This window comes from Bidens hawaiensis, unplaced genomic scaffold, assembly GCF_021521415.1.
Source record: "Bidens hawaiensis isolate Kalapana, Puna unplaced genomic scaffold, B.hawaiensis_p1.1 tig00026597_1, whole genome shotgun sequence".
NCBI classification, from domain to species: Eukaryota; Viridiplantae; Streptophyta; class Magnoliopsida; order Asterales; family Asteraceae; genus Bidens; species Bidens hawaiensis.
Window position 1 is genome coordinate 107390 of NW_027494271.1, and position 72089 is coordinate 179478.

The 72089-nt window shown below is 38.6% G+C and overlaps 1 protein-coding gene across 2 annotated transcripts; it reads left to right on the plus strand.

Annotated features, from left to right (window-relative positions):
• The first annotated feature begins 17583 nt into the window (after window positions 1-17583).
• LOC143573612 (plasma membrane-associated cation-binding protein 1-like) lies at window positions 17584-31348 on the plus strand. 2 transcript variants are annotated; one of them, XM_077058444.1, is made up of 5 exons: window positions 17584-17721; window positions 17804-17952; window positions 18032-18121; window positions 18220-18304; window positions 30950-31348. In XM_077058444.1, exons 2-5 carry the CDS (start codon window positions 17842-17844, stop codon window positions 31207-31209), a joined length of 546 nt encoding a protein of 181 aa, XP_076914559.1. In that variant the 5' UTR covers window positions 17584-17721; window positions 17804-17841; the 3' UTR covers window positions 31210-31348. The 2 variants fall into 2 exon arrangements, with proteins under 2 accessions (XP_076914559.1, XP_076914560.1); XM_077058445.1 differs by having other exon boundaries at window positions 17591-17725.
• The last annotated feature ends 40741 nt before the right edge of the window (window positions 31349-72089 follow it).

The window sequence follows — 72089 nt, forward strand, 5'->3', positions numbered from 1 at the left end:
TAGCGAACTTAGCGATCTTAACCTTCGATCATACTTGTTTTCTTTCTTCGATCTCAAACCGATTTAAAGGTTGGTTGGGTTATTACATCGTATTATCCGTTCATTGATGTTAATCTAAGGTTGTTTCGACAACCGGGTAATAACCTCGGACGACCGATCCTTAAACCCGATTTCAAAACTTGTTTTCACGTGGTCATGTACAACCTGGTCGTTTAGTTATCATTAATATCATGTGTTTTAGCCTCCTCAATCGTCAACATTAATCGAAACATCGGATTTTCGAGTTTGAATCAAACTCACTGTCGCCGATTCATATTCAGGCGAACTTAAGGTTTAGGCGAAGTTATCACTTCGCCTGATGCTCAACTTCGCCTGAAGCTTAAATTCGCCTGAGGCGATGTTGTGGTGAGGCGAACTTAAAGATGAAGCGAAGTCGTTCCCAACTTCGCCCCAACTTTAACTTCGCCTGGATCCTTTTAACTTAACAATTATTAGACGAACTTAAAGATGAAGCGAAGTTGTTCCCAACTTCGCCCCAACTTTAACTTCGCCTATACAGTTTTTATCACAACTTCGCTCATGGTAACAAGCGAACTTGTGTTATGTCTTAATGTTTATCAAGCTTGGTTCGTTTGTTGCAGAGATGGCTGCTGTTGCCGGTGCTGGAGGAGATGACGGTGATAACCAGAGGCAATTCTTTCCGGGTCACAACATGTTCATCACCTTAGACCCGGAAACGAGCCGAGTTGAAGACTACCGTGAGATCATCACATTCCTCATTCGCTCGAGGATATTCCACGCAATCACGACGACACTGCCGATATCCTTACCCAATATCGAGGACTTCTGGCAGACGGTGGAGTACGATTGTCGTGTTGAGCCCCGGTTATGAGAGCAACAGTCAATATCAAGAAGTTCAGTTCTCGTCTGAACAAATACGGGTGGCGTTACTTTTCGGTGAAGAGACTAGGGATGACCCTACGGAGTTTGTGGCTCCGTTCCGTGATGGAGCGTTTCTCCGAATGGGCTACTCTGGTCCATTAGGTGATACTCAGAGGAGGAAGGGGTTCCTGCTCGATCAGTGGCGCTTCCTCATGCACGTCATGATTGTGTGTATGTCTGGGAGGAAGGCGGGGCACTGACGGTATGGGTGCGACCATGCAGTCCGCAATGACTGCACTGACTTATAACAAACGTTATAGCTTCAGTCAGATGGTCTTTTACGAGATTGATAGACAGAGGAGGGCAATGGCTCGTGAGCGGTTCATAATGTATCCAAGATTCATCCAGATGATCTTGAACCATGTGCTCCGAATTTGCCTCAACGACGCCCGATAAGATACGTGGAGAATGTGAGCAAACGTATCTTTGCTCAATGCCGTACATCCAGTGCGAGGAGCAAGCCTGAACGTCGTCCAAGGCATACTCCACTCTTCGGGTACTTGATAAACCCGGGGTATGTACCAGCTCGGGGGGACGAGTTCAGAGACCCTCAACCACAACAGGCAGGAGCAACTCGTGATGTACCTACTGTGCCTGTTGTATCGGCTGAGGAGGATGTTGACCTTGATGCTGCATTTGGCGGCCAAGGTTTCTTTGACATGGATCGTTTTGATCCACATGAAGAAGTGCAGGTCTCTGCTGCACAGGTGAGGGAAGTGATTGTGACTAGAGCAGCTACGACGGTGGCTGACTCAGATCTTGACGACGTTATGGATGAGGCAAGGAGGATGTTGGTGACTAGAGAGAGGACGTTGGGGAAGAGAAAGAGGACGGTGGATGATAGTGAGTCAGAGGAAGAAGAGGAGGACATACACAAGTTGATCAGACGTTCGAGACGTGAAAGGACAGGTGCTGGTATGGGAGCTGGAGAGACTTCACGTGTTATACGTTTTGCTCCATCCGCACTGTCAGGTATGTCAATTGTTCCTACTTCTGTACAGGTTACAAGCGCTGCAGATGTTCCTGTGGTGGCTACATCAGCTGTCGGCATCCCATCCATCACACTACAGACGACGACTCCGGAGATTGTGTCGTTACCACCTCCAACGCTTACTCCTTCAGAGGTGGTGGCACGGTTTGTAGAGTCGACGGTCGTCGCAACTGCAGGGTTGTCGGTCACGATACCACCTGCGGTTACGTCCACAACTGCTTCTGAAGTCCCGTTTACATTCGAGATCCCTCATCAGTATACTCAAGACACATCTAACATGAGGTTTGATTTCGATGCAACCCTCTCAGACTCGGAGAGAATAGCTGCACTTGAGCGGGTCGTGGCAGTGCAATCGAGGATAAACTTTATCCAGACCCAGGCTATTCAACGCCTTGTAGCAGAGAATCAACTACAGTCGTCCCTCCTGGTTGAACATGGGCGTATTATAGATGCTATGAAGGAGTTCTTGGCATCTCAGGGGGAGACAGGCTGTAGAGGCGACGAGTTAAGGACGAAGAAGAGAAACGACAGAGACGATGATCCCAATGCACCGAAAGGTGCAGGTGGTGAGTTGCCAAGAACTACTCAAGCTCTTGGGACTTCCACAGCTCAGGGGGAGTCTGCGGGTGCAGTTGGTGGTGATGAGGTGGTGATGGTTGATGATGATGATGATGTGATAGATGCGTTGAAAGAATTGAATGATGATATGCTAGAAGATGATGATATGTTTGATGATGATGTGCTGCCGATTGAGGAGATTGAGAAGATTGGCGCACAAATTGTGATTGAAGATGAGATTGAAGAGGGTGAGATAGTAGAAGAAAATGTTGAACACGAGATCCCAGTTGTTGAGAAAGCCGATATTGGTACTGAGATGGAGAATGATGAGACAGAGTGGGAGGAGCAGCCTAGGTGGAAAGAAGGATATGCTCATTGGTTTATTAAGACTAAAAAGCCTGCTGTTCCAACCATGTTCAAGAAGAATTATAATATCAAAGGCTATGCTGAAGCGAAGAAAGGGATTATTTGCTGGATCTATGATGAGCAGTTGAAGCTCTTTGTGCTCAAACGGTATGACGGCGTTCAGTATTTTAAAAGAATGTTAAGGTCGTTGAATACACTGCCGGAATGTGAAGTGAAAGACTTAGCCATATTGGGGTTAATCAATCGAAGTGACGATAATATGGCTAGATTCATTGAGAAAATTGTTTGGAGAGAGAGTATAAAAGAGAAGAAGTTTGAGCTGTTGAAGCCACAAAAGGGAAAACTTGTTGAGGACAAGGATAGAGGTCTAAGAACTGATGGAAAACCTTGGATGGTAATGAAGTATAAACCGATCCGGTGCCTGAAAGAAGTACCGATGAAGCTAATGCCCAAGGATGTGCTTAAAGACCTAAAGTGGTGGTACGTGGATTGTGAGACAGCAGAGGCGGTGATGGAAGACGAGGATGAACAAGAACTCCTTAGAGTTTACGATCCGATGCATTTGGTAAACTTATCGCAAGCTGATCTGAAGGTGCTTAATGAGAAGAAAATCTTTTATATTCCTGCTTGGAAGGATGAAGCGAGGAAGTATCAAAGAGTCATGTCAGTTTGTGTTAGAGAAGGAGTGCATGCGTGAAGATACAGGATTACAAGACAAGAGCTTAAAGATCAAGATATGAAGCTACTGCCAAGGGGGAGTCTGTTGGTGCATGAATGTCAGTAGTTCATAGTCTAGTGTCTGTAATCGAGTCTGTAATGTTATTTATGTTTTTGTGTAAAGCGAAGTTGTTAACAAGTTCGCCTAGGCGAACTTGTTGAACAAGCGAAGTTATGGACAACTTCGCCTGAACATATCAGGCGAAGTTGTCGTGTATTTATATTAGATGTTACGGCTTGGTTTAGGTTAATCAGTTAGTAGTTCGTGAGTTCAGTTAATCAGTAAGTCATTTGAGTCGATCGAGTCGACGAGAGTCTGTATTAGTGATATCGTATCACGTGTTCGGTTATCAATATAACGTGTTCGTTTATCGTATCGTGTTTGTTTGATTTGCTTTCTACACTCGTAACGATCTACGCAGGGATTCCGCACCTGAGTAGACCGCGATATCTCGTGTGATCCGTCCAGGGAACCTACAAGGCGGGTTGGCACTCTTGAATTGTTTGAGGTGGTAAGCAATTGGGTTCGGAGTTGTGGATGATGAAGAAGCATTCACTGTTTGCAATTGAGTGATGATGGTTGGGAGGGCTTCCACGATGCCCTTAGCGATGCGGGACGACATGCTGCGGCCAGAGTTGCCGGTGCGACTGTTACGGTTGATGAGGCGAGAAGACATACTGCAAGGGTAAAAGGTGTAAAGTTTGTAAGACTCGGGTGAATGTTGAAAGTATAATTAGTTGAGGAAATATAGTAGTCGTGCATTGAGGTTGGGATTGTGTTTGAGGATTTTCATTACTTACGAGACTTGATTATATAACATTTTATCATCTTTAAAAAAAACTATAAATAATATAACAACATAACTTGAATTAAAATACATGGGTTCATTTGTCGGTTAGGGCTTCATGAGCCACCATGGAATCTTCCAACAAATGAAAAATATCGAACACCAAATAAACAAAAACAATCGAAAATCGAATTTGAGGGGGTGTTGAGGTAGATGGTTGAAGTAGTTCGGGAACCACCCCATTGAACATACTTCATCCATCCGATCAACAAAACACAATACGGAAAAACCGAGTTTAGCCACGAAATCACCGTGAATTCGGTTATAAATTTAGGGATGTGATCGTCACATGACCACGCTGATGTAATGAGGGTAGTAGATTCGGGTACGTTTGGCGTGATATGCTTTGGCCTAATAAGTTCCACACCCTTACCGAACACTCCAGGAAGGCAACCAGGTCTCGCGGCTGATTGAGATTTATGCGCATTACACTTCCTTAGGCTCGCAAGCCTTGGTGTCAAGGGTTCGGTGAAAAAGTGTGTCCCTCTTCCAGTTACTACATATCCGTCCCACGAATCATCCTCAAGGAGAGGTGAGCAGAAAAGGTGGGATTTCCTATGGAATTTCCCAATAAAAAAAAAATCGTCCTAGAGTTTAAAAAAAAAATTATAATTTTGGAGGGTGAGGCATAGCCTCGGATTAAGTGTGTGCTTTTGTGTATAATTGTATATGAGGAACAATATAAATATGCTAAGCTATGTACAAAAAAAAATTTAAACAAGTAGGGTGCACGTATAGGAACACGTATAGGACCCTAAGAATGCTACTAGGTCATTACGTCTAACCACCTATCTTATAGCCTTCGACTCTGATACCAATCTGTCACACCCCACCTACGGCGGAACATGCCGGGGCGAGACATTGATTGTATCATAGCTCAGAAGACACTAAGTGAAATACACGTGTCAATATCTAAATTATTCATTCATATATCAAGTTCAAAAGCACAAACATCGTTTCAAATGAAATACCGTTACAATTAAATATTCAAAACATAAACTACTTAAAACAAAAAGAAAATGATCTTCATTCATCAAGCAACCTAAGGTCTCATCTAACTTCCAATACTCGATTCATCTGATAAAGCTACCTGCGCTATGCGTGAAAATATATATTTTGTCAACATAAAGTTGAGCAAGTAAACCACGATATGAGTATATATAATAATAAAATGACAATTTCGTGCGATAATTGTAAATCACTACAACTAGTATAACAATAAATAAAAGTTGTCTTTTCACTCGAATCATATTGATATCGAGCTAATTCGACGGCGTATGATCATACTAATGAGGATGAGGATGAGGATGAGGATGAGGATGAGGATAGCAACCAACATAAAGTAAACACATAGTCACATTTGCACATATCAACTAATCGAGCAATTTCAATTACGCATATAGTGGAATCGTAGTGAAAACAATAATTTAATTGTGAACGCATAACGTCCCCAAAATTGTAAAGCGGTAAAAAGGGGGATGTGAATTTACTTACCTTTAATGAAGGATAAACGAGGACGAGATAATAAAAGAAAATGCTAGGATGGAAAACGATTAAGCTCTTCGAGGTTCACCGACAAAAATTCCTAGTTGTTACATATAATATTAATTATAAATAAAAATTAACAAGAATTACAACGGATTTGAGATTCGTTTGGGTGTTAAGTGAAAGCTTGTTATTTGTTTAATTATCATTATTATTATTATTATTATAAATTTTTAGGTTTGATAAAACATTAAACTTTAATAAATAACCACTATTTTGTAAAATAGATATATTAACGGGGAAAGTTAAAAAGAAAGTTTATTCTTTGATCATTAATAAATCATTTTGTTCGGTTTATTAAACGAACGGGGGGAAAATATATTAGTATCATCATCGTTATAATTATAAAATTTATTAAGTACTAATAATAATCAAGAAAATTAAGAAAAAAGTTAATAAAAAAAATAAATAACAAAAACCGGGTCCAGGGGGCTCGAACCCGCGTCTGGACCGGTACTGAGGTTTTAACACACACGCACCAGCCATCAGGCTGGTGTGTTAATCTTGTTAACATAGCAGTTGGTTTAAATATAACCTATTACACCCAGAACCCAAAAATCAATACAAGAACCCTAGATGTTCAATCGAATCAAACGTTTAATATTTGCAAAAATTGGCTTAGGGTTATTGTTTCTGGGTTAAAAACGAACTACATGCATGTATCAATTACCAGATATGTATGGTGGCGGATTGAGGGAGAACGGCTACTTAGGGTTACGCTTCTAAACTTGAATGCAAACTGATCTTAACAGCGGCGTAGAAGTTAATTGACTTAGGGGTTTAGGTTGCGAGGTAGAGAAGAATGTGTGAGCGAGTTTAATTGTAAAATGGTCGAGTTTATATAGTGATCAGGATTGATCTAGGCCACTGTTCGTATTTAACGAAATTAGCTGTCCATAGTTCATCATTTACCATGTTAAGAGTGTCGGTTAGATCGAATTAAGGTAAGGATTAATATGGTATGGTCAATTTCTTGATTTAATACGTAAATTTTTGTCCAAGAAAAGGGGGGGGGGGGTATGGCGTCGGTGGTGGTAAAGGGAGAAGGAGAAAGGAAAATAATTTCTATAATGTTTGCTAAACGGTCCCCGATCTAGGGTTGATGGTTCAAAAATGGATTAAAGTTAGTTAAGGGGTTGTTTTTGCATGTTATTCATAGTTATAATAAAATAAAATAAATAAATAAATAAAATGTTAAACAATAACGAACTTTATTGATAAAATACCCGAACCTGAACCCGGGTCAGGTAAAGATTACAAAACCGAAGAGAAACAGATAACCCAAAATGTTACAAATAAAATGTTAAAAGGCTTGATGGGGGGCATCAAATTCAGTAGAGGTGGACGCTTGAAAACATAAATGAGACAAAGTGTGGTAGGGGTGTTCTAAGGTGATGTTCATTTGGTTTTGTGCGGAACTACTAAATGCGGTATCGTAAAATGACAAACCATATGAGTTAGATTAGTCGAGTCAGTCAAATCGCCTTTTTAAACAGTTTGGTGGTTAGAATTATTTTTTTTTAAGTCTTACTTTGTATTAACGTTTTTGAAATGATTAAGTTGGCTCATGAATATTTTGGTTAAATATTAACAAAGCAATTTTCTGATTAAATACAAAAGTGATGTAGTATGCTTATCAATAATTTGCAAGAAATGTGTAAACAAAAGTTGTAAAACAACACAAGATGTTGCGAGGAAAACTCTTATTCCCTGGGGATCTCAGGCCTAAAACCTCGAAGGGTGATAAACATCACCTGCCTCAAAAGTATATTAGGTAAAAAGGATTACAACTTAAGAACTGAATGTAATGGCGACTAAGTTACGACAAACGTGAGTGATGTGAGTGTGAATTGTTGTGTTCCTAGCCATCGCAACAGTCCCATAATTATATAACAACGAAAGTAAACTAAATGTGAGATAAATCCTGTTATTGAGATTATATTGTGTGGTGATCATTGTGGATGAAGTTATCCTATCATGTACTCTGAGGTCCACTGGGCATTACACGATAACTCTCATGGAGTAACCTGCAAGTATAATTAACAAAATAATATTGATAGGTTCAGGATACCGAACCTATAAGAGATTCAAGATTCCAAACCATAGCTCAGGATTCTGGACGGGGATTTTGACCCATAATAGTGAATATCATGCATATATATACATGGTGTAAAATTAAAATATTAAACCATTGTTTGTGTTACATGGTTAATTCTAAGTTAGAAATCATAACTTTATAGCTAAAGAACTATTTTGATGAAAATATAATGAAAAACTAAGAAGCAATCATCATTGATATATAAAACAAAAGCATTAAACATTGATTTAAAGAAAAAGAAGAATTGTATTGATAGTTGTAATTAGGATTTATATAAGAGATGGGGTTATATACTTAACATGTATTTACACAATGCTACCTCTAGCATTACTCTAAATGCATTGTCTTTAATATTCCTCCACAAGCAAAGGGCAGGGAACATCGTGTAAATTGGAGCGTGAAAATTTGTGAATCTATGCGTTGGTAGAGGGTTTGTAACGATGTCTGCAATTTGATCTTTTGTGGATATGAATTGTAGTTTTTGTACCTGTTTTGGTCAAAAATTACTGAAACAATTAGGTGATCAAACTTAGTAAGTGAGGTAGTGTGTTATTCACTAAAATGGTAAACAAGTGTGGTAAAGTTAATGGTTGACACACGATGTAGTGAGGAAAAACCATAGATCTTAGTGAAGATCTCCGGCAAAAAACATCGGGAGGGGAAAATTAACCTCATACCTAAGATTTATTAATGAAAAAGGTGATTACACATCGAGAACTGGTTGCCAAAGATGTCTAGAGTACAGTGTTGAGTGTTGTGTCCTATATCGTTTCCTCAATATATAGAAAAAGAAAATAACAAACCATGCGACAAATCTGGAATCCCTATCCTTTTGTCCGTTGTGAGACTTTTTTCTTTCCTTCCACATGACTGGCCTTCCGATATTTAAGCAAGACTGAGTCACTAGCCGTTTAGATTGTTATTCGATGAGTAACTTACAAGCATAAGGGTTAGTATAAACGAATAAAGGTTCAGGATTCCAAACATGTTTGGGATCCTGAACAGCATGATATCATTCAGGATAATCATCAGGATCCTAAGCAAGAAATTGACCGACAACAGTAATAGTTTTCTTTTTGCAACTTGTTCTCGATCAAAGTGATAGTTAACTTCAGTATGCTTTGTTCTAGCATGAAAACCTAAATTTGCAACAACATAGGTTGCACCAAGATTATCACACCAAAGGGTTTAAGCATCTTTTGTGTAAGCCCCAAGTTCTTTTCGTAAAGCTTCTAACTAGGTTATTTCAGCTATTGTGTAGGCTAGAGAGTTGTATTCTACTTCAGTAGATGACCAAGAAAATGTTTTATGGTTCTTGCGATCCAAGAAACCAAGTTGGAACCCATATATATGGCAAGACCTCGTGTTGTGACAAATGAGGAGATGGAGTTGTGACAAATGAGGAGCCTGTGATCAATCGTGGTTGTTTAAGTACAAAATGTGTTTTGCAGATGTCTAGTGATTCTTGGATGAATCATGCATGTATCGGTATACTTTATTTATAGGAAATGTGATATCCATATTGGATAGAGTTTCATATTGTAAGGATTCAACTAGTTGACGATATTTTGATGGTTTACAAAGAAGAGGATTTCGCCAATTAGCACAGATTGTGATGTGCTCCTAGGAGATGAAATTGGCTTTCCATATGTAAATCATGTACATTGTATAAGGTCATGAGTGTACTTTTATGAAAGAAGAATGATGTTACCTTGAAGAACACACTCAACTTCGATAGAGTAATCAAGTGTCCCAAAATACTTGACAACAAATACTTTGTTAAGCAGTTGAATGACCCGATTCACCATGGTTGGATTGTTCCCAGTAAAAATAATATCATCCGAATAAACTAGAAGGTAGAGGAGGGTTGTGCCATTCTGGTACATGAAAAGTGAAGCATTTTTTATTGAGCTTCGGAAACCCATGTTGTAAACGGCTCATGATAAACGATGAAAATGAGCACATAGCTTGGTTTAGCCCATAAGGTGACCTATGTATGAATAGAAATGGGTCGGGTTTAGGGATTCCCAAACCCATACCCGATTATCATAGCCCGTTCGAAACCCATCGGGTTTTTGTCGGGTACTTACCCGCTAGGTTTCGGGCTTTCTATATGGTTTGACAAAAAAAAAACACGTCGGGTATACCAGCAAAATATTTTTGGAAATTTGAATATAATGTTAAGGTATTTGAATATTTATTCACAAATACTCACCTCGATATGAAAGGAGATCAACTATCATAATATTTGAATTTGATAGGTGAATTACTAATAATATCTAAAGGCTAAAATAAATGGCTAATGATAATAATTGTTACACCTAATCATTCAACTTAAATCTTACGGGCGCATTCATATAGCAGTCATAAAGCATACCGTTAACCAAGTTATATATATATATATGTGGTTTGGATCAAATACAAATGAAATTAACGTGTTAAACGTGGGAATCAAGTATAGTAATTATATATACAAGTAGATTAATTATGTAATTCCATCATAGAGTAATTATGTATAATTACTCTATGATGTAATTACATAATTACCCTACTTGTATATATAATTACTCTACTTGATTATCACGTTTAGCACGTTAATTTCATTTGTACGTCAACTTTACCCTATATATAGAACTCATTTGAGAGACGGTATCTTTCTCTTTGACTTGTTGGTGATAGACACCTGAGACTAAATTGTCATTGTTAATATTTAAATTTTCTTCTCCATTGGGTCTTATTTGAGAATTAGAGGCCTTAGAAGGTTCAAGAAATTCTACTTAATAATCCATAGGTGAAATGTAGGACTTAGCAGAGGCTGATCCAGCAATCCTATGTTATATATATATATATATGTGTGTGTGTGTGTGTGTGTGTGTGTGTGTGTGTAGGATTGATTTCTTTTGAGAACCGCTTTGAGTTTTAAGAACTCGAAAGAACTCAAAGTAACAATTTTATTTTTTTTGAATTTTTTTACACGTGTAATACGTAAGTGTAAATAATGTACAAAAAATTACAGTATTTTTTTACACACCAAATCGACTTATTGCACTTGTGTAACTAACATTTAAACTTATGTAATCATCAAAAATACTTATTCTCTCTTCAAATTAATTTTTTAATCAGATTTATTCTCAGCCACATACTTTATCCTCATTTAATTAAATATTTGGTTCATATTGATTTCTTAAAGTTCTTACAACTCATCAAGGTTCTCAAAATAACCCTCCCCTATATATTTATATATATATATATATATAAGTTATATCGGGTATATATTTGGACAAACGAAAATGTTATCAGGTAATCGGGTATTTTAGAAATCTCAAACCCACAAAAAATTTCAATACTATTTCCAAACTCGTCTTAAACCCGTCCCAAACCCTAATGGGACGGGTTTTTCCATCGGATACGGGTTCCACTGTCAACCTTAGTCTTGTTTTGGTAATCAGACTGAATCCAGGTGTGTAAGATCCATGGACGGAATATTTAAGGGGCTAAGATGGGCCTCGGCTCATTCGACTTTTTCGCTTACTAGGATAAAGTTTGTTCAAGGAGTCAAAAAGAAAAAAATCTATGTATAATGTTTGATACTATTTGTGTCCAGCCCATTCATATTATTAGTGGGCCCATCCATATTAGTTGTGTCTCTTATCGCTGTAAAAAAACTTCTGAAATGATCCAATACATATACATATATATATATATATATATATATATAAGTTATATCGGGTATATAATTGGATAAACGAAAATGTTATCAGGTAATCGGGTATTTTAGAAATCTCAAACCCACAAAAAATTTCAAAACTATTCCCATACTCTTCTTAAACCCGTCCCAAACCCTAATTGGACGGGTTTTTTCCGTCCCAATTATGCCGGGTTTTGGGTTTTTCCATCAGATACGGGTTCCACTGTCATCCTTAGTATTGTTTTGGTAATCAGACTGAATCCGGGTGTGTAAGATCCATGGACGGAATATTTAAGGGGCCAAGGCGGGCCTCAACCCATTTGACTTTTTCGCTTACTAGGATAAATTTTGTTCAAGGAGTCAAAAAGAAAAAAATCTATGTATAAAGTCTGATACTATTTGTGTCCAGCCCATTCATATTATTAGTGGGCCCATCCATATTAGTTGTGTCTGGCCTACACTTGAAGTTTGTTTTATAAATTTCTTAAAGCCGAAGAAAGGGAAACCGTTTACCTAATAAACGTAAAGTAAATGCTATAAGCCCATTTAAAAAACAAAAAACATAATAAACCTAAGTCTAAATGATTTTTAAAGGAAAAAACTAGCAAAGTCCACATTCTCAACCCTTATTGAACAATCAAAGCAAAAGAGTTTTTGTCTAGGTTCTAAAGTGTAAATATTGAAATCAAATAGAAGCATAAGTAGGCCATTCAAAGATGACTCAGAGCACTAGACCAGGGGGTCGAGTCACGAGTGATCACGAATTACAATTCAGACATTAGGCAAGCAACATGTTCGGCGTTTTTAAATTTGGTATGTAGGGCTTGGAATTATTGGAAGAATTGGTGTTTGAACTTGAGGAATATGTGTGTTTTGATTATGTGAATTCGTTATTTGAATGTGAATTTGAGGTACCTATCTTTCCACTCGCATCTTGTCTTTTTGAAATAATTATCTTTCCCCTCGCATCTTGTCTTTGTTTATTTAAAAATTGATTTTTATGTGTAAGAACGATAAGTTGAATGATTGAATTAGTATTTTAGTTGAATGATTAAATCTAGAGTTTTTACTGTTTGACCCTACCCGAACCGGATTAACCACCCAAAGCAAGGAGTAGGAAAAAAAATTTGGTCTCTTGACCTTCGGACCATCCATACTCTATTGTTGAAGATCCACCACTAGTAAGATCAACAAAGCTGTAACATTTGTCATTTTTCGGTTTAACTTGCATTTTATTTGTATTATAAACCCAACCCGTTTTGATCTTTCGGATTCGTCGTTATTAATAAAATGTTGGATTTTATGTTCGTTTATGTTTCACAAATGTCGGGTCAAGAAAACATCATTTTCGGTACGTTAAAACACCTCTTTATGATGAAAAATGACTTAAAACAAACTTTAGAGACTATTATTATCAATTATCAAAAGCGTGTTTGACCATTTTAACCATCACATGCATTTTTACCCTATTTGAATGAACCATACTCTTACCATTATAAAAGCAAGGTTCCATACACTACTTTGGTTGTTCATCTTCTACAAACTCTCTCTGAAATCCAAGTATTCATCTTCAACCTCTTAAGGTCAATTTTGTTTATGCTTATCAATATTGTTTAGTTCTTGCTTACTTTTAGTTTCCAAATCATTTCTAATAGTTCAATGGTATTGGATATCTGGCCACCAATTTCGGTTTCATCCCGAGTCAAGAGCCGAACCAAAACCGAACTTTTGTTTAAATACTTTATTATTAACATATTTTATGAAAGATTTGAGTATTATTATTTTTAAGTTTATTTTAATGAGTTCTATGGTATTGGATATGTGGCCACCATTTTCGGTTTCATTCCGAGTCAAGAGCCGAACCCAAACTGAACTCTTGTTAAATACTTTATATTTAAAATGATTTATTAATATGTTACAAGTATGAATTGTGTATTATAATTTCTAAATTCATTTTAATAATTTCTATGGTATTGGGTATGTCCTCGGTTTTATTCTGAGTCAAGGACCGAACTAAACCAAGTTCACACGCTTAAGACACACTAGTGTGTTTTGAGCCACCGAATCTCATATTTTCTCTAAAACTATTTTATAAACTAATTTTAAATTGTTTTCTCAAAACACTTGGTATGTTGAATCTAACTTGATCTTATAACAAGTTTGGACCGACAAAACCAAACACTCGCTTAACGGACGTCGAGGTTCTTCTTAATAGAACTACACACTTGGCTAAGCTTCTTTTGATTTCATTGAGTTATCTCATAACATTTTTGAACCTTGATCGATGCCGAAAGGTCAATCAAAAACATTTATAAAATAACTTTACTAGCTAGGGCAAGAAAGGTGTCGAATCCACAGGAATCAGTGAAAAGTGCTAGTCAAGTTCAATACTTAATAATTAATTAACTAAGTGGACAAACGATGTCAAGCGGTTTAAAAGAGTAGTTTGTAAACAATAATATGAAAATAACCAAACTCCAGGGTTCGGGTTTTGCAACAAGTTAAGGAATTGATAAACTTCTTTGGACGGTTTCTTATAAAATATGTAAATCAAAAGACTTAACGATTGACTGTGTTGATCGTCAGAACTGAATCCGTACAATTGACAAAGTTAAATGAAAATCTAATTGATAATCGGTTTTACTTGTTGAAACACAAAATCAATAATATGGTTAATGATAAACGGGTCAATGACGAAAGAACTTAATCCTAATTGTTGATGACCACAAATCAATAATTGACAAAAGATTATGCAATCAATTAAGAAAAACCGTTTAAGCACAAAAGTAAACACAAATAATTGATCAACCGAATGATTAACCAAATCCAAATCCAAAGTTCAAGTTTAGAATATCAAAACCTAATCATGCAGCTCAACCCTACACCCGGAGATGGTTATGAAGCCTTTAGCCTTGCATCTTGATCTTCATGTTCTTGATTATGATGTTGAGGAATGATTTCATGGATCAATCTTGTGATTAGGATGGGTTATGATGGTGGAATATCTCCTCCAAGACGTCCCAAAACTGATGGTTATTGAATCATATCGACTTTAGGGTTTTTGGGCTTTAAATATGGAAGAAAATCACCCAAAAACCCATTTTCCGTCAGACCAGACCGTAAGCTAAGGTCTGGCCACCGTAGCTTACTGTCATACCGTAAGCTACGGTCTGTGATGACTGCTTTACGGTCCTGCTATGCCAAAACTGTTTTCTTCATAAAATCTTCGTTTCAACTCCGTTTTCCTCCCCGTTTGCAGCCACGTCTTCGTATTTCAATTCTCTATCATCTCATAGATCATCACTTTCATTTCCACTCCATCATGAATGCTCCAAGTTAGCTTCTTTAAGCTCCGTTAAGCTCCATTAAGCTTCGCACACCTGTAAACATAAAACCTATCAAAGTATTTGTGTTCGATACATATAAACAAGTAAAACACACAATATAAAACACTTAAAGCGTGTACTTTTACCCACACATCAAACCTCGGCTTCGAGCTTGACAAATTATCAAGACTCGAACTGACAAATCCGAACACTTGTAAAGTCTCGTTTTGGTATCTATTTAACTTTGCAATATTGCAATTATACCCAAATATTCACTTAACAAAGGTTAAGTAAAAGCTAATAAATAGAATACCAAGACCTGACTTCGAGTAAACTTACTTTTCAAAATCATTACTTTAATTCCTTATGTGTTTACATTTTTGCCTTCAAACTTTAATTATTTATGTTACTTGTTAAGTTATTTTACTTTAAAGCTTTCAAAACCATCTACTAGCTTAAGACCCGTTTAATCTAGGTCTTGCTCGTTAAACCGGTCTCCGATTATTCACGAATCAATCTTTCAAGTAACTTAGTTAACGTGAGTACATTTCATCCCCCGTTTTCACTTTCATACTTTGGGGGTAACATGCATACTTATTCAAAACAAGAATGATTTATTATACTCGATCCTCAAACCACAAACTCTAGGGTGTATGATACTTAGAATACTTGCTCTATTGTGTATTATATGTTTCATATGCTTTACGTGCACGAGTGTTTAATTTTATGTTGTTGTTGAGCCTCAATAAGTATGATCATACGCTCCCCTAACTATTTTAGCCTTGTGCTAGTAGAATAGGACCTTATTATCCAAGTATGTCGGTTGCTACCGATTAGAAAGGATCCTCATTTACATATGTTTTATATACCACGATTGATGCTTTTATTTATAGTCTCATATACGTTTGTGGATTTCGCTCATATAATATATATACTCAAAAGTATGAAATTGTTAACCAACATACGTGTTGACAAATATTATTTTATGCATTGTTACAGGTTTGATTATTATTTGACTTGGAGTTTGAAGACGCCATTCTATTTGATATCGCTAGGTTATTAGAAGAATGAACAATATTTATTTCTTGTATTTGGTGTTTATTTGTATAAACGAGATGTGCTACTTTTGTGATTGAATGAAATCAATGAGTTAATTAAATATTGTCACTTTAATAGTGTCTTGTGTTCATGAACAATCCGTTGCACCCCGACATGTTCCGCCGCCTTTGGTCGGGGTGTGACAAAAGCCTTGTTTCCGATAGAACGTTTCTATTAGACCTCCATGTTACAATTTTGAACGCATTTTTTTATGTTATAAGTTATTTAAGCTTATCCTAATACTTTTTGGATCTTTATACTCTTGAAGTTATATGTTATGGAATTACATTTTTATATATGTGTTCTTTAACAGTGACACTATGACACTAAATATAAGATATGTGGATCTGATTATAATCCTAGTGATACAAGGAACGTTTAGAATATTACAGGAGAAATTGACGGCGGAGATATGAAAATTGAAACCCCACCCACAGCTAACCCACGTTGGGGAGACAAGCTTTCTTGTTCAATGTTTCATATAATGTTGGCTTCACAGGTCACAATTGGGTTCCCTTCCAGCTGTTTGAAAACCCCCACCCCCCCCCCCCCCCCTCTTTCAATCTTTAATCATTCAATGCCAACTTGCCAACCAGCTCTTTAGACACAATTTGAAATCAAATCAAATATCTCCAACATTGCAATTGTGCTGGCATGCCAATCACCATTTTGATCACACAATTTTACTAATAATTTAAGTGTTAATTTGTTTTTTTTAAATGTTTGAGTATCTATAAATATAACAAAAAATTATATTTTTTAGCATTGTGGGAAAGATAAAATTTTTTAGGGAAATGGCATGATTGGAAGAATAGATGTTTAGATTATATATTTTTTTAAATTCATGTAGAGCGGAATCACGAAATGTCGAAATATAACACAGAGATTTCTCAAAGAATATTGATATGTTACAATTAATGTTGAAAACATTATAATATGGTACCTCGAGAATTCGAACTTTGACGCTATATAAATAAGTAGTGAATAAGAAACATAAATAAAAGCGAAAACTAAGACGACAAATTATTTAATTCTTACAAAGGAAATATTACGAAATCACTAAACTGGTGAAAATATTCAATGACGAAATCGATCAGACCCACAATTGATGTAGTTTGGTCGATCTAGGTTAAATCACCTACTATGGCTTGTCAAGACGTTTCCGTATGCTGCTCAGGCGCCCCATAACTCACCTCGTAACCCAAATTATTATATTAACTCACCTCTTTCAATACGGCTACGCTAACTCTTGATTTAGCTCCATATATAATCTGAAAGAAGGTAAAAAAAATGAACAGATATCCTAGGATACTTGATCCAAAAGACAATATGGATTTTTAACTTATTAACATATTAATTCGAATTGGTCAGACATGTAATAAAAGGAAAGTGTGGGGATAAAAAGGGAAGAATAAGAATAAAATAAGTGCATATGGTTGAGGAGAAAGCACATATAACACACTAAGTCTCTTCAGTTCTTCTTGTCCATCAACAACTCTAAAATACCAACCCACTACTACAGAATTTGTTTCTAATTAATTAAGGTATGTTCTTATCTTTATGATAATGTCTAAACAAAACACAATAACTAGCTATCAAGTTGAATGTGGGGATTTGTATTCGTAGGTTGACTTTGATCATATAAATCGAAATCGAATTAGAAGATGGGTTACTGGAAGTCTACAGTCGTACCAAAGTTTAAGAAGATCTTCGAGAAGAACAACACGAAGAAACTCGCGGCAGCCGAGGCTTGCAAGTCCTTCGATGAAGCTAAGGTTGATCTAGCTCTTTGTTTCTTTTAGGTTTGATTACGAATATATTTATACTCATATGTATATATGCATGTCCATGCAGGAAGGATATACCAAAGAATTTGAAGAGAAGAAAAGTGAACTCCAAACTAAAGTAATCGAGATCTATGAAGCTTCTGCTACTCAAATAAAGGTCCACAAGTGATTAACTTTACTTGTATTTTTAGCTTTTTTTATCTAAGTTCGAATATTTTTAAATTAATGTTGTTTTGTGACTTAAATAATTAACAGGAGTTGATTAAGGAACCTAAGGATGCTGCCTTGAAAAAGAATGCCACTGGAGTTACCAAATTTCTTGAAGAACTCTCCAAAATCGGTACCTAAAAAATCGCTGCTAGAAAACGAAACACAGTCTCAAATACCCTTTTGTGGCCGGTTTGGCAGTCACTTAAACCCTGGTGGCAAGTGACTTTGCGACCGAAACAATATAGATTTTGCGATCAAGCTTTCGTCGCTTAGCCACCAAATTACGACCGAAACTTTTTGCTATTCAGTTTTACACAACAAATCACATATATTTACTTTTTACGACAAACTCACACACCTTTTAAAACTACTTCTAAAATTATATATATGTCACCATGGGAAACAACTCTTAACCATATATATAGGATGAACAACATATAATATATCTTGGTACCTGTAGGGGTATGGTATTAAACCCGGTTTTACGACCCTAAATTTATTATGTTTGGCTTATTTTATTATATGGACTAATACAATGTTATTGGGCTGAGGGGGTTTTGTGGAGGTAACCCTAACTGGGCTAGGCCCATTAGGGTACCATGATGGTGGCCATGAGGCTCTCTATATAAGGAGATCTCCACCTCCTTATTAAGGGGTCATGCTCAATAAGAGCCACCACCACTTTTTGTGTCTGTAAACAAGAGATCTTTGAGATTTCTTAGCAGTCACCTCCACACCCCCGAAAAACCATTGCAGGTCTCAAGCAACCGGAGAAGAAGATCAAGACGTGGTTCGTTCATCTCGAAAATCCGTGGAAACATCGTCATGGATCAGGTCAGGTTCATTTCATGCTTCGACATTGGCGCCATCCGTGGGACGGCAACGAACTACCCTTCGATCTCCCTCTCGGCTGTCAGATCTCTCCCAGGAAAAACCCAGATCTGGAAGTTTACAGAAAAAGGCTTCAAGGCTTGTTCTATTAAAGCTCAAAAAGATCCATAGATCTAAAGGAGGCTTCCAGATCTGTGCAAAAAGAAAGTGCCTGATTCGAATGATCAAGTCTCCGGATCTGTGATGGTTTTAAATCCGCTCCGAGCTTCAGATCTATCTAGAGCTGATTTACAGATCTAGATCTAGATTACAGACCTGGATTTTAGGTTTAAAATTGCAGATCTAACTCTTAAATTGCAGATCCAAAAATTACCAGACTTCCGCCGCCATGTACGCGCGCCCGCGGATTCTCACTCCGCAGCCATGCATGTGTCGCCGCGGGAACCACCATGTGGGTTTCGCGCAAAAGACCTCCACCATGTGGGTTTTGCGCAAAAGACTGCCACCACGCATGCTCGCCAGCGGGTCACCATTCCGCCGACATGCGTGAGCGCCCGTGGAAACCACCGCGGAAACCACCATGTGGGTTTTGCGCAAGAGACCTCCGCCACGCACGCGCGCTCGCGAGTCACCACTCCATCGCCGTGCATGCGCGCATTAGGCCACGCGCCAAACTTAAAGGTTGGGAATCCTCATAATATCCCATATGGCTACACGCCATACTTAAAGGTTGGGAATCCTCATAATATCCCATATGGCTACACGCCATACTTAAAGGTTGGGAATCCTCATAATATCCCATATGGCTACACGCCATACTTAAAGGTTGGGAATCCTCATAATATCCCATATGGCTACACGCCATACTTAAAGGTTGGGAATCCTCATAATTTCCCATATGGCTACGCGCCAAACTTAAAGGATGGGAATCCTCATAAACCCATCAGGCCAAGCGCCAAACTTAAAGGTTGGGAATCCTCATAAACCCATGCGGCTTCGCGCCGAATACAAGACCTAACGCGGCTCTGCTACGTTCAACATGCGCACCACCATGATGCTTGAGCGCAGTCACGCATCACATGCTCACACATCACATCAGTGCACGTAACATCTGCGTATGGCGCATGACATAAAGTCTACGCGCACGCGCATGCAACACCTACGCGTGGCGCGGGACACAAAGTCTACGCGCACGCGCATGCAACACCTGCACGTGGCGCGGGACACAAACTCTACGCGCACGCGCATGCAACACATGCGCGTGGCGCGGGACACAAAGTCTACGCGCACGCGCATGCAACATCTGCGCGTGGCGCGGGACATAAAGTCTACGCGCACGAGCATGCAACATCTGCGCGTGGCGCGGGACATAAAGTCTACGCGCACGCGCATGCAACATCTGCGGTGGCGCATAACACAAAGCCAAAGCCTATGCGCAAGCGACACAGCAAATGAGAATAGTCTAATCTCAAATCAGGATAAGGACAACCTCATTTAGCAGCAATGAACTAGGGGACTATCGTGGTATACCACCACTGCATTATCACGATGGTAGACATCCGAATCTTAGGGCGGGAGCCTAACAATATCCCAAACGGCCACGCGCCAATGTTCGGCTACGAGTCGCACAAGCACCCATAACATTATTACTAAGGCCGTTTGTGCCTCCATTATTATTTTGAAGACAAGCTGGGATAGTCATCCTGCGTAAAAGAGGCCCTTGTGGGCCAGTCATCATTATTATTATAGCTCGTAAGCCGCAATTCACGCAGGCTTCATTACTCATAGCTTATAAGTCGCCTCGCGCGCAAGCTTCATTATTCTTATAGCTCGTAAGTCGCCTCACGCGCAAGCTTTATTATTCTTATAGCTCATAAGTCGCCTCGCGCGCAAGCTTTATTATTCTTATAGCTCATAAGTCGCCTCGCGCGCAAGCTTTATTATTCTCATAACTCGTAAGCTGCCTCGCGCGCAAGTTATGTTACATTATTATCGAGATGCGCGCTCTACCTTTTATCAGGCCTCGCGCCACTATTGTTATAATGCGTGCTATATCTCATTCACGCCAGGGCACCATCATTATCAAAAAGACCACAACATGTCAACATCATGAAGAAAACCTCCCAAAACTCAAAGACAATAAAGACAAGGCCGAAGAAAAGGGAAAAAAACCGCCTCATGGCCTAACACACCTCATAAAGTCCAGCGCTCCACCTAGACGCTTGCGCGCCCAGGAGCAACGCTGGACTTGGGTGTAACACCCCGACCAAAGGCGGATTATACATCGGGGCGCCACATATTGTTTCATTACTCGTGACACTATTGGGTGTCAATATTTAATAAATACATTCATTCGCGCACGCGCAGAGTAAACACAAGATAACATAAATCATCATAAATCAATATATTATAAATCATAATATTCGAACAGCAAAAACTTGTCTTGATACATTTTAATCTAGGTCCAAAATAAAGAAAACTTCCTATGTGTCCACAAGCTCCAAAACAGCTACTGCAAACCTGAACATGTGTTAAAATAAACGTCAAACACTTGCGTGTTGGTGAGAAATCAAGTTTAATACAATACATAGGTAACAATAAATCTGCGCGCAACACGTGTATGTCTGGTGTTTAACAAGGGTGCAATCAGATTGTGATCAAGCCTAAATAGATCATAGCTCATAGTTCATAGTTCAATCCGTGCTCCCAATTGAGCACAAAAACGAGAAAACATCTGTGCAAGTGTAAACAAAGAAAACCGTAAACGATAGGTCTCCCGTGTTCATCTAATGGATCCATGAAAACTTCGGAATAGGCCGAACAAAGCGGTTAATGATACACACATACAAATAAACAGCCAAGTAAACGTCCTCAACACATGGGATACTGCGCGACTAAAGTTCATAAACAAGTTTAAGACTCAAGTTTGTACGAACACATGAACATCCCAAAACATTAAAAATAAAAAGGGATTAGGTACGAGATTACTCACTTGATAAACGATGCGGTGTAAGATAAAGCAAGAACCAACTTTAAACAAGCACAAGTTAACCTATAAACAAGATTATTGTTTTAATGATTTGTTTTAAGTCTTGATTATAAGTTAGCATAATTAATAAGTAAATTATTATATATAATATATATTACCGGAAAAGCAGGGTAGAACAGGGAGGAAGACGGAGGCAGAGAGGAGGCGGCAGAGAGAGCAAGGAGCAAGAGAACAGGAGAGATTAAGTGTTTTGTGTGTGTAGTGTTAGGAAAAATAATACTATTATTATTTATAGAGAAACCCTAGGGAACACAATCCCTAGAAAAAGGGGAAAAGATCTCAAAAAGTAAAAGATTCCAAAAGCAAAAGATATCAAAAGATATGGCAGCAGGGAAAAAGAGAAAAAGGCTGACAGGGAATAGTAAAAAGCATGGGCGGATCAGAAAAAGGTACCGGTCAAGCAAGGAAAAAGCAGATCTCAAAAGATAATGTCAGTCACTTTTTCTGCCAACCAATGGGGTTGGTGCGCATGCTGCGCCGAAAGTAACTTTTCAGACATGAAGCAGATTAGGTCAACAGCACAAAAGATAAGACAACACAAAAGCAAACGGCTAGATTAAACAGAAGAAAACTCAAGGGTTTAGCGCGAGAAGGCTAAGGCGCGCCGCGGGAAGAATCACATTTCTTAGCGCGCCGCGGGAAGAATCACAATTCCTAGCGCGCCGCGGGAGGAACTACAATTCCTAGCGCGCCGCGGGAAGAACTATAATTCTTCGCGCGTCGAGGGATGAACTACGATTCTTAGCGCGCTGCGAGAAGAACTACAAATCCTTAGCGCGTCGCGGGAAGAACTACCGTTCTTCGCGCGCTGCGAGAAGAATTATAATTCTTAGCGCGCTGCGAGAAGAGTTCGTCTCGCGTATCGCTGTAACAGGTGGTCTTCACGCAGGATTCCTTGTAAGGGGTCTGGCGCGTGGAGCTGCGCAGACAACCTTAGGCGGGAAGGAACAAAGGACAAGCAAAGAGTTAGAAGAAAAAGAGGGAAACAAGGCGTAAGGGCGGGACGGCGACAAGAGGGAAAAGAAGGCGGAAAGAGAGAAGGAAGAGGCGGGAAGGAAAATATATATTATTATTAAAAGTAAAATATAAGTATAAATAAATATTAAATCATAAAAGAGAGAGATCGGGTCAGAGAAACGGGTACCTGGGTCGGGTCGGATCGGGGCAGATGCTACAGTCTCCCCTACTTTAAGAAATTTCGTCCCGAAATTTATCTCGAAGTAGGTTGCGCAGAGAACAGGTGTGGGTACTTGATCTTCATTTGATCTTCCCTTTCCCATGTAAACTCGGCTCCGCGCTTGGACTCCCAGCGAACTTTCACGATAGGGATGCGACTGCGCTTGGTTTGCTTAACCTCGCGATCCATAATCTCAACAGGCTTCTCAACGAAATGCATAGATTCATCAACTTGAACTTCATCAAGTGGAATGTGAAGGTTCTCGTCAGCTAAACACTTCTTGAGATTGGATACATGGAACGTTGGATGCACATTACTGAGCGCGGGCGGCAGGTCAAGTCTGTAGGCAACTTTTCCCACACGCGCGAGAATCTTGAATGGACCAACATAACGAGGAGCAAGCTTACCTTTCTTCCCAAAGCGGACAACACCCTTCCAGGGCGACACTTTGAGGAGAACAAGATCACCAACTTGAAATTCGAGAGGCTTCCGCCTACGATCTGCGTAACTCTTCTGTCGGCTTCTGGCAGTCAGCAGATGATCACGGATCTTGGCGATTTTATCGGTTGTCTCTTGAACAAGTTCGGGTCCTGTGATTTGAGCTTCACCCACTTCGCTCCAACAAATCGGGGAGCGGCATTTACGACCGTAAAGTGCTTCAAATGGGGCCATACCGATACTGGAATGATAGCTGTTATTATAAGAGAACTCGATCAAAGGCAGGTGCGAATCCCAATTACCTCCAAAATCAAGAACACAAGATCGGAGCATATCCTCAAGAGTTTGAATAGTTGGCTCAGACTGACCGTCAGTCTGGGGATGATATGCCGTACTCATGTCCAAGCGAGTTCCTAGCGCAGATTGGAGAGATTTCCAAAAGCGAGATATAAAACGGCCATCGCGATCGGATATGATGCTCAAAGGAGTACCATGGCGGCAGACAATTTCCTTGACATAAAGCTGCGCGAGTTGCTCAACACGGTAGTTTTCACGAATGGGCAGAAAGTGAGCAGACTTAGTCAAACGATCCACTATTACCCAAATGCTATCATGTTTGCTTGCTGTCAAAGGTAACTTGGTAATAAAGTCCATCGCTACACATTCCCATTTCCACGTAGGAATTTCTGGTTGTTCGAGCAAACCAGACGGGCGTTGGTGTTCAGCTTTTACCTTAGAACAAGTCAGGCATCTAGCTACGAACACAGCAATATCCTTCTTCATACCGGGCCACCAATAAGTTATGCGCAAATCCTTGTACATCTTATCAGCGCCGGGATGAATAGAATATCGAGATTTGTGCGCTTCACTCAGGATATCAGCGCGAAGATTCTCATCAAAGGGAATCCAGATGCGATTAAGATAACAGAGAATTCCACTCAGATTGGGCACAAAATGCGCTTCCGCGCCACACGCTAACTCGGCGCGAAGGTTACCATTACTGATGGATGCGCGCTGCGCGTCACGAATGCGCGATTCAAGGTTGCTTTGGATCGGGGCGAAGTGAAGCTGCGTGCGCGGCAAGATACAGTTAAGCTGGCAGGGTTTTCGGCTGAGCGCATCGGCTACCACATTAGCCTTACCAGGATGATACCGGATCTCACAATCGTAATCGCTGATGAGTTCGTTCCATCGGCGTTGTCTCATGTTAAGTTCCTTCTGACCGAAGATATGCTGAAGGCTTTTATGGTCAGTGTAGAGGATACACTTAGTGCCATAAAGGTAGTGTCTCCAGATCTTCAAGGCAAATACGACTGCACCAAGTTCGAGATCGTGAGTTGTATAATTCTTTTCATGAACCTTAAGTTGCCTTGATGCGTAAGCGATAACCTTGCCTCGTTGCATAAGAACACAACCGAGACCTTGGTTGGAGGCATCGCAGTACACGACAAAATCATCATTACCCTCAGGTAGCGCAAGAACAGGAGCTTCACACAACAAACGCTTGAGCGTTAGAAAGGCTTCTTCTTGCTTCGAGCCCCAAATATACGGTTTACCTTTGTGCGTTAGAGCTGTTAAAGGCAATGCGATCTTTGAGAAGTTCGAAATAAATCGCCGGTAGTAACCAGCTAAGCCCAGAAAGGAACGGATCTCGGTAGGAGTAGATGGCGTAATCCAGTTCTTGATTGCTTCAATTTTGGATGGGTCGACATGAATACCCATCTTGTTCACCACATGACCAAGAAACTGTACTTCATCAGACCAGAATTCACACTTGGAAAGCTTGGCAAAGAGCTGCTCGGCTCTAAGCTTTTGCAACACCAATCGGAGATGTTGCTCATGCTCGGCCTTGGTCTTAGAATACACCAGAACATCATCGATAAACACGATCACGAATTTATCCAGGAAGGGCCTACACACCCGATTCATTAGATCCATGAAAACGGCGGGTGCGTTGGTTAGACCGAAGGACATGACCAAGAATTCAAAATGGCCATAACGAGTTCGAAAAGCAGTCTTCGGAACATCTTCATCGCGGATGCGCAACTGGTGATAGCCAGAGCGGAGATCGATCTTGGAGAAACAAGAGGCACCTTGGAGTTGATCAAAGAGGTCGTCAATACGCGGTAAGGGATACCGGTTCTTAATGGTGAGTTTGTTCAATTCGCGGTAATCGATACACATGCGAAACGTACCATCTTTCTTTTTAACGAACAACACCGGAGCACCCCAGGGCGAAGAGCTAGGGCGAATGAATCCTTTAGCGGTCAACTCTTGAAGTTGACTTGCCAATTCTTGAATCTCAGCGGGCGCAAGACGGTAAGGAGATTTAGCTACGGGGGAAGCACCAGGGACAAGATCAATACGGAACTCGACTTCACGAGCGGGAGGGATACCAGGAAGATCATCGGGAAAAACTTCAGGGAAGTCACGCACAATGGGGATATCGCGAAGCTTCTTTTCTTCAGCAGGTTTAACCACATGGGCTAAGAATGCAATACACCTTTTCCGCATGAGCCTTCGGGCTTCGGCGCAAGACATAAGTTTAAGACCACTGGAGGGTTTCTCGCCGTAGATATGAAGATCACCATTTTCTCGAGGTATGCGAATCATCTTCTTGGCGCAAATAACTTCGGCGCGATTATGCGTAAGCCAGTCCATACCAATAATAACATCAAAGCTTCCAAGAGGCATGGGGATGAGGTCGATCAGAAAATCGTTTTCGTTAAGGTTAAGCGTGCAATCTTTAATCACTGAGTTAATTAAAACAGTTTCGCCATTAGCCAATTCAACTGAAAAATTTTCTTTTAAATCGTTGCGCGGTCGCGCAAGCTTCTGCTCAAACGCGCGAGAAATAAAACTTCGATCGGCGCCAGTATCAAAAAGTACAGAAGCATAAAATCCGTTAAGCAAAAATGTACCATTAACTACGTCATTATTCGCTTGCGCTTGGTGCGCGGTTATGTTAAAAGCTCGTCCGCGTGTCACTTGGTTCGAAATCTGGTTCACCGGATTCGCTTGTGTAATCTGAACTTGTAGCCTTGGGCACGCGTTCCGGAAATGACTGGGATCACCGCAGTTATAGCACGACCTGGGTCGTGGATTTTGGTAGGTTGGTTGTGGGTTCTGCGGGTAGACTGGTGGTGTTGGCGCAATTGGATTGGCGGGAAGGATTCTACAGAACTCAGCAGAGTGACCAACGCGGCCACATCGGTTACATTGACGACACGGGGTTTGGGTTGGGTGGTGAAGTCTACAGGTTGGGCAAAAGGGTTGATTTCCTGTATAAGGTTTCTTAGGTGGCAGGGCAGGGAGTGCTGGATTGGTTAAGGCATAGTTGTGGACTATAGGAGGTGTTGTGTCGGCTGACAGTGGGTTAGGCGCATAAACTGGAGGTTGGTAGATGGGTTGCTGGACTATGGGCGGGTTGGTAAGCGCATAGGCCTTGCGCCTGCGCTTGAGGTTGTTACGGTTTGAGGGTTCTGGTTTGGTTTCTGTTGGTTCAGGGGCTGTCTTGGTGAGTTTGGTCTTTTCTGTTCCCCGCAGGAACAGGGTTCCTGCTCTGACATGGTTGTCGCTGAGCACAGCGGCCAACTCGATGGCGTCAGAGAGGGTTACTGGGTTTCTGGCCCATACAGAATCTTGAATTTCCATGGGGAGACCCCCAAGGAATTTCTCTATGGCTCGGCGGGAAGGGGTAACAAGGTGAGGGACAAGCAGGCTTAGTTCATGGAAGCGCGTCGCGTACTCGCGCGCTTCACCGCTGTATTGCTTCAAGTTCCAGAATTCTTCCTCCAAGCGCTTAACTTCGTTGGGAGGGCAGAATTCTCGCGTCAGAATTTCCTTAAATTCCTCCCAAAGCATGCTGGAAGCAGCTTCTGCGCCACGCGCATGAGCTACTCCATTCCACCATGTAAGCGCTCTAGATTCCAGGACACTGGAAGCATACAGGGTTCGTCTGTCTGAGGGGCATTGGGTATGGAGGAAAGTGTTTTCTATTTTCTCAAGCCACTGGAGCATCACGGTGGCTCCTTCAAGACCTGTGAACTTTGGAGGGTTACCCGCGTTAAAGGATTTAATGTTGTAACCAGAGGTGTTGGTATTGTTTTGGCTCAAAGCTTGGGCTATTGCGGCGGCCATTTCCTGGGAACGTTGCTGTCTACGCATGCGCGAGGCTTCTCTTCTCTGAAATCGGCGAGATAGCGGAGGCATTCTATAAAAATTTTAATTTTAGTTAATATCTTGGTTTTAGCGCAAAGTATAACCTCGAAAAGCTTGGTTTCACGGAGTCAGTTACTGTCAAAAGTTAAAGTAAAATAAATGACCCTAAATGCAGACTTAATAAAGGTAACAAATTCGAATCAGAAATCGACAATTCATGTATCACCATGACTTTCCGAATTCCCAATTTAAAATATACGAGCAAACGAGTATTGGAGATTGACGATTCATGTATCACCATGACTTTTCAATCTTCAATATAAAACTACAAGAAAATGAGTATTGGAGGTTGACAATTCATGTATCACCATGACTTTTCAAGTCTCCAACCTCAGAACATAATCGTAAATGGAAATTGAAAATCAACTATTCATGTATCACCATGACTTTTCGGATTTTCAAATCCCACAAACGAATATGTAAGTAAAATCAATAAAAATCGAAATATCGCGGAATAAAACATAAAGTCATATACTGCGCAAGCGCGAGCATATTTATAAACAACGAGTAATTAACAATAAGCGCGCAAACATGAGATTTCTCTCATGCGCGAGAAGGGACTCTTAGGTATTCTAGGCCGTTACGTCTAACCACCTATCCTAAAGTCAACGAGCTCTGATACCAATCTGTAACACCCCGACCAAAGGCGGATTATACATCGGGGCGCCACATATTGTTTCATTACTCGTGACACTATTGGGTGTCAATATTTAATAAATACATTCATTCGCGCACGCGCAGAGTAAACACAAGATAACATAAATCATCATAAATCAATATATTATAAATCATAATATTCGAACAGCAAAAACTTGTCTTGATACATTTTAATCTAGGTCCAAAATAAAGAAAACTTCCTATGTGTCCACAAGCTCCAAAACAGCTACTGCAAACCTGAACATGTGTTAAAATAAACGTCAAACACTTGCGTGTTGGTGAGAAATCAAGTTTAATACAATACATAGGTAACAATAAATCTGCGCGCAACACGTGTATGTCTGGTGTTTAACAAGGGTGCAATCAGATTGTGATCAAGCCTAAATAGATCATAGCTCATAGTTCATAGTTCAATCCGTGCTCCCAATTGAGCACAAAAACGAGAAAACATCTGTGCAAGTGTAAACAAAGAAAACCGTAAACGATAGGTCTCCCGTGTTCATCTAATGGATCCATGAAAACTTCGGAATAGGCCGACCAAAGCGGTTAATGATACAAACATACAAATAAACAGCCAAGTAAACGTCCTCAACACATGGGATACTGCGCGACTAAAGTTCATAAACAAGTTTAAGACTCAAGTTTGTACGAACACATGAACATCCCAAAACATTAAAAATAAAAAGGGATTAGGTACGAGATTACTCACTTGATAAACGATGCGGTGTAAGATAAAGCAAGAACCAACTTTAAACAAGCACAAGTTAACCTATAAACAAGATTATTGTTTTAATGATTTGTTTTAAGTCTTGATTATAAGTTAGCATAATTAATAAGTAAATAATTATATATAATATATATTACCGGAAAAGCAGGGTAGAACAGGGAGGAAGACGGAGGCAGAGAGGAGGCGGCAGAGAGAGCAAGGAGCAAGAGAACAGGAGAGATTAAGTGTTTTGTGTGTGTAGTGTTAGGAAAAATAATACTATTATTATTTATAGAGAAACCCTAGGGAACACAATCCCTAGAAAAAGGGGAAAAGATCTCAAAAAGTAAAAGATTCCAAAAGCAAAAGATATCAAAAGATATGGCAGCAGGGAAAAAGAGAAAAAGGCTGACAGGGAATAGTAAAAAGCATGGGCGGATCAGAAAAAGGTACCGGTCAAGCAAGGAAAAAGCAGATCTCAAAAGATAATGTCAGTCACTTTTTCTGCCAACCAATGGGGTTGGTGCGCATGCTGCGCCGAAAGTAACTTTTCAGACATGAAGCAGATTAGGTCAACAGCACAAAAGATAAGACAACACAAAAGCAAACGGCTAGATTAAACAGAAGAAAACTCAAGGGTTTAGCGCGAGAAGGCTAAGGCGCGCCGCGGGAAGAATCACATTTCTTAGCGCGCCGCGGGAAGAATCACAATTCCTAGCGCGCCGCGGGAGGAACTACAATTCCTAGCGCGCCGCGGGAAGAACTATAATTCTTCGCGCGTCGAGGGATGAACTACGATTCTTAGCGCGCTGCGAGAAGAACTACAAATCCTTAGCGCGTCGCGGGAAGAACTACCGTTCTTCGCGCGCTGCGAGAAGAATTATAATTCTTAGCGCGCTGCGAGAAGAGTTCGTCTCGCGTATCGCTGTAACAGGTGGTCTTCACGCAGGATTCCTTGTAAGGGGTCTGGCGCGTGGAGCTGCGCAGACAACCTTAGGCGGGAAGGAACAAAGGACAAGCAAAGAGTTAGAAGAAAAAGAGGGAAACAAGGCGTAAGGGCGGGACGGCGACAAGAGGGAAAAGAAGGCGGAAAGAGAGAAGGAAGAGGCGGGAAGGAAAATATATATTATTATTAAAAGTAAAATATAAGTATAAATAAATATTAAATCATAAAAGAGAGAGATCGGGTCAGAGAAACGGGTACCTGGGTCGGGTCGGATCGGGGCAGATGCTACATTGGGGGGCTTGTAGGGGTATGGTATTAAACCCGGTTTTACGACCCTAAATTTATTATGTTTGGCTTATTTTATTATATGGACTAATACAATGTTATTGGGCTGAGGGGTTTTTGTAGAGGTAACCCTAACTGGGCTAGGCCCATTAGGGTACCATGATGGTGGCCATGAGGCTCTCTATATAAGGAGATCTCCACCTCCTTATTAAGGGGTCATGCTCAATAAGAGCCACCACCACTTTTTGTGTCTGTAAACAAGAGATTTTTGAGATTTCTTAGCAGTCACCTCCATACCCCCGAAAAACCTTTGCATGTCTCAAGCAACCGGAGAAGAAGATCAAGACGTGGTTCGTTCATCTCGAAAATCCGTGGAAACATCGTCATGGATCAGGTCAGGTTCATTTCATGCTTCGACAGTACCGTTAGGCTGCTTACTTAAATAAAGTTTAATCTATTTTGTAGAGTTTCCAGGGTCAAAACCAGTTCACGAAGCATGTTCCAAATTCGGGCCAACACTTGTTCAAGGACCGATTACCTTTGTATTTGAGAAGGTCTCAACTTTCATAGTTGTGGAGGAGAAGGAAACGAAAGATAAGGATGTTGCTGTGGAGACCGTCGCTGAGGAAGAGAAAAAAGACGAAGTGGTAGCCGAGACTGAAGTAAAGGCTCCGGTAGAGGAGGTGGCAGCTCCGGCGGCAGCAGAGCCACCAAAGGATTGCTGATAGAATGAAAATCGAATGATATAAATGTGTGATTTGATAAACTCATTATTCTTTATTTTCTATTATGTTACTCTATTTTTGTATTCGTTTTTAAAGTCTACACGTTTATAGTTGACATGGTATTGGTGTAAGATTTACAATTTTTGATGTATTAATAAAAAACTATATTATTCTTAATCATTTTGCTCATCATATTTTTTTTTTCACACACCCAAGTCCTAACAACTTACATGTTTGTTGGAACTTGACGATCCTAAAGTAAGATAAATAATCATCGTATCTTATAAGTTGGTTGGTTAATGGGTCAACTCATATATATCTGGTCGGTTACATAGCTTGTTTTTTTTAAACCGGTCAAAGCGGGTCGGCGAGATTAGGTTAAAGTCTAAATTAAGGACAGTTTCATTACTAGTGTAAATAAGAAATCTTTTACCCTGTTACATAGACTTGAGCTTTTGATTAGCTTCAATCAAATACAAACTGTAGATTGCACATAGTTCATAATCTGCCAATTGGGTCACATAAATATGTGTATATGTAAACTAATTTCTGTGTAAGTCTTAAAACTCTCAATGATAAACTGGTAATTTCATTTACTTGAAAAGGTTAATCTTAACTTTTACCTAAAAGGCATATAATTCAGTACAAAAATATATTTTGGTGAGCAAATAAAGTTATAAACTATAAGTATAAACATTAGTAAGTTATAGGGTACCAGTTGCTAAGTCTTTCAAAGAAGTCCCTAGCTCTACAATTTGAGAGCCACTAATGATGTTTCTTTACGTCTAATCTGAAAAATATTATGAACGAAAGAACATAATTAATACCGATAAATGATCACTACTATCAGCTAGTCCTCTAGGCCCCACGAAAAGAAAGGCAAAACATAAGCATAAAACACTAAAAAAGATTAAATAATAAAAAACCTGGTGAAGAACACCAAGAGGCGAAGCAGATCCACAGCTAACAATAGAATTATATGCCTGCAAGGTATTAAATAGAAAAAATTAACAAAGACTACAAGAATTGATCATAAAACCGAAAATCAAGAAAGAATACACAAATAGATTGCCAACTCTTTACCTAACAAAAACTATCAATGATGGTACTGATAACAAAAAACGATCAATTGATCTGTTAAAAAAAACACAAACAATTTCAGAAAGAAACAATGAACAATAAAAACCAGACAAATTAAGATTAATAAAGTGCTTGTGGTAAGCAAATCGGCTATTGGTTATCAAAGACAGTTTTACGTGAGAACCGATGTATTGTAATTTATTGTTATAAGGCTAGCTTATATATATATGATAATGAAACTTTCAAGAACACTAAAATCAAGAATACCTTATGCATATGTAATTATTGCTGACACGTATATTTTAAATTCATAATGAAACTTTTAGGAACTCTAAATCAAGATTGCCTTTCCGAAAGGGCGGAACTAATTGTTGAGGAGCAGTGACTGGAACCAATGTGACTCCATTGGAGTTTGTATTTACACATGTTCAGTTGGTTGAATCTACAAACCCAAGAAACACTCGAAAACGTGTCTATGATTAATTGTGGGGATCCCTCAATCCCGCGATTCGCAGGTGGAACTTGGGTGTGGTCCTTCTGAGACAATTGTGATAGGTGCCTCTCCCCTTGAGCGCATTCTCGCCCTTCGTATTGCTACTGTCAAGAGTATCCCGTCCGCTTGCCGCATGGTTTTCGCCCAGGCCTTGTCACGGGGGCTCCGTAAAGTGGTGGATGCCCCCTGATCTATTGAGGCATGGGTTAAACTTTTGTTGTTGCCTCGCTGTACGTTACGTGTTGTCAAACCGGCTACTAGACAGGAACGAAGGTAAGGTAACAGGAAATCGCTTCAATGTAAATCCATTATGCGGGCTTTGGCTATTAGGAAAGAAGGGGCAGGTTTAGAAGAGTTGGTGCTACCCCTCCTTGAACTCCCTGTGATGTGGGATGGCCAAGGTAAAGAAGAAGGAGGGGGCAATATTAAGCAGTGCCTCCGGAAGGTAGCGTATGGCCATTACACAGCGGTAGTCAAAGTCCTGTGTTCATCCGGGGTTGCGCCTGCGGGGGGGGGGGGGGGGGGGGGGGGGATACCTTGAGAGCCTTGATAGATAAACACCATGTGGTGGACCCTCCGACCTTGCCCTCCGTCGTGCCATCGGAACCAGCCTTGCAGGTGGACGGTAAGTGTGTGTTGGAATGTATTAAAACCTTCCCGAAAGGTACATCTTGTGGGAGGGATGGTTTGCGGGCCCAACATATTTTAGACGCTTTCTGTGGCCAGGGGTCTCCAACCGCCTCCGGGGTCCTAAAGGCTATCACTGATGTTTTCAACTTATGGCTTGGGGGACTTTGTCCTAAAGTTCTAGCAGAGTTCATTGCTTCGGCGCCGTTGACCCCCTGTTGAAGCCTAACAATGGAATTAGACCCATCGCGGTTGGAGGCATTTGGAGAAGATTGGTGTCGAAAGTCGCTATGCGTAAAGTGGGGAAAGAGGTGGCTGCTTATCTAGGGGATTTTCAATTCGGGGTTGGGATCCCTAATGGGGAGGAAGCGGTACTGCATAGTGCTAACAGGTTTCTGAGCGCGTTCCATTCTGACGGGTCCCTGGGTATGCTCACTATTGATTTTTCTAACGCCTTCAACAAGGTGGACCAGACAACCCTTCTCAGGGAAGTTAGCTGCAGATGTCCATCTATCTTCCCATGGGTCCAGTTTTTATATGCCCAACCCGCCAGGTTATATGTGAGGGATACTCATATTGGGGCTTTTACTGGGGTGCAGCAAGGGGACCCCCTTGGCCCTCTTCTTTTTGAGTTAGTTCTCCATCCGCTCATCCATAGGGTGCAGGGGACCTGTTCCTTGCCCTTCCATGCTTGGTATTTAGACGATGGTACTATCATTGGAAAGGCTGAGGAGATTGCTAGGGTGTTGGGCATTATTCGCTAAGGGGAGTGTCTTTGGGGCTTAGGCTTAATATTCAGAAAACGGTGATTTTTTGGCCGTCATGCAATGGTTCGAAGAATGTGTCGGGTTTATTCCCTAGCAAGATTAGCAGTCCTGTGAGGGGAGTTAAACTTCAGGGGGGAGCGGTTAGTCGGGATGCGGGGTTCATTCGGTCTATGGCAAATAAAAGATCTTTGGGGGCGGTTGAACTTATGAAACACCTGTCGGACCTTAGGGACCCCCAAAGTGAGCTTCTTTTGTTTCGTTCGTGCATGGGGGTTGCTAAGTTAGTGTTTGGGCTCTAGAAATGTCAACCTGAACATGTCAACCTGAACATGTCAAAGAGGTTGTGGCCATCTTTGATGTGAGCATACGGGGGGCAATTGAAGATATTGTTGTGTGTGGAGGACCGCACTTTGGGGGCCTCCAGTGGAGGTTGGCTTCCTTCCCTATGCGTTGCGGAGGCTTAGGAATTTTCTCGGCTGAGGATGTCTCCGCATATGCCTTTGTGGCTTCCAGGGCCCAGTCGTGGAAATTGCGGGATCACATCTTGCGAAGCGCTGGTGTTATGGGGGTAGATACTGACCACTCCCTTGCACTTGGTAATATTGAAACAACTCTCCCGGGCCTTGATCTAGGCGGTTTTACTGATAAGGAGACCGCCCCCAAGAAACCTCAACAAACCTTGGCGAGCGCTCTTTATGGTAAACACGTACATGATTTGGAGGAGCGATTCGATATGACTCCGAGACAAAAGGCAGTTTTTGCTTGTCTCAAGGGGGCTCATGCCCAAGATTTTTTGACTGTTGTGCCCATTGAAGGTCTTGGGCAACGGATATCAGCACTTGAATACAGAGTCATCCTTAAATACCGGCTCATTATTCTTATTTTCCCTCCAGACGAATCATGCCCTATTGTTGGGTTTCTATGGATATTTTAGACTTAGTTAATCATTTAACTAGTCATTAAAAGGCGGAAGCGTGATTATCTATAAACTTTATGTACATATATCCATATATATATTACAAGTTCATATGTGTGTTAATCTATGAATAACCCTTTATTCTTGTTTCAAGATTACCATTAATCTTAAGATTAGAAACCCGAGACTAAGGATCAAATAATACGGAAAAACTAAACTATCAAAGCTTGTAAAACTTACATTCTTAACTCCTTAAGAGATGTAGTTGATGGTTGAAGAAGATGATGATGTTGATGCTAGACTTTCAAAGGGAAAATCCTCAAACGGAAGATACCCCGAGCCTCCAACACACACCGAGCTATGTTAGGAAGCTTGAACACGAGAAACCGAGACTCGAACCTCTTTTGTTTCTTGACTTTGGCCGAACCAAAAGCTAGAGGGAAAGAGAGAGTTGTGATTACTTATTATATCTTGAAAGTATGTTGATCTTTATATAAATGAGATCATATCTCATTCATATCTTAAGTTAGGTTTTTTTTTGGTCAAGTAAAAGTTACTCAACCTCCATCAAGTCCTTACCAACTTTGACCAAGTGTATGGGGTGTAAGGCATACATGTCTAAATAATATATATTTTATACCTTATAAAATATATAAACATCCCATCTTTTATAAACCATTTTATAAAAGAACACATGTTTAAATAATCATTCCAATAATAATTATTTGAATAAATAAATTAACCAATTAATTTATTTAACACTTTCAAGTAATTATTCAGAAACCCGATTTCTGAATGTGTTGTGTTCTGTATTTGTTTTATAGATCATATCTCAACAAATACATAATTGGTGTGTGTCTAACTCGTTATTGGGTATGACCCGACTTGGATCAAACACGGCTAGCCACATTAACCTAATTATGTGTCTCGGGCATACGGTATTCCAACAATCTCCCACTTGCACGTGACTCATAGGAAGTTAATGCTAATGGTGAATACCGCCTAACAACAGGTCACCATCCCTAGTGTGTTTGACTAAGTGCCATTCAATAACATCATCCCCTTCAAGTCCATACTTGATATGATATAGGTAAGTCTTATCACTACATCCTTTTGTTACTAGATGTCCTGTCAAATCGAAGAGACACAGAGTGATCATTCTCTCAATGATTTAACTTAACAGGCCTTAGACATCTAAACTCTCAACACATAAGAGGAACAAATCCCATCTTGACTGCATACACCCTTGTTGACATCTCGTATGATATCTGAGCTCTTTCTTACACGTTATCGTGTTACCGAAATAACAAAGAAGAGAGTCAAGTTATCAGACTTGATGAAAGACCAGATCCAATATGCATCTTAGGTCAAAGGACACAATGATACTCGCCTTTACTCAAGGATTACTTATGATCAGTTACACTAACTCCATGCAGTGATCCTTGAGAGCGGGTCAGTCCAATATTTGTATCCCACAAATATCTATGAACTTTGGTGGCAAACCTATGCCCTATATTCATCACATGAATATCAACCAATCCGGGTTCATAATAGTCTTACCTTCATACTTGTTCCCACAAGTATGATCGACTACGGACGTTTAGAACAACATAAGTCATTCATGGATTAAACATGCAAATATAGAACATAACTCATTGAATAATTAAAACATAATTAATTTTCATGAGATACCCATTACATTCGTTCTTATACAAACACTAAACACAGATTAAATCCACTCACTAGAATACCGAAGTCCTAATGCACAAACATGACCCTCATGCTTTGGCCTATCGAGGAGCTTCGTGAGTGGGTCCGCAATATTTTGATCGGTATGAACTTTATGAATACATATCTTTCCCTTTTCAACTTCATCCCTTATGTAGTTGAATCTGCGCTCAATGTGCCTCGTTTTCTGATGAGCACGAGGCTCCTTGATCTGTGCAATAGCACCCTCATTGTCACAGAATATCTCTAGGGGCTCCTGAATGGTAGAGATAATCCCTAGATCCATGATGAACTTTTTTATCCATGCAGCCTCTTGGGCTGCCATTGAAGCGGCGATGTACTCAGATTCTGTAGTGGATAACGCGACAACATCCTGCTTCGAACTCTTCCAAGAGACAGCGCCTCCATTCAAAATGAAGACATATCCCGACTGTGACCGAGAATCATCTCGGTCATTTTGGAAACTCGCATCCACGTAACCCTTTACGACGAGTTCCTCCTCACCAGACCCATATATTAAAAACATATCCTTAGTCCTTCTAAGGTATTTTAATATATTCTTGACAGCCATCCAATGACTGTCACCTGGGTTGTGCTGGTATCTACTCGTTATGCTTAAAGCATACGAGACGTCTGGTCTAGTGCACATCATTGCATACATAATAGATCCTATTGCCGAAGCATAAGGAACATGCTTCATCCTATCCTGCTCTTCCTTAGAGCTAGGACTTTGGGATGAGCTTAACACGGTTCCTCTAGGAATAGGTACCAAACCTTTCTTAGAGTTTTCCATCCTGAACCTTTTCAGGATTTTATCAATGTATGCACTTTGATTGAGTCCGATCAATTTCCTTTGTCTATCCCTATAGACCTTTATTCCCAAGATATATGTCGCTTCTCCAAGATCCTTAATTGAGAAACGACTACTTAACCACGCTTTAACGCTTTCCATACTTGGTATATCATTTCCAAATAAAAGTATATCATCGACATACAAAATAAGGAACATGACTATACTCCCACTAGCCCATTTATACACACACGCCTCATCACCGTTTTGGACGAAACCAAACGCTTTGATTTCTTCATTAAAACGATGATTCCACATCCGTGATGCTTGTTTCAACCCGTAGATTGATTTCCTTAACTTACATACTTTGTCAGGATTAGATGGATCGACAAAACCTTCAGGCTGAACCATATGGACATCTTCCTCAAGATATCCATTAAGAAAAGCGGTCTTGACATCCATCTGCCATATCTCATAATCAAAATGAGCTGCAATGGCAAATAATATCCTGATCGACTTAAGCATCGCGACCGGCGAGAAGGTTTCATCATAATCAATCCCTTGAGTTTGTGTGAAACCTTTTGCTACAAGTCGTGCTTTGTAAGTATCTAGATTTCCATGCATATCGGTCTTCTTCTTGAAGACCCACTTACATCCAACCAGTTTGGAGTTAAGTGGACGATCAACCAATTCCCAAACTTGGTTATCGTGCATGGATTGCATCTCGGCGCTCATGGCTTCAAGCCATTTTTCACAATCAGGTTGTGACATAGCATCTTTGTAGGAGATCGGTTCATCCGAATCGACCAAGTAGCAACCATCCACGAGAAATCCATATCTCTCGGGAGGTTGACTAACCCTACTAGATCTGCGAGCAACGTGTGTATGATCAACCATTTGATCACCTTCAACATCCTCGTGTTGAAAGCTAGTATCGACCAACTGTGTATCATCCAGTGATTCTTGAACCTCTTCAAGTTCCACTCTCTTTTCACTAGGTCCTTCCATAAGGAACTTAGTTTCTAAGAAGTATCCTTTGCGTGAAACAAACACTCTTTGTTCACTAGGATCATAGAATATATATCCTATATCATCCTTTGGGTATCCTATGAAGATACACTTGATGGATCGAGCCTCAAGCTTATTTGGGGTGTCACGTTTAACATAAACTTTGCATCCCCATACCCTTAAATATAAAAGGGATGGAACCTTTCCATGCCACACTTCATAGGGTGTTCGATCCACCTTTTTGGTCGGGGCCATATTCAAAATACGAGCTGCTGTAAGTAGTGCATATCCCCAAAATGATGGTGGTAGTGAGCTTCGTGCCATCATTGATCGAACCATGTCCAACAGTGTTCGATTCCTTCTCTCGGATACTCCGTTATGTTGAGGAGTACCAGGAGGAGTGAGCTGTGAAACAATTCCACAATCTCTAAGATGACTTTGAAAAGCATCACTTAGGTATTCGCCTCCTCTATCGGAGCGGAGTACCTTGATTGTTCGGTCGAGCTGATTTTGTACTTCATTTTTAAATTCCTTGAACATTTCAAAGGCTTCATGTTTGTGTTTCATTAGATACACATACCCATATCGACTAAAATCGTCGGTAAAGGTAATGAAGTACTTTTCACTATTCCTACTAGTGGGCTTGAGAGGTCCGCATACATCCGTATGTATGATACCTAACAAGTCCTTAGCCCTTTCATTTGTACATTTGAAAGGCTCTTTGGTCATCTTGCCTTGAATACAAGATTCACACTCATCAAACGAACCTAACTCGTTTGTTTTCAAAAGACCATTCTTTTGGAGAGTATTTACACGATTCTTGTTTATGTGTCCAAGGCGACAATGCCAAATGTAGGAATCACTCAAATCCTTTTTGAGTCTTTTGGTGGAAGTTTGATATAATGAGCTATTTGAGGTATTATCATGAACCAATTCATAAATACCGTTGTTTGGTACAGCTTTAAAATAAAAGATACCATTAGATGATACATGCATTTCTGATTTTACAAATTTAAAGTCAAAATTACATTGTCTAAGAAGGTGCACGGAAATAATGTTCCTAGTCAAACTAGGAGCATACAAAACATTCCTCAAAACAACTTCCAAACCACTTGGAAGCGATAAAGTGAAGTCTCCTCTAGCGACCACGTGCACCCTTGCACCGTTGCCCATGAAAAGACTCACTTCGCCCTTCTTTAAGTCTTCATTCCTTTTGAACCCCTGCAACCAATTGCAAATGTGAGTTCCACATCCGGTATCCAATACCCATGTGTTAGAAGAAATAAGATTTAGCTCAATATTAATCATAAAGACATTACCCGAGGCATGCCCCGCATTCCTCTTGTCTCTTAGCTCCTTTAGGTAGACCGGGCAATTGCGTTTCCAATGTCCGGTCTCCCCACAACCAAAACAAGGATCATCCTTATGACCCCTCGGTTCCACAACCTTTTGTTTCTTTGCCATAACCGGTGCCTTGCCCTTACCCTTAAGGTGCACAGGAGGACCCTTTCTTTTTGCTACCTTAGCCTTAGGATTGGGCTGAGATCGATTCTTAGATCCACCTTCATTGATCGCAAACACGGGTAAAACCCTTTTACCCATGCTCGCCTCGGCTGTTTTAAGCATTGAGTGAAGTTCTCCAATGTTTTTGTCCCACCCGTTCATATTATAATTTAACACGAAAGTGTCGAACCTTTTCGACAAAGAGTTAAGGATCAAATCCGTTGCTAACTCTTTTGAGATGGGACAATTGAGCTTGGCGAGGCGATCAATGTAACTTTTCATCTTAAGTACATAAGTTGAAACTGGTTGATTATCATCCATTCTACATGCATGCAAGGCTCGAACCGTTTCGAACCTTTCAACCCTCGATTGCTTAAGGAACATTTCCTTAAGTTGAGTAATCATGTCGTACGCATTATGGTTTTCGAAATCCTTTTGGATTTCGGGAACCATAGTCGCCAACATGAGGCATGACACTTGAATGGAATCTTCCGTGTGTTGGACCCAATTCATGTATTCGACCTCACTTCCCTCTTCCGGTTCGTTGGGGATAGGTGTTTCCAAAACATGATATAATTTTTCTTGTTTTAGAACAATCCTTAAATTTCGGAACCAATCCGAAAAGTTATTGTGATTAAGCCGGTCTTTAGCGAGAATAGATCGGAGAGATACATTTTGGACGTTAGGGATTATGTTGTCGTCGACGTGTGCGGCCATCTGCAGAATTTTAATTAAGTTCATTTTAGTGTTTTACTTATTTTAATTATTAATACCCTTTTATATATACCAAATATAATTAATAATTAAAATCTAGAATCCAACGATAAACCCGACTCCGGTTAGGTGACCTTTTTCCCATTGTCGGTTTATCAAGGTAGTTATTCATAACAATTGCAAACCCTTTTGCAACTTCTAGAGTTTATGGGACCGGTTCGAAATCATATTTCGTGTCGGCATGTTTATCCCATCAACACCTATTAGACCCCATGCTTGGGTGACCCTCTTCACATGGTTCTAATTTAAGTCGTCCTACTTGTATCAACTTGTAATATCAACATACAAATGGTTAGGTGACCTTTTTCCCATTTATATGCCAATATTACCTCAACATATTAATTTACTCTACGCGGTTAGGTGACCTTTTTCCCACTAAGAGCTTACTAATATGTTAAGCGTTATACAAAAGGATGGTGTTTAACTTGTTATCCTTAATTTTAAAAGGGATTTTTAGTTTTAATAATTCTAGTTGTAAAACTTTAAATCATGTTCTAACATGCATTTAGTAACATGATTATTTTGAAACCATTTTCAAAATTCTAATTTATAATAAAACCATTTTATTATGGGCGTGAGACGGCTAGTTAATAAATCCATTTTATTAAACTACGTGTCACGTGATTACCGATAATTGTTAGAACCCGTTTTATGCTTTGTTAATTAATTCTATGTGACGAAGTTGATATCCTAATATCTAACAACCACATAATCAAACAATCAATTAACAAGCATACACAATTATACTAGACACGAGCCACTAAGTTAGACCACACTTGTTAGCCGAAACAAGTGTGTGTCTTAGGTCCGATCCTAAGGGACACACGACACATGGATGTTGTAGCTCCCACTTGATCCCGCATCCAAATGCGTCAAGCATCTTCTTCAACCCCGTTGTAATCCATTGGGCTTGAACTTGGGCCTTAGCTTCCATAAGCTTCCATTTGGGCTCAATTGGTGGGCTTAGGTCCTTTTGGGCTTGAATCCCCTTAATGGGCTTATGAGGCCCATTATCACCATACCCGGCCCAATAAGGCCCAAACTTCCAATTTTGCAATCTTCTTTAATTTTACAAAACCAAATGTCCTAATACATTTTTTATTCTATAAAAAAAAGATATTACAAATAATCTATTTATTACATACCCATATGAATAAATAATTACAAAATTACAAAACTGCCCCTAATTAATTATTACAAACCGAAACTTGAATAATTAATTACAATTACAATCATCAACCACAAACAAACATCCATTTTGGTCTACGGCTCGGTCTAGTTTTAATAAATAACAAACATAACCCGTTATGTTTTAGGATCCCGTTCCAAAACCCCTTGACCTTATCAGCCTAGCCCAACCCATTTGGGTTTGACCCAATAACTTGTTCTAGGGCTTCGGCCCATAAGAAAGTCTCATGGGCTTCGGCCCATTTAACTTTCTTCCCTTTTTTTCGGTTAACCCATTAACCAAAAGAAGTGGGCTTCGGCCCAATAGCTCGGTTTTATTTATTTATTTATTTATTTTGAACAAAGCCAAAAATATAACAAGATTAAATACAAAAAAAATCATGCATGTTAATTTTTTGTATAAAATCTTTCAAGGGGAAAATATAAAACCGAAAACCCGAAGCTTAGTTTCCCGTATCCCGGCTCTTGATGCCAATTGTTGGGTTTCTATGGATATTTTAGACTTAGTTAATCATTTAACTAGTCATTAAAAGGCGGAAGCGTGATTATCTATAAACTTTATGTACATATATCCATATATATATTACAAGTTCATATGTGTGTTAATCTATGAATAACCCTTTATTCTTGTTTCAAGATTACCATTAATCTTAAGATTAGAAACCCGAGACTAAGGATCAAATAATACGGAAAAACTAAACTATCAAAGCTTGTAAAACTTACATTCTTAACTCCTTAAGAGACGTAGTTGATGGTTGAAGAAGATGATGATGTTGATGCTAGACTTTCAAAGGGAAAATCCTCAAACGGAAGATACCCCGAGCCTCCAACACACACCGAACTATGTTAGGAAGCTTGAACACGAGAAACCGAGACTCGAACCTCTTTTGTTTCTTGACTTTGGCCGAACCAAAAGCTAGAGGGAAAGAGAGAGTTGTGGTTACTTATTATATCTTGAAAGTATGTTGATCTTTATATAAATGAGATCATATCTCATTCATATCTTAAGTTAGGTTTTTTTTTGGTCAAGTAAAAGTTACTCAACCTCCGTCAAGTCCTTACCAACTTTGACCAAGTGTATGGGGTGTAAGGCATACATGTCTAAATAATATATATTTTATACCTTATAAAATATATAAACATCCCATCTTTTATAAACCATTTTATAAAAGAACACATGTTTAAATAATCATTCCAATAATAATTATTTGAATAAATAAATTAACCAATTAATTTATTTAACACTTTCAAGTAATTATTCAGAAACCCGATTTCTGAATGTGTTGTGTTCTGTATTTGTTTTATAGATCATATCTCAACAAATACATAATTTGGTGTGTGTCTAACTCGTTATTGGGTATGACCCGACTTGGATCAAACACGGCTAGCCACATTAACCTAATTATGTGTCTCGGGCATACGGTATTCCAACACTATTTGTAAAAAAGCCTGTTTGGATAAATTTGGTGAGCATGCCCTCCACTATAAGGAATTAGCGGGGTTCAAGTATTGTCACGACTGGGTTAGAGATGTCTTATGGGATGTGCTTATGCGTGCCGAGATCTCAGCAAAAAAAGAGGCACCTGTTAACTTTCGGACTGATCCGAGAGAGGGAAGATCTACACTGCGTCCTGCGGACGTTCTTGTGTTTGGCTGGGCAGGGGGTAAGCATGCGTGTGTCGACCTCACTGGGGTGTCCCCATTGGTGGGGCTGAGAAATAGTGGTTTCGTTCCGAGACAGGTGGTTTTGAGGGCGGAATCTTGGAAGGTTGCTAAGCATGAGGCGGCGTGTTTGGAGAATCAGCACGTGTTCATTCCATTTGCCTTCGACACATTTGGATCCCTAGCTCCCGAGGCGGTTCGCTTTTTAGAGCGGGTGCAGAAGGTGGTCCACAGTGACTCGCAGAGCCCGGGGAACAAAGGATTTAGATTTAGTAGAATAGGCTTTGCGATCCAAAAGGGGATAGCGGCGCAGCTTGTTGCTCGCTAACCCATTATCCAAATGTAGTTTGGGTTGTGTTAAATGTTAAAAAAAATAGAAATCATTTGTAATTTAAAAATTAGAAAGTGGAGGCAAGTGAGTTGGTTGTGTGCGTGCAAAAGAGATTTAGAGGTGTTAGAGAAGCGCAATAAGTTAGATTTGAAACAAAAAGCTAGAGTCAAATGGGCGACAGAGGGTGATGAGAATTCCTCGTTCTTTCATGGATAGTTGATAAATTGTCATATGAATGGGAAAAATATTTATGGTCTCAAGTTTGGAGAAATGGATTAACAAACACGTTTAATTTTTCTCTGAAAGAAAATATAAAGTTGGCATTTGAAAAGAAATTCTCAAAGTGTTGAAAAGCCCAGTTTTTTTTTCAACAATGGATTTTCCAAATCATCTGTTATTGAACAAGAAATTTAACCACCCCAATTCTGAAAGACGAAAAAATAGTTGGTTGTACGGGGTGTGGGAAAGACAAGGAACGAGGGCCCTTATGGATTTACCTTCGCTTTCGTCAAAAAATTATGGAATTTGTTCGATGGTGATATACCCAGTAAGAGCATTCCCATCCCATCCCCCATAATTATGTGAGGGGGATTGGTAAAATATAGGGATGAATTTTGAATAATTGTGAGTGTAAATTATAGGGTGGAGAGAGAAATGTAGTGATTTTTTTGTAAATTTGGGGAAACATTTGGGGAAAATTGTTTGCCCCTATTTATTTTTTAATATTTTTTGGATTGGTTGTGAGTAGAGGAGAGAGAAAACTGTAATTATAAAAGTATTATTTAATTAAACAGGAAAGAGAAATGTAGTGTTTTGTAGTGTAATTATAGAGATGGAGATGGGAACGGAATGTGAATGCTCTAAATTATTTGTCTTCATGGAAAAATTAGCTAAGGGTGCACTTATGTTAGCAATTTATAATGCAACTAAAGATAAACAATGAAATTGATAAACTTAATTGCACTTGAACTTCAGAGAATATGTGTAACATCCTCAAAATTTCGATCCAAATTTGACAACTAAGTAAAGTTGAAGGATCAAAATTCCCAAAAAATAAGTGTTGGGAAAATTTAAATAAAGAAAACAAGATCATTCTATAAGGAAATATTCCTTAAACAAAGTTATCTTATGTTAAGGATATGGAATAAGAAAATTCCATCCCACATGGAAAGATGCAAGAAAGTGGAAGCATTCCACATGGGTATAAATAAGGAAATTAAAACCCATCCCACATGAAAAGTGGTAAAGAAATGAAAGCTCTTTATAAGGAGGAGATTTTCCATAATAATATTCTTATATATGCCTAGCATGCACCCAGTGGTCTTAGCGCACGCGCACGGGCTCAGGCTCGGGCGAAGGGCGATGGGCGCAATGTGGCGCTTGAGAGCCGCCTTAGTATTTTTGGACAATGAGAGTTAGACCTGGAAGTGACAAGCTAGCAAAAGACAATGGACTAAAAGTGAAAATTTGAGTTCAGGGACCCATAGCGTTACGCGACGAGCCTAGAACTCAGGTCATCGCGTACCGCGATGGGGTGCAATCTCAGCCTATAAAAGGAGGGGTCACGGCTCCATTATTCTCACACAAAAATTGTTTCTCTCTCTAGAAATTACTCTCTCACTACCTCGGTTTCCGTGCCCTGACTCGACAAACGTCACCTCGTAATCCGTTCCATACACTGTCGAAACCTCAAAGTGCGTGCTACACGAGAATAACCCGACATTCTATCTCGAAGTATGTGCACGTCCCGACGGACACCATATGTTGCCTCATTTTTCGTGCCAACCTCGAAGTTCGTGCTAAGCCCCGAAGTTCTGACAATCTAAGCACCAGTACGCGACATAGAGTAGAAGTGCTGCTCATACAAACTTAGGTATCTAACTTCGAATACTTGTGTAAGGTAAGGGTTCTGACCTAAGTCATTATGGTATTATTATTATATGACTTAGACCATAGTCAGGGGTATAGCCCAAACCTTGATCATAATTATGTTTACATAAGCTTTAAACATACAAAGGATTATAATAGTGTTTCTTTACAACTAAGAAACATCAGTTCTACATTCAAAAGGAAATATAGTTTCTTCACGATTAAGAAACATAGCATTCGTATACAAACAATATAGTTAAAACATTGTTTCTTCATGTGTAAGAAACATAAGATTTTACATGCATAGCAGTCAATGAATGTTTCTTCTTAAAGAAGAAACAGATTATAGATGTTTCTTCATGAAGAAGAAACTCATCATATGATTTGATAAATAAACATAAAGACTACGGGTCTAAATATTTTATTCAAACAAATGATCAATCAAGGTTTAAAGCTATTTAAACCAGACTAAAGGTCTATAGCCGGATCAAGAGACGATCCGGGTATTTATATGCCTATTTTATTATAGGTCAATCATTCAATCAATCAATCAATCAGTCAGTCAATCAATCATTCATTCACAATCAAGGTTTCAATCGAAATCACCATATCATTCAGAACATACAATCACAGGTGAATACGTTCAAACCTTTTATAACGCGAATACGTCAACCTTTTTAATCAGTCAAAACATATGTATACTCAATGAGACGAGCGGGTGTTTGTCTTAACGAGTCAATCAATGTCTACATTTAGATCGATTAATCTCTAAAATGTTATAATACAAAGTAGAGAATAAAATCAACTCAGACCGAATACGCATGTGTATGGATCCAAACAGAACTGTTAAAGCTCAATCAATCAAAGGCAATGAAGCCGCGAGCTTAAACGGTCATGACCAGTTCTCAGTTTAGGGCTGTTTGGCTCGGGGAATACCGTTATGTGTGTAGGGCAGTGGTACATATACCGGAAGTAGAAATGCTTCCGCTGAGATTGTCAAGAAAACTACATTTTTAATGTAATGTCATTCAAATGTTTTATTGAGTCATACGTGCACACCAGCATATAGCTGACGTATTTTTTCCCACATTTCAGGGAAACATATTAGCACAGGTAGCAAGGAACATAGTCATTCATGAAGATCGACGCTCGCAAGGTAGAGATGGCTCAGTTTTAAATTATCAAAATATTATAAACAAGATTGAAACATGATTTATAAATCAAACACTTGGGTATTTATTATCCGACAAGTTTTCAAATAAATTAATATTTTATTATAACCAAAGTCTTCCGCTAAAATAAACCGCAACTCTAATGTATTTACAAAACAGGTACCAACTATTGGTCATACGTCTAGGCCTTAAGCTGGGGTGTGACAATATGCCCGTACAAATGGTCGACCAAGTTACATACATGTTTGGGTCAAAAATTAGCAAAACAATTTTTGATCAAATTAGTGTGTGAGGTGGAGTGCTAGATGATAAAAAGATTGAACACAACGATGTGATTACGAGGGAAAAACCCTTGATTATGATAATCTTTCTTCGGTCAAAAATTAACAACGTAATATTTGGTCGAATTGCTTCGGTCAGAGATTAACAATGCAATCTTTGGTCGGATTGGTACGTGATTATGATAATCTCCGGCACAAAAAACCCCCGGACGGTGAAAACTATCACCGTTAACTTTATTAATGACAAAAAAAAGGTGATTACAAGTGGTGGAGCTGATAGAATAACGAGTGCTTAAGTGTTTACAGTGATTGCTAGTAGCTAAGTCGTGAGAGGGTGTGTTCTAAACGTATCTATCAGCTCGTATAAATAAGAAAAAGTTACAACAGATATTACGAGAAATCCGGAAACCCTAGACTAAGTCTTCCACTTATCCCTTGCTGCCCACGTTTAATTTGACGAAGTCTAAGCACTAGCCGTTGTAAACCCACGTTCATATTAGCATATTAAACACGTGGTCTTATCTGTAAAACAAATAGAACAATAAAGGACAGTTGGATATCCCGAAGTATAATCCTCAGAATACTTGTATCGGCAGGATAGGCTGAAATCCCTAACTAACTCCCCGAGTATCCCGGAACTGAAAGAGTCTTCCAATATAGCCGTTGGGGAATTCTTCTTTTGAGTCTATCCACGTTCTTCAATGTTCATCCCACATCTTTGACCGATTCTTTTGGGAGTTACTCATCAAAAGTGGTCCCACACATGCTAATATTAACTATAAGTGCGAGATTTCAGCATAATAGTCAATATTTGACCATTAACCATTACTTGGCCTTTAATCCCAGCGGTTATAACTCATTCCACACGTTTTATGTAACCACCAACTGTGTATTTCGCATGGATTAAATCAACAATTAATATCTGCAATTATAAATCAACACCAAGAGAGAAATATCTATTTATTAGCATTAATACTCAGGATACTAAACTTATTCGAGAATCCTGAACATATTCGGGATCCAGAGCATAGATCCGAATATAAAATTTGGGCCCTAACAATACACTAGTTGGGTTTTTATAACCCTAATTTACAATCGGCGTGTCGTTTAACATACGACACTTGTTGGTTAATGCATAACTTGGTCACGAAGGAACAAAGTTAGTGGAAAGTGAACGTGGGAATCAACCAAAAATAGATTGTGGAGAACAAGGGTTACAAGCTACGTGGGTTGTCTTTTAATGTTTTGTTTGTTTTTCCTATTTAAGCAAAGTGTCAAATTGTTTTCTTATTATGCAACTTTTACTTCAGTATATTCCTTTCCTTGTAATCGTTTGAAGTTGAGAAATAAACACAGAAAATTGTCCCAAAGTTTGTTCTTGTTTGTTGCTAATATCCTTTCATTTGGTATCAAAGCTTCCAAGGTTAATGCCAAAGTTTCCCAAATTCAACAACATGTCTGTCATAACAAACACAACAGCCCCTAAAGAAGCCAACTCTATTTCCCTTCAAATCCCTATCCTAACTGCCACCAATTATACCACTTGGTCAATAAAGATGGAAGCCGTTATGGATGTCCACAGTTTGTGGGATTCAGCCGAACCGCAGGCCAATACTGTCTTTGACGACAAGAAGAACAAAACAGCCCAAGACTTCATTTTTCAAGCAATTCCCGAAGATGTCTTGTTGCAGGTTGCAAAGAAGAAGACGGCGAGTGAAATATGGGAATCATTAAAGACTCGGTATTTGGGTACTGATAGAGTGCAGAAGACACGTCTACACACACTTAAACGCGAGTTCGACGCGATGAAGATGAAAGAAGGTGAAAGTATTGATGAATTCACCGGAAAATTGAGTGGTATGGTGTCAAAATTCAGCAGCCTTGGCAAGGCTCTGGAAGAAAGCGTGCTCGTGAGAAAGTTATTCGATTCAGCCCCGGATAAATATCTCCAACTAGTTGCTTCTATTGAACAATGTTCAGAAATCGATTCGAAGTTGTCCGAGGAGGCAATTGGTCGGCTGAATCAACGAAAAGTGAACATATCGGGAGACAATGGCTTGTTGTTTGCTCGAAACGATGGTAAACAAACCCAAAAGGGAACTAGGAGAGGGTTCTCAAGCAATGGGTGTGGCCGAGGCACACATTCGGAGAGAGGTGGCCGGAGTGGGTCGCGGGGTAGAGGAATGTATTGTGGTAGAGGAGGCCACTGGAGTGGTGGTTTTAGCCGTGACTCGGCTGAGTCAAGTTGTAAACCACAAGACAAGAAACACATTACGTGTTTCAATTGCAACGAACAAGGTCATTTCGCGTCTAAATGTAAGGAAGAGAAAAAAGTTGAGGTTAATTTGGCTGAAAAACAAGAGGAAGACCCGACTCTTTAGCTAACCATTCACGAACAGTCAGGTTCGATGGTCATGCTGAACGAAGAAGACGTAGTTCCTCGTACACTTGAACACCCAAATGAAGTAGCACATGAAACCTGGTACCTTGATAATGGAGCCAGTAATCACGTGTCGGGTATGAAGAAGTTGTGTAACATCCCGAAATTTCTAAGAATAAATAATTAATATATTATTTATTTAAGATGGAAAAGTTTAATTAAGTTAGTAGAGAAATAAAATAAAAAAGATGGAAGGATAAGTAGGCTAATTAGATGGAATTAATTATGGACCAAAAAGGAAATATGGGCCTAAGGTCCATGGGCTTAAGGGAGCATAAATACCCCTTAAAACCCTAATCCTTTCCATTTCCATACATCTCCACACCATAGCCTACACCATCAAAACACACACTTAACCCAATTCCCGTTTTTAAGAAAAACACCCACAAAGACACAAATATTCCCAGAGATCTAGCCGTCGGATCGGTCTCAAATTTTAACCGAGTATTCCTGACATATAAATGAAGTTTTCCACAGAAAAGATCTTTGATCAAAGGTCGGGAAGTCCGGTTTTATCAGTAAAACCACAGCAGCTCAAAAGTGAAGATTCCGGCGACTGTTCAGCTGTTCCGACGACTTTAGTGGCGGTTTCAGTCGAAGGTGAGTTGACGGGTTTGTAGATCGGGACAAGACGGTTCCGTGGCCGCTTGAATCACTCAAATCGGAGTTCGTTTGATATGGTTTTGAGCATCTCGAGTTATTTTATAGAAAAACCTCAAAGGTACGTTTTTGTTAAAAAGGTTTATTTTTCATGAACGGATTTACTTGAAAATTGGTAGGATGATATATCGGGTCTAGAAAAATCTTAAAGTTTCAAACTTGAAGATTAAAATGGACTTAACGTCCTCACGGTTAAGAACGGCTCGTTTAAAATAAACCCTAGATCTAGTTTTGAACATTTTAGCCATAAAGGTTCAAGCTTTATGCTAGAAAAGAGTTGAGTCATGATGATGAGTTGATAACGAATGTAAAATGGTGAAAACGGTGGTGAAACAAGCGAGATCTCGCTTTTCCGGAGAGATCCCGTTATTCCGACAATGGCGGCGCCGGAAAGGCGGCGCCGGAGAATGTGGTACGAGGTTTAGATCTTGTCAGGGAATGTTCTGACCTAACCCTAGTTCGTTAGCGGGAACGTAACGAACCAACCTTAGTTCGTTAACGGAGATATAACGAATTAGCAAGTAATTCGTTATGACCTTTCGTTAAACAGAGATAACAAACTAGAGACAATTCGTTAAATTGATTCGTTAACAGAAGCTTAACGAACTAATCTCAATTCATTATGTTAATTCGTTAATTCGTTAAGGAATGAATGACGAACTAAAACCAGTTCGTTAAGTAGTTCGTTAAGGGAGAACTGACGAATGAATCCCGAGTTTGTTAAAGGTTCAGTTCGTTAAAGACCAGTTCGTTATAAGGTCCAATTTGTGCAAGGACCAGTTCGTTATAACAGTCAGTTCGTTATACTGAATGAGTTCATTCGTTAAGAACCCCATTCATCAAGGGCTTGATATCGAACTAGAAGATTGACAGAATTACAAAAGTAGTCCCTGGACTTAGAAAAGAATGATATAAATACATAATTGCCCTTGGACTTTGAAAATGGTGAAAGATACCTTTAAAGGTTAGCAAGTAACGATTAACTAACCGGTAATGATTCAATGAAGTAAAACCGGCTTAGACGTGTAAGATTAGTTAAGTAGCAATGAGAATGGCTAGAGTAATGTTTAACATCTCAACTATTAACAGATAGTCGCGCACAGCTCAAAAGAGGAATAACCATTAGCAGAAGAAGTAACCGAGTTCAGGTGAGTTTCTAGCCCCATTCCTTGTTATGTTTTCGGAGCTATGTGCATACTCGATGTGATTAGTTAATACACTTACCTTAAGTGGTAAGTGTATGCCTTATATGATTTATGTATGAATGAATGCTTGGCGGTGCGTGAACGATCTTCGAATATTGCATGTACCACCAGGTGATAGTTTGAAGATATGATTGTTATATATGATGTGAAAATGATGTGTGTATGTATGAAAGTTATAATTATGAATATATAGAAAAGTATGTTATGGTTGTATGGAAGATTGGTATCAGATTGGTGACCGGACCCTAATAATATCCGAGGATGGATATCCGAGGATGGAGGGTACCGGACCCTAACAATATCCGAGGTATGTAGGGCGAAATGCTCTCTATAATGTGAGGTTAGTTACGTGTGTATTGTGTATGTTAAAGAAAGAAAGTACGAAAGAATGAAAGTATGTGTATGGAAGAACGATAAACATGTTAAGTATGTAATATGTATCTTCAGATACGTATATAAGTAAGTATGTGAATGTATTGTATGTTGCCTGATTAACTAGAACTCACTCAGCGTAGCTGACTTTTAGTATGCACGCAGGTTTATATGTTTATTGAGCTGGCATGAGGATGGCACATGGCATGGATTGAACGGCTGGCATCTGAAGATGAAAGAAATGATATTTTGAATTCGATGTTTTATGTTATGGTTTTAAGGAAATGATTAAATGTTTTGTAACGAATGATCGAAGTTAGCGTTTCCGCGAATGTTTTAAATAACTCTGATATTTAGAACTATGTTTATGAGTAAATCCAACGTCCAAAGTAGTGCACCGGGATCGGGGCCTTACAAGTTGGTATCAGAGCAAAGTTCGAGAGATTTAAGCATCCTACATGCTTAGACTCGAACAGAGAATGTGATTTAAGTAAGAAAAGAAAGAAGATGCCAGTTCAAGATAGCCATGTGTCACTCAAGCAAGCTCAGTAAAGGTAAGGTGTACAGTTAAACAATAATGTATATTGATGTCAGCTTAATTGCTATAGAAAAGAATGTTTGTATGCTAGCTTTATTGCTAGAAAATGAATGTGTGTATGCTAGATTAATTGCTAGGGATAAGAATGTAAGTTATATGTATGTTTACATGATTGTGTGAGTAGTAGAAACTAGCACAAGTGGAATCATAAAGGGAAGTATGTAGAACCTGAGGAGTAATGTAAAGAGGTAATTACACTTGGCCACTGTCATTAACTACTTACCTTACAAATCATGTGCTAAATAATTCCAAGAGTGATAACATTTGTGTTTCCTAGAGATAAGATAGATAACTGCTACAAAAGGGAATAGCGCGAAGAACTGGACGCGGTGGTAAGACACGTGCCAACCAGACACCTGTTGAAGAATGTGTGACAAGTAATATACGAAAGCAATAGGACTTCGACTTTAGGAAGTAAAGAAGAAGGATCACTCCTGGAGCTTGTAATCATATACGCCAAGGTATTTGCTCAAATGTTTCACACTACAATGCCAACATTGTTCGCCGAAGCATCAAAGGTATCCCGGACTGTGAAGTCCAAATGGAAGTAGCATGAAAGAAATAGAGATAAGCCAACTAGAATGGGTCAAGACATGTAGTATGTCTACAATAGTTAACTCCATAAAGGAACTTGCTGGGATCGTGAGTAACGAAGTGAATGACAAGAAAGTAGAGATGATCGAGAAGGATGGGTGAAAGTCGAGGCATCCTAATTGAAAAGGAATGAAAGTATGAGACTACATAGTTTAGCAAATATGAAATAAGACGTTAAGAAGAATGTAGTTGTGTACCTGATACTTTATGGAAGAGACCACTTGCAATACTTTCGTCAAAGTATGAGAATGGTTAAGAATTGTAAGGTAGAACTAGAGGGACGTGAGTTCCTTTTCTACTCTTTATGATTGACCTTAAGAGAGTTCGATGTCGTTTGGGAATGGATTTGACGTCTGAGTTAAAGATCGTATAGCATGTAAGAATAAGTTGATAAGGTTTATGTCATTGGACGGCGGTACAGTGACAGTTTATGGTAATAAGGAAAGTTCAAGGCCAAACATCATTCCGATGATATAAGCTGAAGGTTTGCTAAGGCGAGGGTGCAGTGCCTACCTGGCGTATGTTGTCAAAGCTACGACCGACACGAAGGAAATGAAGGATGTTCCTATAGTGTGTGACTAACCAGAAGTGTTCCCGTAGGACCTTCTGGGGTTAGCACTGGAACGAAAGGTAGGATTCTAGATAGAGTTAATATCAGGAGCACAGCCCGTCGCGAAAGCACCTTACCATCTGGTTCCGTCCAAGATGAAAGAGTTAATGTCCCGACTACAAGAACTCCTCGACGAAGGTGTTCTATGCCGAGTATTTCCCTACGTGGTATACCGACGATGTTCATGAAGGAAAAACATGGAAGTATGAGAATGTGTATAGAATTCTACGAGTTGAACAAGCTTACTATGAAGAATAGATATTGCCACAAATGGATAATTTGTTTGATCAAATGCAATGTGCGAGTTGGTCCTCGCAAATAGACCTCAAAGTAGGCTATCATCAGTTGAAAGTGAAAGAAGCAGACATCCCTAAGACAACATTTCAGACGCGATATGAATAGTACGAGTTTCTCGTTATATCATTTGGATAGACGAATGCTCAAGCAGCATTTATGGTTATGATGAATAGGGCATGTCATCCGATATTAGGACAAATATGTCGTTGCCTTCGCAGACGATAGTTTCGATTATTCAAGGGATAAGTCCGACCATGCTGAACACTTGAGAAAAGTGTTGGAAACGCTGAAGGAAGAATAATTGTATGCTAAGTTTTCAAGGTGTACCATTGACACATGTCATAAGAAGCAGAAGGAACTAAATACGAGGCAAGAAGATGAGTGAGGCTGATAAAGGATTATGATTGTGGAATCAAGTATTATCCTGGTGAGGCTAATATGGCTGCTGACGGCCAGAATGTGGAGAAGATATCACGACATTAAAGTAGTATAAACTAGTTAGTACTCCGGATTGCATTAGCGAGATCCACAAGGTACAGTTAAAAGTTATAAAGGATGAGAGCAAGACGAATAATTAATGAATTCTCTAGTTACACCGAGAGATGAAAGATAATACTTATGATGTGAATATCAGATTTGGTCGCCTGAGGATTCCACGTCATGGATGCCTTCGAGGCCAAATCCTAGATGAAGGTCATAAGTCTAGATGTCACTTATAATGAAGGCATATGCTAATAGAAGTGAAACGCTTTAGTAGAAGTCAGATGAAGATGAGTCCATGGTATGTGACAGTTGTGGATAGACATGATACTTTGCCAACACGGATAAGAACAACCACAAGTGTTACGAATGTGGAGCCGAAAGCACACTGCAAGAAAATGCTAGAAACCAAGGACAAAATGTGGAAAGACATGCAAGGAAAGCGTAGATATGGTTTAGACTTATCGAGTCTTGACACAAATGATTAATGAGTAATTGATAATCATGTGATCATGGAAGGGAAGTCCCCTGGAACGTAAAGGATAGAATGGTATTATAAAAGAAGGTCAAGACATACCGGAAAGGAAGTCGGTTAAGGTAATTGGTTACGATAGATCAGGAACCTGATATGCAACGGCAACCAACAATGGATTCATAGGACAACGTGAGGCTTGATTAGTCAAGAAAGAGGGAGATGTATCATCATGGATTTCATGATCAAGCTACCTTAGACAGCTATAACTCATGAACCCTACGTGTTGATACAGAGCTGAAAATGAAAGAAGGTTTAAGTGGTAACTTAAGGAATTCTCCAACAAGTTATGCAATGGATGTACTCAAGGATTGCAAGAAGTGTTCTACCTTAAGGGATGGACAAAGGGATTTCAAGAAATAAGCATTAACGAGGAACTGGGAGTGCTTCCTTACGTTTTTGAACGCATCACAAACAGTTAAGCATTGGAGACGGGTCAAAGGTGCAGATTAAAGGCAAACGTACGATGTTGTTTGAATGTAAAGACGTTAGTCAAGTGGTGATTCCCGATGTTTACTATATTCCAGCCCTACATAGCAACATAATCAGTTTGGGACAGCTGACCAAAGTCGGATATGAGGTCAGAATGAAACACGGGTTCTTATGGGTGCTAGATGAAACCGGGAAACTGGTGACCAAGGTGCAGTGGTCCAAGAACCAATGTACAAGGTGGCTCTCAAGACGATTCAGCCCGTTTGTTTGGCAGTAAAGATGGATGATGAAGCATGGGTTTGGCATGCAAGGGTTGGGCATGTGAACTTTAGTGTTCTTGACTTTATGGTGAAGAAGGGTTTAGTCAAAGGAATGCCTAACATACCATACCCTACCCAAGTCTGTGACGGTTGTATGGTAGCCAAACAAACACGAGAGTCATTCCCGAATGAAGCAAGTTGGAGAGCTAGCATGCCCCTAGAACTCGTTCATGCATACTTATGTGGCCCAATATCACCTGAAACGAAGGGAGGTAATCGGTATTTCCTGTTAGTTGTTGATGATTATTGTCACTATATGTGGGTTTATGTCATCAAGTCAAAAGACGAGGCACTAGACCTATTCAAACAGTTCAAGAACCAAGTCGAAGGAGATAGTAGTTATAAAGTCAGAAGGTTATGAACCGATCGCGGGGGCGAATTTAACTCTCATGATTTCAACTTTTTTTGTAAAAAGGAACGTATACAAAGGCAGAAAACGGCACCGTACTCCCCACAACAGAACGGCGTAGTCGAACTCCGTAACCGTACAATTATTGAAGTCACGAGGTCATTACTGAAATCTATGCAGGTGCCAGAAACATTGTGGGGGGAGGCGGTCCGACATGCCGTCTACATACTTAATCGAGTATCCACAAAGGGGTTCAAAAATAAAACACTGTATGAAGGCTGGAAGGGTCGTATTCCAACCTTGAACCATCTAAAGGTGTTTGGTTGTGTGGCTCATGTGAAGAAGATGCCGCCTCAGTTGACGAAATTAAGTGATCGGAGTTCAAAGATGATGTATCTAGGGGTTGAAGAGGGAAGTAAGTCATACAGGTTATTTAAACCTAGTCTGATGAAAATTTGTGTGGCACGTGATGTAATATTTGAGGAAAAGAGAAGATGGGTCTGGGATGAAGTCCAAAGGCAGGAGCCCAACGAAAGACCTGGTTGGGCTGTTATCCACTTTGATAATGGCATGTCAAGTGAAGCCCACCACCATATACCTTTACCCTCAGTCGATGAAGACCAACAACCAACTCATATTAACAGGTCGTCACCTGTCTCCACCTTGAACCAAACATCCTCAGCGGAGAGTCGAAACCAAAAGGTGGGTAATTCCAACTATGATCACACTCCACCTTAAGGTTTTCGAGCATTATCGGAACTTTATGAAGAAACTGGACCCATTGAAGATGACATCGAAGAACTTTTATTCACCAGGGAAGAACCAACCACATTCAATGAAGCAGAAACAAGTGATGTTTGGCAGCTAGCAATGAAAAGAGAAATGGAAGTGATCGAGAAAAATGAAACTTGGGTTCTTGATGATCCGGTAAAGGGACAGAAGGTAATTGGTTTGAAATGGGTATTTAAATTAAAGAAGGATGCTGAGGGTAAAACGGTCAAACACAAAGCCCGGTTGGTCGCGAAGGGTTATGTACAGAAGAGAGGGGTCGATTTTGATGAAGCGTACGCACCGGTGGCCCGACTCGACACTATTCTTTTGCTGTTATCTATGGCAGCAAAGGAGGGTTGGTTTGTACATCATCTTGATATCAAATCGGCTTTCTTGAACGGAATACTCAAGGAAGATGTGTTTGTTGCACAGCCGGATGGGTTCGAAGTAAAAGGGAAGGAACAAATTGTTTACAAACTCAATAAGGCGTTATACGGGTTAAGGCAGGCGCCTAGGTCTTGGAATGTTCGTCTTGACAAGACACTCAAAGATTTAGCGTTTGTTAGATGTGCCTCAGAACCTGTTGTATACACTCTTAAGACACCGACATGCACCTTAATTGTTGGAGTGTATGTGGATGACCTCATAGTCACCGGAGCTGATGAAGTTGAGGTACAAACATTCAAAATCAAGATGCAATCTATTTTTGAAATGACAGATCTTGGCAGGCTATCCTATTACCTTGGTATCGAGGTTGAACAAACTTGTGACGGGATCATGTTGAAGCAGTCAGGGTATGCGAAAAAAGTTCTACAATCAGTTGGGACGTGGAACTGTAACCCGTCACAGCAGCCCAATGAATACAAGATCAACCTAACTAAAGATGAAGAAGGAGTTGATGTAAACCCAACCGAATACCGTAAGATTATTGGTAGCCTCCGGTATCTAATTCATACACGATCGGACCTGGGTTATTCAGTTGGGGTAGCTAGTAGATATATGGAGAAGCTGAAAGAAAGTCACCACATAGCTGTGAAACAGATACTAAGGTACTTGAAAGGTACTGTTAATTTCGGTTTAAAATATTCAGGGGGAGGAGAAGGGAAACTGGTTGGGTTTAGTGACAGCAGTCACGGATCAGATTTGGATGATCGAAGGGGAACAACGGGTACTGTTTTCTACTTCTCGGGAAGCCCGATAACTTGTTGTCGCAAAAGCAATGAACCGTGGCTCTTTCCTCCTGTGAAGCTGAGTTTATGGCTGCCACATCAGCAGCTTGCCAAGCCTTATGGGTGAGAAACCTTGTAAGTGAGCTAACAGGTGGAAAAGCTCAAAGAGTTAAGTTATTGGTGGATAACGTGTCTGCAATTGCGTAATGAAAAACCCAATGTTCCATGGGCGAAGCAAACATATCAATATAAAGTATCACTTCATACGCAAGTGTGTGGAGCAAGATTAGATTCAAGTAGAACATGTGAGCGGGAAGCTTCAAAGGGCAGATATCCTAACCAAGGCTTTGGGGAGGATCAAGTTTACTGAGATGTTATCACTGTTAGATGTTACTGAAGTTGGACCAAGTGAACATTAAAGGGGAGATTGTTGGTTAATGCATAACTTGGTCACAAAGGAACAAAGTTAGTGGAAAGTGAACGTGGGAATCAACCAAAAATAGATTGTGGAGAACATGGGTTACAAGCTACGTGGGTTGTCTTTTAATGTTTTGTTTGTTTTTCCTATTTAAGCAAAGTGTCAGATTGTTTTCTTATTATGCAACTTTTACTTCATTATTTTCCTTTCCTTGTAATCGTTTGAAGTTGAGAAATAAACACAGAAAATTGTCCCAAAGTTTGTTCTTGTTTGCTGCTGATATCCTTTCAACACAACTATATGACTTTGACACAGTTACATACTAGATCACTAGACTTTACAAATATACACAATAGACATAAACTATACTTTCTAAAATGACTAAACGACCCTAGTATTTAGTTTATATTTCAATACCACCGGGTAAACTAAATATAGTTCAACAAGGGTCTTCAACTTTCTTGACTTGTGTATACAACATCAGTTCTTCATCTTCCAACACAATATGGGCTTCTTGGTCCTTTACTTTCTCCTTGTCCCTTCGTTTTATGCATTTTTATGCAAAGTGCCGTTTTTCGCCACATTCATAGCATTTGAACTCGCTTATGTCTTCTTTTGTTGTTGTTTATTTGACTCGTACTACTTCCACGTCCTCTTCCTCATCTGAAGGAGCCGCGTTTTCTACCACGATTTTGATCACCACGCCCTTTTCCATTTTTATTTGATCTTGCCATTAAGAGCTTTCCTTGATCATGATCTTCCAATTCGTCTTTACATTTGAGACATTATTCAAACGCCTTTACTCTTCCTACCGCTTCTACAAATGAAATCGTGTCTGTCTCTTGATATTGTTCGGTATAAGCGACAAATAGTAGAAATTTCTTTGGAACCGAGATAAGCAGTTTCCTCACGAGTTCCGTATCCTTTAAGGTACTACCAAGAGTTTTAAACTTGGTTTGTGAACTGCTTAACTCTCCTACAAAGTCACTCAATATTTCATTTGACTTCATCTTCAAAGCCTCTAGTTCACCTCTCAACGTTTGCAAACGTGCTTTCTGAGCTAGATCAACTCCAAGATATTTGACTTTAACTACTTACCAAACTTCTTTTTCAATCGCGTATTGTGCAACTTGCATTAAAACATCTCCCGACAATGTTGGGAAGATCACTGGTTTTATGGTATTCATCTTCTTTTCATCCACAGTTTATGTTTCTATCTTTGCATCAACTAATCCCCAAAGGTCATATGCCTTCAACATTGTTTCCATCAGCAATGCTCAAGTCGTGTAATTTTTTTCATTCAGTTTGGTACATTGAAGCGAAACATTTCCTTGGGGACTTGATGTTGAAACACTTTCTTTTTTTTATTATTGCATACCATGCTTTGTTTGTTTTACCACGAAGGTCAATTCGCCCGATTAGGCAACGCGAACAATCCCGACCCGAATAATCCACAACCCAACCCATCTACAGTCCCGATGCCAACATTCCCCGTCCCTCAATCCCAGTACCCGTTTGAATCGCAAATGGCCGCGTACATGCAATATCTAAGTACCGGCGCCCCAACAAACATGATGGCCGGTTCGGGTTCCCAACCCGACGATGAGATGGTGCCAGAGATACAAATCAACCCAGAGCCACAACCCGTCCCGGAGACTCGCGGTGGTTCGAGCCAACATGGACATCCGAGAAAACACGTAAAGAACCTCGCCGGCGAAGCTCGGGCTAAAAAGAACACTATACCTTGGAGTATCGACGAGTGTGAACTATGTGCTCGTGCTTGGTGCGATATATTGGAAGATCCCCTGTGCGGTAAGTTTTTAAAAAATAAATATATTTTTTTAAATTTCTTAGAACAAACATTGAACTTGTAATGTTTTTATTTTTTTTAGCGAACTATCAAACATCGGGCGTATTTTGGAACAAATTAAACATTTGTTCCACGAACTTGGCGGGGACTCACGTCGAGAAAAAGATTCGTTAGTCTTGAAATGGAACGATATAAATATCAAATGCACGGCTTTCCATACAGTTTACTCTCGGATGACTCGAACGTGGAGTAGCGGTGTCTTTGACGCGAAAATCATGGAAATGGCGTTGACAAAGTATCAACATAAGGTCTCGGGGAGCTTCAGTTACTTTGGCATTTTAAAACAACACCTGAGGTTTCACCCAAAATGGGGCCCGATTAAGGAGGCCGACACCGAATATGGTCAGCCTAAAAAAGGTCTAAAACATCGTCTTTAGTTGATCCAGAAACATCCCGTTCTGACGCTCGAAACTTCAACTTAAGCGATAATGAAGCCGGGAATACCTATGCGGATATTACCGAGATGCCTCGATTGGGGGTAGAAAAAGCAAGGGAAAGGGGGTCGCGTCGTCGTCGGTAACGGGTTCGAATGCCGAAATGGAAAGTCATTTCAAACAAATGAACATTCGACTCAAAGGTATACAAGAACTTGGGCTCAACGTCTTCAAGTAAATATGGATGTCGTCCAAGTACTTAATAGGAATGAAATGGACCAAGACATCGAGGTTTTAACAAATGAGTTATCCGAAGACGACCCGAGAGTCCAATCTCTAAAAGCAATTCAGCAAGCGAAATTTTTTGAAAAATACAACGTAGTCTTATTATTATTTATTGTTGTATTTTTTTAATTCAATGTATTTTTTTTATTTTAATTTAATTTTTATTTGTGAGTTTAATGTATTTTTTTTAATTTTAATGTAGTTTTTAAATTTTATATTTAATTATTTAAATGAATTATTAGTTAAAAAAACAAAAAAAATTATCTGACTGAGCGTCACGTGGCGCATAACGCCCAAGGGAGGGGCTTTATGACTACACATGGTCTAATAAGCAAAAGGAAAAGTGAAGAAAATAAAAGTAAATTCCATCCCATAATGGTGGAGGAAAGAAAATTGAATCCTTTCACCTTGGTATAAATAAGAAAGTGAGTTCTTGTCCCACATCGCTAGATTATAAAACTTGTAAACTCTTTATAAGAAGAGAGCTCATATGATAATATTCTTATAAGACAAATCACACCCAGTGGTCCTAGCAGAGGGCGCGAAGCACCCGACGCTTAGGGGCACGGACTCAAGCGAAGTGCGATGGGCGCAATGTGACACTTTAAGGGTGCACACTGCCTTAGTATTTTTATGAAAAAATAAGACTTTTAGATATCTTCCCACCGTGCTACGCAACGGATTTAGATTAGTCTCGTTGCAATACGCGATGATGTGTAATTATCCATAATATTTTGTTGTTCATCGCACTACGCTATAGGCTCCCACAGGACCTATCGCGATACGCGAAGTGAAGGCTACGCTGTCGTGACACGTGGTGTGCCACCTATCCTAGCTAGGGCTAACTCGAAAGAGCTATAAGCTCGTCGCGATACGCAACGGCCTTTGTTTATGTCCATCGCGATATGCGACGAAACTTGAAATAAGCTATAAATAGGAAAGAAAATCAGCCTTCACTTCCTCGTCCCACACTCAATTTCTCTCTCATTTTCTTGTATTTAGAAGTTGGTATAATACCCAAGTAGCCGTAAAGGTGATCTCTCCGATCGAAAGAAACTTTTATACGCGAATCCGAATGATCGTCATGAACAAGATAAGACATTGTACCATCGTGTAAAGTTTCTAATCTCATGATTATTGTTATGATTATTGGGTTTATACTAATCTAGATATATTACATTGTGATTAACCTAGGTGTTTAATTCTATGAACACTCATTAATTGTAAACTTACAACGTGAGAGATTCGAGTTTTTATACAACTCATATTTGCATGAGACAGCTGGTTTTCCAATACTGCCATGATGATTTTTTAACCTATTAAACTCATGACAGATAATCTAAATGCTTTCAAAATATTTTCAAAGTGTTTTAAGTATATTGCAGTGATTAAGTCTCTGCAGACTTACGGGATGGTTACTACTTGTATTGTGGGGTTTTGTATACAAGGTTTGCCTACTGGGATATTACATGTTACTTATTGAACAAGTGTTATGTCACACCCCGACTAAGGGCTCGACGTAACAAAACCAATCAAAACACAGCGGAAAATAAGGTAACGAATTTATATTAAGACACTAGGTCAAAGTTACAATCAAATGTCTAATAAAACTACAAAGCTAGAAATTCAACTACCATCTCATTAGGTGGAAATGTTCTACTATCCATCATGGCTTCTTCAGGTTAAGCTCTACGGTTTGACATAAGTCTTCTAAAAGGATCTTCTATCTCCAAGCGTGCTCTTGTCTAAGACTCTATTTGTCCATATTCGAATAAGAAATACCTGAACACATGCTTAAAATAATTGGGTTAACTAAAAAGTTGGTGAGTTCATGAGTTAAATTTAGAAAACATATATATATATATATATATATATATATATATATATATATATATATATAAATGATCTAAATAGTATGGTGCAAATTAAGCAAGTTCACTATCAAACCTGTGTCAACAACCTGTGAACATCTAAAGTATATAAACCCCTTACCCATACCCTTTATTGTTATGGGTCAAATTTACTTATGTCTGCCAACATAAGATACAAAACTGCGCCGATATATGTCACAAGATAACCGTTATATAATTCAGTAGGAAGTCGTCCATGATATAGACCCATTGTGTGTGGGGGTCTCCCCAGATTGTACTAACCATATATCTCGTGGCTCATAATGGAGTTAATGATTGTGCTACAAATTCGGGGTTTGTTTATGGCAGCAAACTTGGTCTTGATTAATAATACACCACTAGTTTTAAAACATATAGAAGCATGTATCCACCCAAAAATTTAAGAAAAAATGTAGTGCTTGAACTCACATGGGTCTATGCGTGAAGATCAAAATACTAAAGAAATCTTGTAAACTATACTAGAAACAACTTCAAGTAATACGTATCCCTAAATACAAATAATGTGTCACTAATAGTAATATATGTTGCATCACATGTGCTTGTGACCTAAGTGATATGGTAACATTTAGTTCCAAACTCAACTTCAAGTAATAGGCACCCCTAAATACAAATAATGTGTCACTAATAGTAATATATGTTGCATCACATGTGCTTGTGACCTGAGTGATATCGTAACATTTAGTTCCAAACTCATATATGCAAGTGTCACTGTGTGAAGTTTTTCATTTTAGTAAGTTATGGATAGTAAGTATTTTAAGTTATAAACTTTGCTTACGAATACATAGTAATACAATTTATAAGTAAGATCACATAAGTTTTTCATTGTATAATTAGCATGTACAAATTTGTACAAAGTTTTCTAAATTGTGAACTTGTAATATCTTGTGTTTTAGATTTATATTCTACTACTATATATTATTTATATACTGTTGTTATCCGTGTGATACAATAACCCAAACAAAACATTAGATATAATATTTTGTATATTATTGTTATTCATATGATAGGATAACCAAAACAAAGCATTAGATATAATATTTTGTATTCATATGATAGGATAACCAAAACAAAGCATTAGATATAATATTTTGTATATTATTGTTATTCATATGATAGGATAACCAAAACAAAACATTAAATATAATATTGTTGTTCATATTTTGTGTGTAATATAACCTGCAATTAAATTCAAACATTTTGTTTCGTTTTTGTTGGTTTAAATGAAAAATGCTAATTAAGATTTCAAATGCACTTTAATTCTTAAAAAGTTATTATCAAAATAATTGTTATTAGAACATACAATGTGAATAAATACATAATCTGAGTTGGAATAATCTTTAGCAAAAATATCTTAATATTGAATTTACCTTGTCGGTTATTGCAAAAACATAAATTTTTATTATGTAAATATATTAAATATTAAATACTTAGATCATCAATTTATGATTCATAAAATAGTTTTTATCTTGTTTTATTATTATGTACGGTTTTCAAGTTTAATGCTTTATATACGTATATAATGCCGGTTATGCGGTTTTAATGTTATGTAAAACGGGTTTTCAAGCAAAGGACCACTATGTATAGATTAGAGTGATTAGTTTACTGGAAATTTAGTGTTTATAATATTTTGGTTGTTATGGATATCATTTGTGCTTATGTGATGTGTAAAACTCAATAATAGACATATTTAACGAATGCATTCAGTTAGGATTCGTGTACCTTGAGTTAGGGCTGAGACTTAGTATGATTAGAAAGCTTCAAAATGTCCAAAGATCTGGGAAATACATGGGTACAATAACATAGAACGTTTAGGTGAACTGCCTATAGTATTTACTTTCTTTACATGTGAATTGTACGGGAACAATTTAAGGTTTTTCGGCTACCTTGACGGGATCGGCTATTGGACTCAAATTGTGAATTTTTTTTCAAAATGTTGTATATTTACGAAATAAAAAGGATAATGGTAAAGTAAAAAAAAGGATTATAGTTAATCTGCCACTGTGAATGGCAGATTAGGAGAAGCTTGGTATTGTGATCCGTCCATAGCAATGGCGGATTGCATTTGCCAATGATTGGAACCTAATCCGCTTTTGTGAATAGCGGATTAGGATATCAACATATTCATCCTCGTTATGTCCGTTATGTACCACGTAACCAAACAAACGAAAAAACTAACCACACTAACGAAACAACTAACCTAACTAACCAACTTGTGTTTTCTACCTAGTTAATACCTCCCAACCAACCAATTTATTATTATTCAGCTTGCATTCAAAGTTGTGGTTAGTTTCTGCCAATTTATTGTGCAGCTTGCATGCAAAGCTAGCTCCTGCCAAAGCTTCTCACACTGTATGATAGCATCTGATTCCTTCACTATTTTAAAGCTGCCAATTTTGAAACGCCATGTCCTAATTCAAGACCCGTGAGCTGAATTATTAAAACTGAATTATTATTAAAGCTCTTCAAAGCTTTCATGGTAGGGTTACGGAGGAAGAAGATGAACCAGTTAAATATTTTCCTAATCTGCCATTAACAATGGCGGATTATGTTTTTCAAAAAAAATATGTTTTCTCCTAATCCGCTAGTAGCAATGGTAGATTAGGTTTAAAAAAAATAGTTGTCAATAGCGGATTAGGAGATATTTGTAAAACCCTACTTTTTCATTTTCAGTATTTAATTTATAAATCATAACATGTCTCGCACGTCGCTGGTAGCCCAGCTGGTTAAGAACAATTGTTACAGAATGGGAGGTCGCGGGTTCAAACCCCTCCCACCCATTTTTTGTAATTTTTTTAATTTGTACATTTTGTAATTTTAGTAATAATAATAATAATAATAATAATAATAATAATAATACTGATAGTTCAAATACTAAGTTCGGAATACATATTATTCAAATGACATAAGCTTAACACACATCTTCAGATATTTCCTAAGTTTTAAGCTTATCTCTTGATCCCGCCCAAAGTATCTTGTGAAGTGTAAAAAGATTTACGGAATGAGCCGAATGCCCAGTACGGAATATTAAGGCTCAAAAGCAAGTAATAATAATCAACTGAATCACAATATATGATAACATATAACTTATTAATATTATATAACTGAAATAACTGAACTGAAACATATAATACGGATGTACCCATAAGCATAACTGAGTCTGATAATATGTGACGACATACAAGGGGCCACTCCTATATGTCAATCACCCGAAATGGCGTAAGTTGGCATACCCACAACCATTTCCTGAAACTGAATCTGAAATACTGAACTAGGATATATCCATACGCCTCCTAATAGCTATGTACCACATATGTACTTAAGAGACGTCGTGAACTGATCTCTCCGTCACAGAAGGAGCATATAACATCGATGCCACAATGTTATGCCCGTGGGACACTCCACGGGAAGCGAGTGCTCAGGGTAACAGAGTACAAATAAATCTGAGTTATATAATAACAATTCATATCTTAACGAATCACGGAACATGCGATAACGAGTACAATTTAATAATAAATATATTGCATGCTAACAAGTCAAATCATAATCTGAACATGAATCGAACGGACGGCCAAATGAATCGAGGTGTCAAAAACGTTAGGAGTTCCAAAGGTGTATAATATCAACGGGGTTTATAACAATCGAATATGATAACAATAGGGAGGGGGTTAGGATCCGTACCTTGATTGTTGATGTGATTCCTTATAATATTTAATGATACTTGTTTATGTGTCTTTTCGAATTTAACCTACATAATGGACACATATGTCATAAGTTTGCATACGTATCCATTTTACTTCGTCGAGTGATTTAGGTTGGACCATATTTATAAGATTAAAGTTTTTAAGTTCGCACAAGTAGTCTTTTAAGAAAGTAAGCGAGTGTTTATTAATGAGTCTAATGCATTATTTCAAGCTTATAAACTAGTAAATCTAGTTTTTTTAGATAGACAATTTGTTAAAAAAACATTAGGCACAAGGTTTGAATATAAAACATAATGTTTAAAACCCAAGTGATCTAACCAATAAAGCAGGTGCGTATTTGTTTTACTTCTTGCTTTCACAAAAGTCTTATTAACAAGCCACTAGTTTTAGAAAATAATAATAATAATAATAATAATAATAATAATAATAATAATAATAATATAATTTACATAAATAGATATTGTTTGTGAGGAGATGAACATATTCAACATATGCTAGTTAAATCATTTAAACTTAAGTGACACATAAAAAAATGCAGCTAACAGGTCCTGAACACTAGACTTAGTGTTTAAAACTAAAATGCCTTAACCAGTTGGGCTTCTCAGATTTATGTATATTAAATAAACACTTATTTCCTTTATTCATGATTTATGCTTGTTTCATCTTCTCCATATAACTTCTTTATTCTGAAGTTTGAAAACCTATGTTGCAATTTGATTGCTTGTATAATGATTTACGTTCAAACCTTAAATAGATGACTAACATAGGCTTAAGTTTGGTTTACCTTAGTCAGACTCGTAATATGGTGGCGGAGATATTTGCCGAAAACTTGAGCGGCGGCGGCGACGTTTGTTGAACAAGCGATGGTCGGGGATGATTTATATGGACCTAGGTTGGTTATGGTGGTGATACCCGATCGTCTCAGGGTCGAAAACTATTCATTCGAGAGCTCTTCGTTGTTGGTGGTGGTCAACGGAAAAATATATATATGAACAGGTGGTGCGCCTTAGCTCGCGGTTTGAGAGGTTAGATGTGGATTCGAGAGTGTGGAGATGACGAAGGGTGGGTACGTACGGATATGATGACTAGTGGTGTCGGTTTTGGGTTTGATAGGTCATTTCAATCATCATTTCATGGAATGGTGGATTATTGCGTGAATTGTTATATCGGATCCTTGTTCTAAGATTTTGGATGATAATAATACACACTTTTGAAAATATTGACATGGTTCATGATGATGCTGTTAAAATTATTGATGTAGAAGGTAAGATAAATATGACGGAGTTGAAAAGTCAAAAGTGATAGGAGCTAAATACATGAGCTCATTCTCATGTTCATGTATTTTTTTATTTATTTATCATTATTAATTCTTCCTCAATACAACAACTCAAATCATTAAGCAGGGAAAGAAAGAAAAAATAAATAAATAAATAAAATAAGTCAAGTAGGTTTAAATGTTTTGTCCAATCAAATACTATTACTATTACTATTATTACTTTGTATTTATTATTTTGTTTTCTTTTACGTTGATTTCATGTTTTTATTTTCACACCTTTTAATATATTATTTTTTTACTCACATATTATTATTATAAATATTATTAATAATAATAATAATATTATTATTATTATTATTATTTTAGTTATTTCATCAACCCTCCTTCAGCTTCCTCATTCAAGCATCAAATGTCTACTTCTTTGTCATTCAACACTTTTGTAGTTGATATGCTAAAAGTAATTATAATATTATTAACTAAAATTATGCTAATCTAGACACTAAGTATTAATTCTAGACTCTTAACTTAACTAAAACTACTAACCAGCAAGTAAACCGGTCGACTCTAGTACAGCTAAGTATGTCCGGATATCGAACTCACAAGAATCTTAAATTTACGTATATTAACTAGACCAGACTCAACTACAGACACGACTATTTATTTATTATTATATCGGGGGTTTTACTAAAATACTAAGATTAAAATAATATTAAAACTAATTAATAAAACTTAAGACGACTTAAATCTAAACTTAAATCAGATGATGACGAACAACCACCTAGGCTAGAATCCCTAATGTATCAATTATTAAATGGTTGGAAAATGCTAAGTTATGGAACCGGGATCTTAAACTATTCACTTAATGGGAAACCGAACAGGACCCTTGACCCTTCTCAAGAAGACACCTATGGAATCCTAATAAGCTGTTAAAATTACCGGTTTTAATTAACATCACTTACGATCGCTAATTTATTTTATGACATGTACATCTATAAGAAATCCTACCTTACAGCGCGGAAATCAAAGGTAGTTTAATGAACTCACTCGACTAGATAGACAAAGCTGATAAATCAAACCTAGACTGACTCCTTACAGAGAACTAAATCTAGCAACTTAACCAACCAAGACCTATCATATAATCTATCACCTTACAGCGATTTAGATTAGCAGCACACTTAGGTCTACTTGATTAATTATTATTGATCCTATGGTTTTATTGCAAATCAACCATAAACTAGTCAAAAACATAAAGTAGATGACTTAACAGAATCCTATTATATGACAGACTACCAAGGAAACTATGAAACAATAAAACTCATCAAACAATCCTAAGCACACATATGCATCGAATGAATAACAATAAACCTCTTATTTAATCATAAATCCATAAACGAAAACAAAATCCAAACCAAATCCAAAATCAACAAAAGTTCATCATATGTCTAGGCGGTGTAAGGGTTTAGCCAACAACCATACTCAAGAACAAAAGAAAATAAATTAGTTCAAATAATGAATTCATAAAGATAATAATAAATTCAAACCAATAATAATGATATTTGGATGAGCAGGTGTTAAACCCAAACGATCTTTGCTCGAACCAAGGTGGTGTTCTCTGTTTTTCTCCTTTCCTTCCTAGTGGCTCCCCTTTATGACTCATATGTCCGTCCGTTTTCTTAATCAATAGATTAACAATACCTTTTATATTATATATATAACAATTTCAAAGGTCGGTATGCAGCCTACTTTGTACTATGTGCATCTTAAGTTGTCCACCCTCAGTCTCTCCATCTGCCACCGCCTCCCTTCTACCTCATCTCACACCATCTTATCTCCGTCAACGCCGGCCGTGTATTTCAGGCTATCTCAATTCTATTTGCGTAACTTTAGGCTCAGGTTTATTATTGTTACCAATTTTACAGAAATCGGAAACACGAGTATTGCTCGCTTCTTTGCTTATCCTTCAACGGCTGGTAATACCGATACACTTTGCATATATTTGGTTGTATTTTACCTAATTTTATTCCGTCAATTCCTGTTCTTGATGGGATATCCGACAATCGACCGATTATTTCTTCTCTTCTGCTTCTGGCAGTGCTGAGATGATTTACTTGATTCTGACTCGCCTTATCTAAAATAGTTAATCGTCATGCATTCATTTAACGATTTGCCATATTTAATTAACCTAATTTGCTGTAAGCTTCTTTTACCTTTACCATTTGATAAAATGTGTTTGGTTGTTGTCAATTGAAGTTGAGTATCAACTTAGGGTTACACCTAAATGACTAACTGCACTAATTGGTGTGTGTTTTGTTTATACTTTACAATACCAAAATCTGAGTTAGTATATTTTTTATATACATACTGTATTTGTTACATCAGTTTTTGGTTTAGTAGTTGTTAATATATTGATTGAAAGTGAATATGCTTATGGTCTACAGATACCTATAGAGAATTTATAAGAACATTAGCCTTCATATACGTACACACACAAACAGTATGTCAGTATCTATCTATAGAGACGTTGGCTGGTATCATAGTGCGTGTTACATGCGTCTTATAATTGCGCGCGTTACATGTGGATGAAGTATCTAAAGACCAAACTAATGGCAACTTGATTTTTTATTTTTTCCCCTATAATTTTAGTGATTACGAGCATGCATGCATAATATGTTGTGTGGAAACTGATCCAATTCATGTTACTCTGATTGTGATGTTGATATTGATTGAACCTTACATAAAAACCGTTAAAAAAATACGTCACGACAGAGAATTAGTTAAAGGAACAAAAATAATGATATTTTCTTTGTTATATGTAGTTAGACCACACATTACATATCATATATAGCATGTTTGATTCGTTTAAGTTCAAATACCCGCAGAATATATAGTAAATAAATAATGATCATTCGTTTCGTGTGATGAAGACCTTACTAATATATTTATTTGACATTGCAGGTTGTCGTTCTTAAGGTTGGTATATCATGTGGCGGTTGTGTTAGGTTGTGAGGAGACTTCTTGGAAAAATAAAAGGTTTGTTATTCGTCATCGTTTATATGTAATAAAATGATGCGTTTGTGGTTATTATTGTATACAAAACTTATGTAAACTATCAACGGGTTAAGGATTAATTGTGATAGAAAGACGAAACGTAGGTGTAACAACTATTTAAGAAGGTTGGTTGCAGGAGTTGGAGTTGCGTCTTTGTTACTTTGTATGTGTTAAAAAGTGTTTTTACTTTGTTTTTTTTTTCTTTGTATTATTAATAAACAAAACAGGTTTTTTAAGACAAATGTTTGTTAATACAGTAACTCGCAAATGTTTTGGCAACGAGAAAGGGTAGATAGCGAAGCTTTACTTTCTTTTATAGCTAGATGCAGGTTTGCAAATGAGATCCAAAACCGGGAAGAAAACCGAGTTTTGTTTTGGTCAACATTCAACTGGTTGTTTCGTTGCGGCGGGTTAATACTAGTTTGAAACAAATTACAAAAGTCACGTGGGCCGATCTCTTAAATTTTGGGTCGTGTTATCTTTTTAGTGGGCCACATAACAAATTACTAAACCAAGTAATACATGATCATGTCTTTCCCTCTTGTACAACTTGGTCGATGTTGACTTGGATTTTCCCAAGTGATGATCTGGCATTATTATCACAGCAAATATAAAAATTCTAGTACATTTAATTATTATTTTTGTATGATTCTATATATAACTTAAATCATATTTAAGAAATTATTTCATATAAACTTAAATTGAAAGAAAACCAATCATTCATACAATTTGTGTTTAAAGTTTTAATTGTCGGTCTCAAGTAAAATAAATACTTCTTTATAGCTCGATGTCTTAAGTTCAGTAAAGTATCCCGTTTTAACTCATTATCTCTTAGAACCTTAAAAACTCATATATGATTCAATTAAGAATAATATTCAATAAAAACTTGACTCAAAAATACTTAAAAGTGTAGGAAACATTTATACAATAATATGTATATTTTAAACTACATCAAATATCCCCACACTTACTCTTTTTTG

Bases quoted from the DNA above. Each gene is read 5' to 3' on its own strand.
- LOC143573612 (XM_077058444.1), top strand. From the start codon at position 17,842: ATGGGTTACTGGAAGTCTACAGTCGTACCAAAGTTTAAGAAGATCTTC. The intron at 18,122-18,219 runs GTCCACAAGTGA...AATAATTAACAG, and splicing joins CTTCTGCTACTCAAATAAAG to GAGTTGATTAAGGAACCTAA. The intron at 18,305-30,949 runs GTACCTAAAAAA...TCTATTTTGTAG, and splicing joins TGAAGAACTCTCCAAAATCG to AGTTTCCAGGGTCAAAACCA.